The 67,704-nt window shown below is 33.8% G+C and overlaps 2 protein-coding genes across 8 annotated transcripts in view; one reads left to right on the plus strand and one right to left on the minus strand.

Moving 5' to 3' along the window:
* The window catches only part of LOC133173067 (dynein axonemal heavy chain 6-like), a 69,767-nt gene extending 51,913 nt beyond the window's left edge, over nucleotides 1-17,854 (plus strand). The window contains exons 60-85 of the mRNA XM_061307984.1: nucleotides 1-102; nucleotides 229-360; nucleotides 479-574; nucleotides 771-911; nucleotides 1,343-1,558; nucleotides 1,691-1,809; nucleotides 1,959-2,070; nucleotides 2,178-2,299; nucleotides 2,382-2,511; nucleotides 2,605-2,719; nucleotides 2,899-3,035; nucleotides 3,264-3,604; nucleotides 3,848-4,065; nucleotides 4,280-4,522; nucleotides 4,797-5,030; nucleotides 5,271-5,481; nucleotides 6,200-6,302; nucleotides 6,506-6,733; nucleotides 7,006-7,203; nucleotides 9,646-9,839; nucleotides 10,148-10,341; nucleotides 10,612-10,823; nucleotides 15,959-16,196; nucleotides 16,333-16,490; nucleotides 16,659-16,805; nucleotides 17,056-17,854. The exon at nucleotides 1-102 is cut by the window's left edge and continues 153 nt beyond it. Coding sequence (XP_061163968.1) covers nucleotides 1-102; nucleotides 229-360; nucleotides 479-574; nucleotides 771-911; nucleotides 1,343-1,558; nucleotides 1,691-1,809; nucleotides 1,959-2,070; nucleotides 2,178-2,299; nucleotides 2,382-2,511; nucleotides 2,605-2,719; nucleotides 2,899-3,035; nucleotides 3,264-3,604; nucleotides 3,848-4,065; nucleotides 4,280-4,522; nucleotides 4,797-5,030; nucleotides 5,271-5,481; nucleotides 6,200-6,302; nucleotides 6,506-6,733; nucleotides 7,006-7,203; nucleotides 9,646-9,839; nucleotides 10,148-10,341; nucleotides 10,612-10,823; nucleotides 15,959-16,196; nucleotides 16,333-16,490; nucleotides 16,659-16,805; nucleotides 17,056-17,289 — 4,575 coding nt within the window. The 3' untranslated portion in view covers nucleotides 17,290-17,854. The remainder of the gene's footprint in view (nucleotides 103-228; nucleotides 361-478; nucleotides 575-770; nucleotides 912-1,342; nucleotides 1,559-1,690; nucleotides 1,810-1,958; nucleotides 2,071-2,177; nucleotides 2,300-2,381; nucleotides 2,512-2,604; nucleotides 2,720-2,898; nucleotides 3,036-3,263; nucleotides 3,605-3,847; nucleotides 4,066-4,279; nucleotides 4,523-4,796; nucleotides 5,031-5,270; nucleotides 5,482-6,199; nucleotides 6,303-6,505; nucleotides 6,734-7,005; nucleotides 7,204-9,645; nucleotides 9,840-10,147; nucleotides 10,342-10,611; nucleotides 10,824-15,958; nucleotides 16,197-16,332; nucleotides 16,491-16,658; nucleotides 16,806-17,055) is intronic.
* A 4,707-nt stretch (nucleotides 17,855-22,561) lies between these two features.
* Nucleotides 22,562-60,558, minus strand: LOC133173004 (regulator of G-protein signaling 22-like). 7 transcript variants are annotated; one of them, XM_061307906.1, is made up of 29 exons: nucleotides 60,467-60,558; nucleotides 52,218-52,306; nucleotides 45,409-45,602; nucleotides 44,178-44,464; nucleotides 43,435-43,531; nucleotides 43,230-43,297; nucleotides 42,912-42,993; nucleotides 42,604-42,826; nucleotides 42,089-42,237; nucleotides 41,776-41,961; nucleotides 41,262-41,498; nucleotides 40,490-40,567; nucleotides 39,946-40,103; nucleotides 38,764-38,923; nucleotides 38,302-38,412; nucleotides 37,657-37,698; nucleotides 36,185-36,383; nucleotides 35,958-36,052; nucleotides 35,675-35,830; nucleotides 34,338-34,488; nucleotides 33,952-34,080; nucleotides 33,290-33,487; nucleotides 31,394-31,495; nucleotides 28,228-28,416; nucleotides 27,783-27,881; nucleotides 27,320-27,503; nucleotides 26,622-26,767; nucleotides 25,017-25,037; nucleotides 22,562-22,911 (listed from the first exon to the last, which is right to left on the minus strand). In XM_061307906.1, exons 1-29 carry the CDS (start codon nucleotides 60,513-60,515, stop codon nucleotides 22,705-22,707), a joined length of 4,086 nt encoding a protein of 1,361 aa, XP_061163890.1. In that variant the 5' UTR covers nucleotides 60,516-60,558; the 3' UTR covers nucleotides 22,562-22,704. The 7 variants fall into 7 exon arrangements, with proteins under 7 accessions (XP_061163890.1, XP_061163869.1, XP_061163883.1 ...); XM_061307885.1 differs by lacking the exon at nucleotides 60,467-60,558 and adding an exon at nucleotides 52,550-52,657; XM_061307899.1 differs by lacking the exons at nucleotides 37,657-37,698; nucleotides 60,467-60,558 and adding an exon at nucleotides 52,550-52,657.
* Between the last annotated feature and the right edge of the window lie 7,146 nt (nucleotides 60,559-67,704).

A 67,704-nucleotide genomic window follows, 5' to 3' on the forward strand; every position in this document is an offset into this window, starting at 1 on the left:
CTGCAGAAGAAACCTGACTGGATGGTAGCTAAAACACTACTGGGAGATCCCAACTTCCTAAAGAGGCTCAAACAGATTGACAAGGATAGCCTGCCAGACAAGGTCAGAGGTTCAGTCATGAAAAACATCTTGACAAGAAGAAACCTTACACTGAGATGTGGAAGTTGTGGATTTTCCTCAGATGCTTTTAGGTTGCATTCCTAATTTATTCTTATTTAAATTCTGTAGGTTTTTCACAAGCTGAAGAAATACTCCAAGAATCCAGATTTCAATCCAGATAAAGTGGGGACTGTCTCCTTTGCCTGTAAATCTATTTGTGCTTGGGTGCTGGCTCTGGAGCATTATAACGAAGTCTACAAGGTTAGATAGATATAAGCTTATGTCTGTACTCCTTATAGAGAGTAGATTTGTTTCATCAAACCATGGTACGTGGGTAAAATTCACTCACTTCCACAATTCATTTATTTTTTTATCACAGATGGTAAAACCAAAACAAAGGAGAGTAGAAGAAGCAAAAGAGGCACTCCAACTAGCTGAGCATAGCTTGGCTCAAAAACAGAAAAGTCTCAAGAAGGTAGGTCTACATAATAAAGAGAACACAAGACCATTAAAATACAGCAATAGCTATTGTCTCACAGATGGTCTAGATGAAAAATTTGTCAAGCTTGCAGTTTTTACTCATAAATGATAATACATGTATTCAGTTTTTTTCACTGGTATCACCTTTAACAATTGAGGATTGTTTCATACATTTATGCATTTGTTACTAGATTCAAGACCACCTGAATACCCTTCAACAACAGTACAGAGACAGTGTAAATCAGAGGGAGTCTCTCAAACAACATAAAATCACTACAGGACTCAGGCTTAAGAGAGCCTCCATACTCATTGATGCCTTAGGTGGAGAGAAGGTGAGAGGGGCATTTCATGATTTGTTGCTGAATTTTAAATTATATTTTGAAAGAGTTATTAAATTGTCGAGTACACAAAGAAGAGATTTTTGTAACATAATCATGTGCTTTCAAGTAATGATAAGAAATCAAAATGCACATAACTGTATTGATGCAGCAATGCCAATAAGCAACAAATTGTTTGAAGTTGGTTTGTCCTTTAAACTCCCAGACTGAAGAGTAGAGGAGGGGGTTCTGTCCACCTCTTTGTTTTGATGTCTGTATACAATTTGATATTTTTGTTTCCCCATGTATTTTTAAAAGTACATGTATATGAAATACAGATATTTATGTGAGTGTAGGAGGCCTTTAAAGTTGTGTGTATATTTCTCTCTTAATTTGTCACTGCGGGTTACATTACACAGATGCATTTTATTTAATAACTTTTATAGGTAAGATGGGCAGAGTCTGTGAATGTGCTTGATGAGAAGTTGTCAGGACTTGTGGGGGACACTTTAGTGGCTGCTGCGGCTGTGGCGTACATTGGACCATTCACCGCCAAGTACAGGAAGGAGCTTATTTCCTCCTGGGTTGATCTTTGTAAACACTACACCATTCCTATATCCAAAACCTTTGATCTAGTCAAAAGCACTGTGGATGCTTATCAAGTAAGTCAAAGAAAAAAAGGGGATTTTTTTAAGGTTATGAAGTGTAGATTAAGTGTTATGTTAAATAGATTAGTTGTAGAGAAGATTAGAGAATCATTGAGTATCACGCTCTGATTTTTGGCTTACTTGCAGGTTTTAAAATGGCAAAATAAAGGCTTACCACAGGACAACCATTCAACAGAAAATGCTCTGATAGTGAGAAAAACAAAAAGATGGCCATTGTTTATAGATCCTCAGGGACAAGCTGTGAAGTAAGTTAAAACTCTGACGTTTGGTAGGAGATGGAGAAAATGCTGAGAAAAAGAATAAAATCTAACCCAAATCCACTCACCCAAAATTAGTGTTAATAGAATATATATACATGAATACACAGTTGAAATGTCTATAAAACCCTTTCTAGTTATATCAAAGAAAGGAAGGGAAATCGCCTGGAAGTTGTGGATGCCTCTGACCCTAACTACATGAAAACGTTGGAGACGGCCATTAGAGTAGGACAGCCCATGTTACTTAAGGTATAACATATTCAGAGATTTAACATTGATATTGTAGATTTTAATTTTTGATGGGAATGGTAATTTGCCTGACCTTTTTTCTGATTGAATGTTTTTCATTTTCACAGGATGTGTCTGAGCAGTTGGACCCTGCCCTGAGACCGGTCCTCCTACATGAGACCTTCCAGAGAGGAGGGCAGACCGTTATCAAGCTGGGAGACACAGAAATAGAGTACAACTCCAAATTCAGGTCGGGGCTTTACAATCAAAGTCAACATGGATTTGTTCAAAAGAATTCTGTGGTTTAATTTTATATCATTGTAACATTTCAGGTTGTATATGACAACATCAGTGGCCAACCCCCACTATTTACCAGCAGTTTATATCCAGGTCAACATCATCAACTTCACTGTCACGTTCGATGGACTCCAGGAGCAACTCTTGTCTGCTGTTGTCAGACAAGTAACTCATTTAGATTTTCTTTGATGTATGCATAGATTTATTTGTTTATTTTCTGTATGCATTACAGGTTAAATTATGTCCTTTGCATTATAGGAAAAACCCATTCTAGAGAGCCAGCGCAGTGACCTATTAGGAAGTATAGCAGACGACGTGAAAGCATTACGAGATTTAGAGGACAGGTCACTCAGTCTGCTTCAAAACACAGAAGGTAGAGAATTCTCTGTTCATTTCAAGTAAAATTGGGACTAAAAACTAGGAAAGTGATTTAAACTTTGATCTCTTAAATTATAACTATAGGTGAGAAATGCAGTGTTAAAAATTATTCCATATCATTTTTATCTTTTAGATAACAGAATCCTTGAAGCAAGTTTCTTTTTCTCTTTTTAGGTCACATTTTGGATGACCAGGACCTGGTGGACACATTACAGCAGAGTAAAGGAAAGTCAACCGAGATCACAAAGAGAGTGGCTCAATCTGAGGAAACAGAGAAAAAACTCAACCTGGCCAGAAAACGATATCTGCCAGTACGTACACGTATTAACATTATGTTTACGTTTCAAGTCTTCCTCATCAAAAATTAGATCCTTAAACCAAAAAAATCTAGGTCTGAAAACTAAAAAAAAAAATTGAGATGACTTACAAGCATGTTTGCAAGATCAACACTGAGGTAAAGTCAAAATTTAGGATCCATTGCTTTAACTTACCTGGTTCGGATATGTTTTAGTCTCTTCATTGGAAATTTTAAATTTCAGGTTGCCACTCGAGGTGCTACTTTATACTTTGTATTGGCTGATTTGGCCCAGATAGCTGTCATGTACCAGTTCTCTCTGGACTGGTTCAAAGACATGTTTATCTCCTGTATCAGTAACCCACAGCTGACCCACGGTCAGACTGACCTGGCCCTGCTTCAGGATGGACAGAGAGGTGGGCGAAGGAAGTCTAGTCTGGCCCACTTAGTGGGCACTCTGAGGCCCAGCAGTCGACAGGGCAGTGTCTCATCCACACCAAGGCCCAGTATTGCTGAAGTTTTGAAGGAGACTCCAGCAGAAAATCCTGCGGAATTGAAAAAACATATGTTGGAGATGATAACAAGGTAGGTTAGCTGTTGTTTAGTTTGCAAGTTAGTAGACAGGTAGCTAGTAGTCATTTAATTAGTATGTTGTAAAATGCTTACTAGATTTTCAAAGACTTTTCAAGTGAAGATGAGTCTTTTCATTGCATGGACCAAATAAGGACATTTCTGCAAGAATCATGACATCTTGAACTTTGTTTAAATGACCTTTGTAGAGCAGAATGTTGTAAGCTTTAATTTTTCCATTGCCTTGGCATTATCCAGGTTAACATACAGTATTTACCGTGTGGTGTCGGTGGCTCTATTTGCCCACCATCAGCTGACTTTCTCCTTCATGTTGTGCTCCAGTATAATGAGGGCCAATGATAAATATGAGGACGTCACCACCATTGGGAAAATCTGTGAGTTTGACTGGAGTGTGTTTCTACAGGGAAATATCCTGGCTAACATGATGGATGAAAAGGACATCCAGGAATATGATGGTAGGTCAAATAATGCAGGCTCATAATTGTTGGCTTCAGCTCATTTACTGGTCTGTCAGATCTTTATAAATGACTCATCTCTAATTATTTTGATAATAAAGAACCTTGTTAAATTCTAAGTTAAATTGTGATGATTGAAAATTTGTTTATGTACACTGTACAGTTCCATTTATAAGATTTACCAATACTAAGTGTAGACACCTATTTTGTTCAGGTTTGACACCGATGGAGCGACTTGAGTATCAAGCCAGGTCAGGGGATCCAGATGCCCCTCCCAAGAAAGCCCCTCCTATTTGGGTCACCGATGCCATGTGGCGACAGTGTCAACAATTGGAGAGCAGTATGTCCAGTTTTACAGGACTCTGTAGAAGTCTGATTACAGATCACCTTCACTGGGAACTACTCAAACAAATGGAGGATCCGTACAAAGGCATGCAGACAAGTTACAAGGAACTGAGTGCGTACATACTATCTATGGTTTTATTTGATTCTTATAAATTTTAGTATTTTGGAATTACGTTGTTTAAATTAATTGTTGCAGCAAAAATCTGTGGAAAATATTCAGATTATCCAGATAATCGCTTTCATTTAAATCTAATAAGTATCTCTGACAGAGCAGTACTCATGACATGATATTATTGTAGAAATGTCTCAAGTCTATTTTCATTGATCATTATAATGACCTCATCATTATGGAAACAATGGAGAGATTCAAAAACTTATTATTTTAGCTGGTGATGATCCCAAACATAAATATGGAACAATATTTGCCTGGGAGAAATTGTCGGCCTTCTATCGACTGATCCTTATCAAGATCCTGCGACCCGATGCTCTGATGACCTCAATAGGTCAATTTGTGGAGCAACATTTGGGACATAACTTCATATCATCTGGTTCTTTTGATCTGAAGGAGATTTATGATGATTCTACAGCTAAAACACCTCTCATTTTCATTCTCTCACCAGGTATACATCTAAGTTGAAAACTTTTATATGTAGTTTTCAGTCAGTTGCATTTTTGTTTGCAGTCATAAGTTTATGAAATCTTGGTATGGTCCAAATGTAGGCAGTGCATGTCATATCTCTGAATTCTTTTTAAAGTCATCCTACCATAGATTAGAGAGATTTCAGACATTAATTATCCCAAATTACCAGCTTTGGTTAATTTTCTGTGTTTTCTAATGATTATTCAATAATTAATCTCAGGAACGGACCCCCTAGCACAGTTAGTGAGGTTTGCAGAAGACCTTCGAGGCAGTGCCTTACACCTGGATATGATCTCCCTGGGGCGAGACCAAGGCCCCAAGGCAGAGGAGCTGATCTCCAAGGCACAGATCCTCAAAGGCCGCTGGGTATTCCTTCAGAATTGTCACCTGGCAGCCTCATTCATGCCTAGGCTCCAGGCCATTGTGGAAAAGTAAGTCAGAGTTGTTCTAATAGGGGACAGAGACAAGAGAAGTAAGGATAAATAAAGACACAAAAACTAATGCAAAATTATTGAGACATTACAAAATAATCTGAAAACAGTTATTGGTAGATTTGTCTTTTGTATTCATTTTAGCATTTCAAAATGTAACACAAAGAAGCTCAGGGTTTTCTTAATGTCAGATAATGAGAACTGTATACATGGTTATTTTGGCCCCATGACATTTTCGCCCTTTCACACTTGCAAATTGTTTTGCCCTGTTTTAAATTCGCCCAATTACACTTCTCATTAAGGAATTATACTGTATTTTTTTAAAATTCGCCCCGTTTTAAATTCTCCCACCTGTGAGTAGGGCAAAAGGGGCGAAAATAAAATGAGGGGAAAATTTCCCGGTATACAGTATACATATACATGTATTAGTGAAATAACATTAGGTCAGTGTTTTTTTTTATTAATACGTATGTAACAGCACTTAAACTGCACATGGTCTAAATTGTCAAAAAAGGAAGCATGAGAAATGAAAAAAAATTACAACATATATTTATTCCCCTGCTATTTAACAATCTTAATTAATCTGTCTTACCTGTTCCAAGTTGGCATACATATATAAGCCTTTCAAACTTTCTGAGATTGTTCATTTTTGATTTGGTATGTATACACTAACAGACTGAGTCAATTCATTTCATATTTTACTACACTATTTACACAGGTTAAGTCATGCTGGAGATGACATTGATCCACAGTTCCGACTCTGGCTCAGCTCCAAACCGGATCCAAGTTTCCCAATATCCATACTACAGACTGGAATGAAGGTAAGAGTCAGATTTGTTATTTTCTGGATTTTTCTTTGTTGTTAAGCCATGTTTATTATCATTACACATTATTTTCTTAAATAATCAGGTCAGTACACATTACTTGAATGCATGATGTAATTGCCATTGGTTGTGTAGAAGATTACCTCTTTAGGTTTTAATTCGTAAACAAGGCAATGCAAGAGTTAGCTTTCCTTTGACAGATGACTGTAGAACCTCCACAAGGCTTGAAGTCTAACATGCTGCGATCGTTTGGGAGTGGGGGGACAGGAACTATCACAGAGAAGAAGTTTGAGTACAAGGAGGCGGGGCCTGACTGGCAGAAACTCCTCTTTGGTCTGTGTCTGTTTAACAGTGTCATTCACGAGCGCAAGAAATATGGCCGCTTGGGATGGAACATTCTGTATGGCTTCAATGATTCGGATCTGTCTGTAAGGATGTTAATTGTTATTTCAATGAAGATCATTAGATAGTCATAATTATGTCTCAGTTAATGGTTGACAATATTCATTATATAAAGAAGGGTTGAATTCTTTTGAATAATTTTTCAGTAAAGGTACAGGAATGTGATCAGTGATATTTTAACTGCTGGCACAATTGATTCTTGTTTTACTCTAGTTTGGATCACATAAAGTACAGGTGGTGTAATATGTTAATCCATATGCCATCTTTATAGAATGACTTTATATTTTACCCTACATAGGTATCTGTACGTCAGCTACAGAACTTACTGGAGGAACATGACGAGATTCCATGGGAGGCCTTGACCTTCCTGATTGGGGAGGTTATTTATGGAGGACGTGTGACAGATGAGTGGGACATGAGGTGCCTGGGGGCCCTCTTAAAGAGGTTCTTCTGTCCCGAGGCCTTGACCCCAGACTATTCCTACTCACCAGATGGGGTAAGCATCTTTTTGTTCAGTTACAAGCATGGTAGTTAAATGTGTGATACCTGAAATTTTATGACTGTGTATGTTTGCTTTTGTAATTATATATATGCATAAGTCACAGGGATTAAAAGTTATCATCATTAAAAAACTGTATGCATGAATATTGTTATTAATTTTGAATTTTGTTTGCTAATTATTTTAGTTCAAATCCCATTGTATGCATATCCTAACACATCTAAAATTATTCAAATTCTTAGCTTTATGTCATATTTAAGCTTGAGAAAGATCCATATAAACAGGACAGATTTTATTATTTATTTATTGAATATGAGAATATTCTTTCATTGAAAACACAGTTGTCTTTGGGGGTGATTATTGAAATTACCACCTGCCCCAGTCCTATTTATAGCCTTGTACAATTGAGAAAAAAATAAAATAAAATAAACATGTACTTCTAAGAGTGAAACTGACATTATGCAATTTATTCTGTGAATTATGATTCTAAATTTGTCATTGTATAAACAACTTTAATCTACCATAGGTTGTTCATAAGGTAAGCTGGTATTGAGTCACCAGTGTACACTGCATATGAATGGTGTACAATAGATTGCATGAGGAGTAAAGATGTAACCTGATTATAATAGGTTTACATTTATACAAATCTTTGAAATTATGAGTAGAGAATATATTACAAAATACTTGCATCACATAGGCCTAAGTACTTATATTTGCATTTGAGGTTTTTATCAGTTATATAAACCTATCGAACACTGAAGTGCTAATTTTTCAAAGTTGCAATAATACAACTTCACACAATTTTTAGAGACTATTTTGTATTTTTGTATTTTCTAGGTGACAGCTTGTAATGTAGAATGGGCCATTAATGTAATACCTCTACCTCAAATGTAAATATAACTTATAGAATAATTAGGCTAAAAAGTTCTCTGAGAAATGAACTTGATGGTTAGATAGTCAGATCTGCTGAGAAGCCACTGGGCTTCACAGGATTTGTTCATGTGACCAACCAAATTCATTTCCCAATGAACTTTTTATCCTTGCTATTTATTTCTTACGAGGTACTTTGCATGCATTGATGCATTTGTCTGAATTTTACAAATACTGCATGACTCTCAAGTATAGAGATGTATGTAGATATGCTCTGAAGCCAACTTTTTTTTTATTCTGTGTATTAGTTTTCATTATTTAATCTCTTTCAGTCTGTTATGATCTGTCTATATTATTTTCTACAAACTTTAATACTAGGAAATCCTAATGAATAAAAGATGTAAAATGTTGTTGATAAAAGCATTACTTTTCACTGAAATAATATTCAGTTTGCAAGGTCAAGGTTATAAGACCTTCAGGTCAAGGTTTAAGAACATAGGTCACAGTAATGAAATATTACTCTGCACAAATCTGTCTCTTTACTCTGCGTCTCTACATATATATGCCAATACTTGTAGAAAAGTATAAATACAAATTATTAGTTTAAAATCTTTGATATGTTTTACAATATAAAGCATAGAGTATTAAAGATTAAAATAGAATTAACATAGCTTTTACCTAGCTATTGAATGTTGCAGCTAGTCGAATATGAAACTTGACATCTGATACATATATCTTAAAAATGTGAAATTGTTGTCTGGATCAATGTAACAAAAAATAATGTAAGGAAAATTATGAAATGTTAACAGAAAACCTTTCAAAATGACAGTAGAAGTTACTGAAAGTATTACCTATTTTGATTTTGTAAATATTATTCTCTTTATCCAGTGGATGTCCCTCACAGTATCCCCACTTTGTATTCCAACAGTGTTCCATCATTTCATATAAACAAACATTTGTGTAAATTTAATACATGTAAGATCGAGGAACGACTGCAAGAAATTCCATTGATAAAGTCATTTAAATAGAGCCCATTTTAAAAATGCACTTTTGTCTTTAGTTCATTAAGATGTATTTTTATACTGTTACATTGTTATGCTGTATAAAAGAGCCACAAAACATGTGATAAAAAGTAAAATCCTGTTTTGTGATTGGATAAGATTGTTTTCTAACTTAAGTTGTCCAGTGTTTTTCATCCTCTTGCCAAAGGCTTAGGGATTATAAAAACACAAACCAATTAGGAAAAAATCATATTTATAATGATAAACTGCTTATCGTAATTGTATATTAGATCTATTGCTGTGACAGTCATGAAAACCCGTGGTGTTTGATCAATGGAGTTTTTAGTGGTTGTTATATTAATTTTCATATTTTACATTTTAGGTATGCTATCTTTTTTTTTCTTTATATCAAATCCTCATTTTTTCTAATTTATGTCACATTTTAATTCATAAAGATTTTTTTTGTCGCTTTTTATGTTAATTGATTTAGGAGTAGTATCTTGATGCTGTTAAAAATGGACATTGAAATTTAAGAAAATACATAAAATTTTAAACTGTTTAATTTTAGCTTTATCGTCCAATAAAGTCTGACATCCCATTCTCTGAAGTCATAACTTATTTAGAGAGCCTGCCAAACTACGACTCTCCAGAGCTGTTTGGAATGACAAACAACGCAGAGAAGGCGTGTCGTGAAATGCAAGCCCAGGATTTGATTGAAACCATCATAAATGTACAGCCAAGATTGTCCCTGGATATCTTGGGGTATGTACAGTCACATAATACATGTATAACAAATTTCTTGGATTGACTTTTTATGTCTTAAATGCATTTAAGAACACTGTGACAAATTCAGTGGAAAATTTTTCACTGTGTTCATAGTCATAATTAATCCCATGCGGAAAAAAAGTATGTCTATACAGTATATTTGTTATGAACAGGACCATTGACTCAATTCAACACATTGATCCTTGGTATTTGACATGAATTTAATGTTCCAGATACCAAAATTATACAGTATCATGTTAAAATGACCTCAGGTTGTCTATCTCATTAGACACAAACTTTTACAGAACTGAGAAGAGTAATGATGATGTAGTGCTGGAGGTGGCTAATGATATACTGAGGCTGTTACCAGTCAGCATAGAGGAGTTTACAGATGTGAGAGAATCCCACGGGGGACAAATCCAGAATATCCCCAGACCTACCCTCAAAGACATCCTCTTTAAGGAGGCCCCAGAACTGAAGGATAAAGAGAAAGAAAAAAGTAGGCCTTTACTTTGCTTGATCTGTCGGTAGTGTGTGTAATATGTTGAAATGGTGACAGTTAATTGGTACAAATTTGTCATTTTCTAACAAACGGGAAAAAACTCCCCATATTGATGTAAATTATCATCAATTAAGGTCTCAAATTATTATTAAAGCCTTGCTTCTAACTAAGTGAGAATTGCTTGTTGTGTCCTGAGATTTAAGATGCAAAGGTGGCTTTTTTTAAAGATGTACATACCGGGGTATGTATTTTGCTTGTTTATTTCAGTCGTACAAGAGGCCATTGATACAGTGGTAGGTAACTCTGCCTTGATGACAGTACTTCGACAGGAAGTGGACAGATTTAACAACCTGTTGTCTATCATTCATGAGTCCCTGAAAGCCCTCATCCTGGCTGTAAAGGGGGAGGTCATTATGTCAGAATCTCTGGAGGAAGCCTACACAGCCCTACTCAGTCAAAAAGTCCCACAGAACTGGAAGGTTAGCCATGTTAGCTATTCCTCTATACTGAAGCTTCGACAGTAAAACACAGTTATGTTGAATTGCCAAGGATGGCTGAGATTTGTTTGTCATATTTATAATTTGTTATAGAGTAAAACTCGGTTATAGTGAAGTTCTGGGGACCTACGAATTTACTTCGCTATAATTTGTTGTATCCATATAACAAATTCGTTCAAGTATACAAAGCAAATTTGCAATAAAGAATTTTTTCCTTCAAGTATGACTACAAAATGTTTAGGGAAGTATAAAATAAAAAATTTACCTTGGAGTTCAAAATGGGCCATCACTCAAGAACCCCTTGGCCAATTATTGTCAAATTTGTCATAGGGTATCCTTGGCCCAAGGGCTCCTGTTTATACTAAAACTAGGGTTGTGACCCTTAAACAAGGGGAGATAATTAGAAAAATAGAAACAAAAGTACTGGTTGCTAAAAAATCTTCTCAAGAACCACTGGGCAGATTATCACCAAACTTACACAAAAGGATGAGGATATGTTGTAGATTAAAATTTTCACAGGGATTTACCCTGGGGCAAAGGGTGTGGTCTCAAGGTCACTTCAAAGTTGATCAAAAATTACATTTTATTAAAATGTTGATATTTTGCTTACTATAAGGACTAGAATCATCAAATCTTGTCAGTTGATGCATCTAAGGACCTCATATCATGTTGACTCAAAAGAGGTCACGGTGACCTAGTTTTTAGATTTTGCAGCCATTCTTTTTCAAAATGATTTAGAGGCATATTTTGAACAATTTAAGGCCTATGATCATCAAACCTTGTCAGTTGATGTATCTTGGGTCTTCGGAGTACGCCAACTAAAAAGTAGGTCACCTTGACCTACTTTTTGAATTTTATGGCTAATCTTTTTCACAAACAATTAAGAGGCAGTCCACCAAAAAACCAGGCAGTATTGTATTAATAGGCGGCACATCGAATGTGAGGAATATTTGATATTTTATTAAAAACAATATCAATGTAGCCCAAAAGGAATAATGTAATTGAAGATTTGCTTGATAATTGCTTATTTAGTAAAATATCCTTGTGTTTTGTGTTTTTGAATGCCCCTATATAAACCATTGAATGTAGGTCAGAAACAAAGAACTGTAATTTCTAATACATTTTTCACAGGACTATAATTCACACTTAACTAAATCTAGAAATATTTCAACTTTTTGTTAAAAAAATAAAATCGGTGGGAAAAACACTTTTGATAGTAGTTTTCTGGCAAAATATAAGGACGTTTTTATGAAATTTTGCGATGCAAGAGTTATCTCCCGTGGCATCGGTAAATCTGCTCAACACCTTTTTATCGGAATCCTAGTGAAATATTTAGAATCGATACACTAAAGAAAATAATTAAGCAAAAAACTAAATAATTTATTTTCAAAATATAATTCATTTTCGCCTCCAGACGTAATATTTAGATTAAAATTGGCTCTATTATTCAGGTTGAATCCACGTTTCCATTGATGTATCAGTGACGTCATATACCTGACTAATATTGCGTCACAATGAAATAGTTACAAGTTTCCAGAGAAGTTTGTAAATTCTTTGCGTAAAAGTATAAAGAAAAAGATTTTTAAAAAAAGGATTTCTCTTTTTCTGTTTAATTACTCTTCAGAGAGCATTATTCTAAATGTTAAATAATATTTTAATATCAAAATGTATTTTATACATGGGCGGCGTCTCAGCTAGATGACGTTTTGATAAGTAATTTTATACATGTCTGAGAACTAATTTTTTTTAAACTGATTTACTAGGATATGCGTAAAAATAATTAATGAAGTGTTTATCATGAACATTTCTTATAAAATTAGGAATCAATGATGAATGTTTTAGATTTATGCAACACTTAATTCAACGAAGTTGAGATGTTTACTTCATGATATTTGTAAAAACTTAAATATATTTATCTATGCAGTCAAATCAAAATAAACAATCCGAAGTACGATTAAAAATGAAAAAATAAAACTGAAAAATAAGTTATAAAAATATATTTATTGAGTTAAACTACTGCTGAACTCCCCACTATAATTTGGCACTAAAACGGAAGATGGTTTAGTGAAACATTTCGTTTTTTTTTTAATTTTACTTATTTATTTTTTTAATTTGGCGATTGAAACAATCACACACTCACATTTAATGTGGATTTAAACATGTGACTATGTTGGCCAATTCTAAAATGTTTTCACGTTCATGAAACCAATTTTTAAAAATAATGATGTCATGACCCCCCCCCCCCCCCTGCTTTTTGCTTGCGATTTCTCTTGAATAATGATACTATATATGAAAGAACTTATTTTCTTATTTATATAAAATCAAATTTTGTAAAAGAGGAAAAGGTTTTACAGATGACAGGTAAGAAAAAACTTGGATAAAGTCGAGCTGTACACATAAAAATATTTCCTGTATTTAGGCAAGTTTAATTTCGCCACTGATAGAATTTACTCTTTAATTCCTGAGGAAATAAAAAAGAAATTTTACTTGGAAATAAGATAAATAATAAAGCTAGAAAGCTGTCTGCTCTCATTTGTTGCATAATGCATGTACAAATACTTTTTTTTAAATACCGAGTATCTATTAAGAATTCAATCAGATGTTTAACATGTAATCTTCATGTACGTAAAAGACATTAGTAATTTAAATAATATATAAATTTGAATCTATGGTTACACTCATTTAAAAACAGTTAACTGACTGAAAAGAAATAAAAGACAAGCATATTTTTCTGATAAATTAAAATGAAGAGCCAAATTTAGGAAATGTTTCTAAATTTACAGTAAAAACCGATCCCGATCCGATCGAAAATAATGCAAAATTAACAAATTTATCAAACTAAAGGCACCTGCCACCTATATAACATGTTAAAAAAATAAATCAAGTAAGTTTTTACTCATATTACAACAAAAGAGCCAAATTTAACATTACAATTATAGTATTTTTTTTCTTTATATAATTCCGGTCGGGATCGGTTTCATTTGGGAAAATTTAAAAAAAAAAAAAAAAAAAAAGGTAAATTTGACTCCTTTTATTCCTTTCAATATACCTGTTCCCACTGATTTTATTGAGTGATTCAAAAGTTTGTACTTTGTATTCATAATAACATAAGAAAAAAAATCTGTCCTTGTAATGTATTGGGTTTTATAACGTAATGAAAATTGGATACTGAATTCAAAAAATTACTTGCTTAACTCAAATTTGGACCATATAATTTTTTCTAAAGAAGTATAAATTGGAGTCTTATTCATTAATAAAATAAAAGATAAGAGTCTGTGCTATAAATAATATTCATCGACACATCCAGCTTTTGAGTATCTGTTACATATTAAACAAAATAAAAACGTAGTAATTTTTTTTACCCTTATGTTGACCTTTTTGCACTTAAAATTAAGCATTTACCAAAAATAGGACTAGAGGAGCACTAAATTTTTTTTAATGTTGTCATGTGTAAACACTTGCTTTAATAAGTCTACATGCAAAAAATAATTAAAATCCATGACATGCGATGTGCCACCGATTGCCTGGTTTTTCAGTGGACTGCCTCTTAAGGTCATTAATTCGAATACTGAGAAGTTTAGAATCATTAAATCTTGCAAGATGATGCATCTTTGGACCATAAAACATATTTATGAAAAAGTAGGTCACAGTGACCTACTTTTTGAACTTTGCAGGCATTCGATTTCAAAGCATTTTAGAGGCATAATTTGGACAATTTAAGGCCTTTGATCATAAAACTATGTAAGTTGATGCATCTTGGGTCCTCAAAAAACGTCAACTGAAAAGTAGATTACCGTGACCTACTTTACAATATATATGACTATAGTTTCAGGTACTAATTGGCATAGAATCATCAAACTTTGTCAGTTGATGCATCTTGGGTCTTCAGAGTAGGTCAACTGAAAAGTGGGTCACCGTGACCTACTTTTGAAAATTTATGGCTTTAATTAAATATTTCAGGTACTAATTGGCTTAGAATCACCAAACTTTGTCACTTGATGCATCTTGGGTCCTTGGAGTATGACAACTGAAAAGTAGGTCACCCTGACCTACTTTTGAAAATTTATGGCTGTATTTAATATTTTTTCGGGTACTATTTGGCTTAGATTCATCAAAATTTTTCAGTTGATGCATCTTGGGTCCTCGGAGTAGGTCACTGAAAAGTAGGTCATGGTGACCTACTTTTCAATTTATATGACTATAATTAAATATTTTGGGTACAAATTTGCTTAGAATCATCAAACTTTGTCAGTTGATGCATCTTGGGTCTTGGAGTAAGTTGACTGAAAAGTAGTCACCATGACCTACTTTTGAAAATTTATGGCTTTAATTAAATATTTCAGAAACTAATTGGCTTAGAATCATCAAACTTTGTGAGTTAATGCATCTTGGAGTACGACCTACTTTTGAAATGTTATGGCTGTATTTAATATTTATCATTCTGCACCCCATACGCGCGACCTTGTCGCTGGCTCTGGAGTTTGGATTTGCATCTCGGGTACTATTTGGCTTAGAATCATCAAAATTTGTCAGTTGATCTATCTTGGGTCCTCGCAGAAGGTCAACTGAAAAGTAGGTCACCGTGACCTACTTTTTCAATTTATATGACTTTAATTAAATATTTCAGGTACTAATTGGCTAAGAATCAACAAACTTTGTCAGTTGGAGTAGGTTGACTGAAAAGTAGGTCACCATGACCTGCTTTAAGTATGTCATTTGAAAAGTAGGTCACTGTGACCTACTTTTGAAATTTTATGGTTATAATTTTAAAAATATTTTAGGTATTAATTGGCTTTGAATCATCAAACTTAGTTGATGCATCTTGGGTCCTTAGAGAATGACAAGTGATAAGTAGTCACCATGACCAACTCTCAGGTGCTAATTGGCTTAGAATCATCTTGAGTTCTCAGAGTGTTTCATCTAAAATGTAGGTCATGATGACCTACCTTTGAAATTTCAAGGCTTTATCTAAATATTCAGGATACTTAGAGGCTTCAAATAGAAGTGATAGGTTGTACAGTTTATCAGAAGAGTGATTCAAGGCCCTTGGGCCTCTTGTTTAATTAGTTAAATGAAATTTCTTGAACTAGAAATAAGGCTCTGAGACTCTTTTTCAGAGTGCATCCTATGAGTCTTGTAAGCAGTTAGGATCCTGGACACATGACCTATTGATGAGAGTGGAATTCTTTGCCACTTGGGCTGGTCTGATTTGTGAAAATGTGGAAAAAATCATCAAAGCTAATTTACTGACCACCAAACAACAGACATCGGCTCCACCACCAGATTTAGAACCAGAGGATCTCACCAGGAACCAGCCCAGAGCCTTCTGGTTATCTGGTTTCTTTTTCCCACAAGGTATAAGTATTTACTTGGCCCAAAAGTGATTCTATTAGAACTGCTAGTAAAATATATCAAAGGACAAATATATTACACTGTCACCTTCTTGTGGCTGCAAACCCATAAATTTAACCAATTAAATTTTTTGAAATAGGATTCTTAACGGGGGTTCAGCAGAATCATGCGAGAAAGCTGGGCATCTCTGTGGATTCTCTTGTGTTCAACTTCCACGTGAAAACCAAAGCCACCGACACTGAAGAATCTCTGAGTGATCTCAAACACAAACACTCCATTAAAATAACTGCATTTAAGGTGAAGGAACTTGAAATGTTTTGAACAATTTGCTGTTTGATATACATGTATTCATTTATATTGGTCATACATGTACATGTGTTATAAGAACATTCACTTTTTTAATCTTTAATTCCATTGTCTTCTCTAGCATATAATGTATTTGTAATGTTTTGCTCTTCTTTTTAGGGTAACAATGCGCCTGAGAATGGGGTTATGGTGTTTGGTCTTTTTCTTGATGGTGCAAGCTGGGATCCCAATCATGAATGTCTGAATGACTCTAGGCCTGGAGAGAGGTTTTCCAAGCTTCCAGAAATTCATTTTGAACCAGTACAGGTACATGTACATCAATAAAATCCATTGCTTCCTTAAGAAGATTATTGTTCAAAGATTTACTAATCAAATGTACTGGGATATGTATGAATCACTCCTTTTCAGTGATTGTCTTTTTTCATATGTTAAAGTTGAATTCAGTGTTTCCACTGTGAGAGGTTTATGATTGTATCTGTTTTAGTATCCATAAACCTGTGAAATTGTGATGTCTCAATGATTTGAATCAGCCACACACAACCATCTTTTCTTTCAGATTTCTACATTGTCCACTCCATCAGAAACTAATGATGCTACTTCTAGCAGTACTAGTGAACCGACAAAACAGACTTATAAATGTCCACTATACCGGACATCAGAGAGGGCGGGAACACTGTCCTCCACTGGACATTCCACTAACTTTGTCACTGCTGTAGATTTGCCGTCCAAACATCCGTCCGATTTCTGGGTGATGAGAGGAATTGCCATGTTGTGTCAGTTAGATGACTGAAGAGCTGACTTGTTAATTTTCTACAAACTACATTATACATGTATGTAACTTGTCAAGTGTATTAATTTTGAATGCTGTTTTGAAAAAAAATTGACAGATTTGTTGGGATATATATATAGTTACATAGATCTTTTGCAAGTTTCATCACTGCTGACCAAAACTGTGATTTATTTATACAGACTGCTGAGTCCACTTTTTATCTGTCTGTGGTACCAAAATGTTTAAGGGTAACACTATTTCTAAGAACTTCTTTTATTCAAAATGTGATATTTATAAATAACTGTGCCTTATATATCAATACTCTTTTGTCAAACTGCTGAACCAAACTAGTATATTATGTTACTATTTATAATACAGCTTGCTGTATGTACATGTATGTCTACACAGAAATTTATTTTTAAAAATAATTTTTAGACTAAGAATCCTGTATTTTGATTTAAACGATGTTTACTTGGTATTGTACTTCCCTATCTTTCCTGAATACCAAACTCTGACTTCTGTGATACACTTATGATGTCATATACTGATAACATGTTTGAGGACTACAAATAAAAATTAAACTTTTTGTGATTTTTATATTCTCTGGAAAAATTGGTAATTTCGATTGAAAATTTCTTTATATATGTGTTCATATGCATTGTATTCCAAAAGGTGAAAAATTTGTATAAAACAGATATGTATAAAGGGTGGTGGTGGGAAAATAAGTACAAGTAGATATCTTGTGCTTCTTTGATAAAAAGATATCAATTGCAAATGCAACTTCAATTGATCCGTCTTGTATTGCACTGTAATGTGTCACAATGTTCTTACACGTAAATTCTCTTCAATAAGTAGAAGAATTCAAATTTCTAACAATCAGTTATTCACTATACAATGATAAAGACAAGGGAATATGCTGTCTTAATTTTCATCAAACGTCTGCGAATGAGTTTTACGATAAAAACGACAACTGCAAAGCAGTGCAAAGAAATAATTTGACCTCAAGTTTAATGTTCATTCAGCATTGTTTTACAACTCAATCAAAATCACTTACATGTATATATAAGCAACAGGCATTATACTGAAAGTATGAATAATGCTGGTTGATTCCTGCTTTGCAAATGACTTTTCTAACTCAAATGCAAAATGCGATGAAGAGATGAACCCAAATTCTTGGGCTGATAATAATACAGCGACCTTGCTGCTATTCATTTTGCATTGAATTCACTTGAATTACTAGTAATTTAGTGAAATGGTTAGTTACACAAATGGATAAGGGTATTTGCAAATCCTAAGTCATTCTTGTCAATGATTACCAAGAGTGCATCATCTAACAGTAAATCAAGGTTATTTGAATACACTTATCATTTTGATGGTTATAGTCCCACCCCTCAGGCCCCAGGAGGGCAGGGACCATGAAATTCAAAAATTTTGTCCCCCTTCACCCATAGATGCTATATGCTAAAACTGGATGAAATTGGGTCAGCGGTTTCAGAGAAGCTGAAAATGTTCAAATGTTAACACACGATGACAGACAAAAACAGATAGCAATAGGTCTCCTGAGTGACCTAAAAATGTCTAAATAAACTTTCTGCAACAAGGAAAAAAATTTGTGCTCATTGTTTTTTAAGTTTATATTTTACGATGTTGAGGTATCTTATACCCTGTAATTAGCTCACCTGAGCTGAAGGGTCAAGTGAGCTTTTCTAATCACATTTTGTCCATCGTCTGTCCATCTGTCTGTAAACTTTTCACATTTTCGACTTCTTCTCAAGAACCACGGGGCCAATTTCAACCAAACTTGCCACAAAGTATCCATGGGTGAAGGAAATTCAAATTTGTTCAAATGAAGGGCCAGGCCCTCTTTCAAGGGGAGATAATTAGGAATTAGTAAAAAAATAATGGCATCATTTAACAAGAGGCCCAAGGGCCTTGAATCGCTCTTCTGATAAACTGTACAACCTATCACTTCTATTTGAAGCCTCTAAGTATCCTGTATATTTAGATAAACCCTTGAAATTCCAATTCACATTCTGAGAACCCAAGATGATTCTAAGCCAGCTAGTGACTGAGAGTTGGTCAGGTGACCTACTTATCACTTGTCATTCTCTTAGGACCCATCAACTAAGTTTGATGATTCTAAGCCAATTAATACCTAAAATATTTTTTAAAATTAAAACAATAAAATTTTATAAGTAGGTCACAGTGACCTACTTTTCAGTTGTTGTACTCAGAGGACCCAAGATGCATCAACTGACAAAGTTTGATGATTCTAAGCCAATTAGTACCTGAAATATTTAATTAAAGCCATAAATTTTCAAAAGTAGGTCACAGTGACCTACTTTTCAGTCGACCTACTCCGAAGACCCAGGATGCATCAACTGACAAAGTTTGATGATTCTAAGCCAATTAGTACCTGAAATATTTAATTAAAGCCATAAATTTTCAAAAGTAGGTCACAGTGACCTACTTTTCAGTCGACCTACTCCGAAGACCCAAGATGCATCAACTGACAAAGTTTGATGATTCTAAGCCAATTAGTACCTGAAATATTTAATTAAAGCCATAAATTTTCAAAAGTAGGTCACGGTGACCTACTTTTCAGTTGACGTTTTTTGAGGACCCAAGATGCATCAACTTACAAAGTTTTATGATCATAGGCTTCAAAATGTCCAAATTACGCCTCTAAAACACTTTGAAATCGAATGCCTGCAAAGTTCAAAAAGTAGGTCACTGTGACCTACTTTTTCATAAATATGTTTTATGGCCCCAAAATGCATCATCTTACAAGATTTAATGATTCTAAACCTCTCAGTATTCGAATTAATGACCTTAATTGTCGTGAAAAAGATTAGCCATAAAATTCAAAAAGTAGGTCAAGGTGACCTACTCTTTAGTTGACATACTTTGAGGACCCAAGATGCATCAACTGACAAAGTTTGATGATCATAGGCCTTAAATTGTTCAAAATATGCCTCTAAATCATTTTGAAAAAGAATGGCTGCAAAATTTAAAAAGTAGGTCACTGTGACCTACTTTTGAGTCAACATGATATGAGGTCCTTAGGTGCATCAACTGACAAGATTTGATGATCCTAGTCCTTATAGTAAGCAAAATATCAACATTTTAATAAAATGTAATTTTTGGTCAACTTTGAAGTGACCTTGAGACCACGCCCTTTGCCCCAGGGTAAATCCCCGTGCAAATTTTAATTTACAACATATCCTCATCCTTTTGTGTAAGTTTGGTGATAATCTGCCCAGTGGTTCTTGAGAAGAAGATTTTTTAGCAACCAGTACTTTTGTTTCTATTTTCCTAATCATCTCCCCTTGTTTAAGGGTCACAACCCTAGTTTTAGTATAAAAGGGAACCCTTGGGCCAAGGATACCCTGTGACAAATTTGACAATAATTGGCCAAGGGGTTCTTGAGTTATGGCCCATATTCTAAAAAGTTTACGCACACTGCACAAATGGCCACAGCATTAGCTCTTTGAGCCTTTGGCTCAGAAGAGCTAAAAATCTTCTTCTCAAGAACCACTGGGCCAGGAAAGATGAAACTTATGTGGAAACATCCTCAGGTAGTGTAGATTCAAGTTTGTTCAAATCATGACCACCGGGGGTAGGGTGGGGCTACAATGGGGGAACAAAATTTTACATAGAAATATATAGGAAAAAACTTTAAAAATCTTCTCAAGGACAGCAAAGCCATGATTGCCATTGATTGGTCATATTTATATGGAAGTATCCTCAGGTAGTGTCGATTCAAGTTTGACCTCCGGGGTAAGGGTGGAGCCAGAACAGGTGATCAAAGTTTAGCATAAGAATACACAGGAAAATTCTTTAAAACTCTTCTTCTCAAGAACAGCAAAGTCATGATTGGTCATATTTTAATGGAAGCATCCTCAGGTAGTGTAGATTCAAGTTTGTTCAAATCATGACCTCCGGGGGTAGGGTGGGGCCACAATGGGTGATCAAAATTTTTCATAGGAGTATATAGGAAAAAACTTTAAAAATCATCTTCTCAAAAACAGCAAAGCCATGATTGGTCATATTTATATGGAAGCATCCTCAGGTTGTGTAGATTCAAGCTTGTTCAAATCATGACCCCCGGGGGTAGGGTGGGGCCACAATTGGGGATCAAACACAGGAATATATGGGAAAAAATCTTTTTCTCATAAACAGAAAAGCCATGATTAGTCATATTGATATGGAGGCATCCGCGGGTAGTGTAGAATCAAATTTGTTCAAGTGAGGGCCCCCGGGGATAGGGTGGGGCCACAATAGGGGATCAAATTTTTATATAAATGATTATATTGGAAAACTCTTCTGCTCAAGAACAGCAAAGCCATTCGTTATACTGATATGGAAGCATCATCAGGTGTTTAAATTAAAGTCCCCACCTGTAAACTTTTCAATACTGAACTGATTTTTGCTTTTTTTCCTAGCCAATGTGCTCAGGTGAGCGATGTGGCCCATTGGCCTCTTGTTATTTATTTCAGAATTTTGATTGCTACAAAATTCCATTTGGAAGTTTGGGTTTAATTTACATGGATAGGACAAAATAGTTCATCAAAATCAAATGAATCAAAATAAAATCAGAATTGATTTTCTTAGAACGATTCCATCTTTGTGAAAAAATGCACTGCACTTCACCTAACATGAACAAGAATTTTAGAAATCAAACCCAGAGCCAACTCAAGAAAGATTACATGTTCCAAATCATTACTATTTGAGAAGCGGTAAGTAGCAGATTCGGAACATACAATTTTAATGAAATCAACTCAGAGCTGGGCCACAATACAAATTTATCTGGATAAACTCATTGTATGTTTACTTATAAAAACAACAATGTTGTGAGTTAAGTTTGTGATGTCATTAATTCATAGTAACTTTATCCAGTTTAGAGTATGGTGAATAATAATTATAGTATGGACATAAATCATGCATTAAATATTGCAGATTAACTTACCCAATGTGGAGTGGATATTAATAAACTGTCTGAAAAGATACCTATTTTTGCTCGAAAGTTCACATTTTGCTGAATTCAATTATTGTTAGTTTAGTACCCCTTAGACTGAATAAATTGGATTAAATCCAAAGTTGATCCTAGCTGAAGTAGGTGCCTTTTCACAAGCCTTGTGGTAGAGAATTAAACCGACACAGCTTTCTCCACATACAATACAAAGTGTCAGTGATGACCAGAGAAACTTGATATTTCTAACACATACATGAATTTGGATTTGTAACAAGTCAAACATCCCCTCTTGAAAAAAAAAATGTTCAACAAGTAAAATTATATCAAAATAAACAAATTTTTATTAAATAATCAACAATATAGGCATAAATAAACATTAAGAAAGACTTGAGATATCACACCAGTTTTCTAAAGCTGAAGATATCACATTTGAATACTCAATAGCACAAACAATGTCTTCGTCAGTCCTTCACCGAGATGGTGGTGCTTGATTCTGTGTTATTCCGAGTCATGGCACCACCAGGTGGTACACTGAGAATACTGTGGGATTTCCGCCTCTTTTTGAGTTGATCTAAGGTCTTCTGACTGGTTCCCCCTCGTGTGGTACCTGTATCGGACCTATCCAGGGGACTGCCTAGTATACTGGCAGCGTCATCTGAGGATACTTCCTAAAATAAAACATTTACCTTAAATTAACCAGTCTGATAACTACTGATACCTGATCACTGCTATCCTAATACAATGATGCATCACTGTATATATATAACTACTGTGTACTTTACAAATTTGATAAAATTATGATACTATCTAGTTTCTAAATGAAAATACTTCTTGTACAAGTTACATAAATGGATGAAAAATGAGTATTTAATGTAAATGAAAACGGTGCGATTGTGAATCCTCTATCAAACAGGAAGGAACATGACTGTGCGAGGTGGACTACCATCAAAGTAGTACCACACAAAGTACAACATGAGTGAAAACTTCAATACATGTACAAAGCTAAACATTTAACCCTACAAATGAATGCTATGTATATCCTCACCCTCCCTTTCAAACATGCAATTGTGTTTATAAAAAAAATTCTGATACAGAAACAGTATCATTTGCTAAACACAATCACTTGTGATTTCCATATCCAGTAAAATACCAAAAATTTATCAGTGTGCAATTCATTCCATGTCTGTTGTGCAGTTCATTCCATATTTCCACATTGACCACCAAACTTCTGACCCAAGAACCTTTACCTTCTCTAGACTGAACTCGAGACAGTCCCAATTTCATGCTGTACATGCTCAAAGCAGACTGAGCTACTCGTTTAGCTTGTAATCTTTCCTGTTTTTCTCTATATTTCTGTAGAATTTTTGTCAAAAATATGAAAACTTCAGCATGGATGATGAGTTAATTGCAGAAAGTGAAAGATTAGTCATGGAATGCAATAAATGAATCATTGATTCTACAACAATGTTATATCTAATATTGGCACTTTTAAGGAACAATAAATAAAGTATCTATAATGTAAGAAATGTATTTATAGATAAATAACTAAAGCTAAAGTTCTACTGACATTAATGATGAAGACAAATTATATGTGCTAGTCTACATATGTAACTAAAAAGAGAAGAAATGCTGCAAAGTTTGATTGAAAAATCAAACACGTAAATTATATATAATATAACACTGTGCTACCAAGTGCACAAAGTCCTTTTCATCAAATCGGGTGCATTTCAATTTTTGAAGAATCCCAAGTAGTGTTTTGATCAGGAACCTTTTTTAAAGATATGCATTTTGAATGGTGATAAAATGTTTCGAAAAATAAGTGTAATACATTTTTAAGGAGACAAATTTTCTTTAGGTCAGCTATGGTTCTCTAATTTTATTACCCAGGGTTGTGATTCACTGTTCTCAAGACCCCCCCTCCCTTTTCAAATTGAGCTGCAATATCTGACAAGGATATTAAGTGAATTGAAGTGTCAACAAAGTTTATTTCATTTTTTTGGTACTACCTCTGTAAAGAATAACCTAAATTCTTGAGGGAGTTCAATTTAAAAAAAAAAGAAAGATTTTCTTCTAAGAGAGACAGAGAGTTAATTAACTCTAAAATTGATAACACTAAGTTTCCTTCATATAAAATTTTCATAAGGGATGATTTGTTTCAAATTTTGTTGACTATTTTTTTTTCCTTATGGCTGCTCTCTCACTTAATATATATATATATATATATATATATATATATATATATATATATATATATATATATATATATATATATATATATATATATATATATATATATATGGCCTGTGAGCCTATTTCTTTTTTTTTCCATATATATACAAAGTACATATGAATGTAACAAATACACACATATGTTAGCTATTTAAAAAAAAGTCCACATTTGATACCACAGGAACACCTAAACCATGCAGATTAGAAAACCTCACAAGTATAGAGACTTTTTCTACATGTGAGCTCAATTAAACCAAAGTGCAATTTCATTTTTCGTTCTGACCAATAATATGCAACCAACTCGTCCAATGTATAAAATTCGGACACCATGAATTTTCTTACCTGCTCATCCTATATAAAGAAAGGACAGAAATAAAAAAGTTAAATGAAAAGCAATTAAAAATGTTAATTAAACAATGAATGGTCAGATATGATTGACCAAGCAATTAAACATAAACTAACAGTATCTACTGCTAAGTTTAAATGCTTGACTAAACATTGACCCAAAGGAAGTTAAGCCAACACCATGAACATCTACACATACCAAATCCCTCACTCCTTCTCTCTGTAAAAGGATTGCATTCTGGGTAAGTTAAATCATTAGATTTTTAAATCATAATGGTGTAAAGTGGACATCCTTTATTATATTCATCATTGCAATAAACTAAGACATTCACAATCAAGATGGAAGAAAACTTTATCGGATATTGTGAACCTTCTCATATACTTCTATAACTTCCCAGTGGCAATGTGCTTCACAATATAGAGGGGAAAAAAATATGGGGGCAACTATCAGATTAACATGTAATTGATTATTTACAGTGCCTATTGTCATGTCCTTAGGTGTTCATCAAAAAGTAATTTACTTTTTGACCAAATGTCCACTTTACACACACTATACTGTTACTGCATGTACCATGCCAACGTTTCAATCAGTTCTAATAAGCTGTTCATTTGACGCCACATCAAACCAGTGTACCCAGTTTATACCTGACTTCCCTGGTAAATTGAAGCATATACATATATTAAACATATCCTATGCTATAATTGCTATGTTGACTGGTATTACAGCAAACATTTCAACCAAAGTGTTAGTATTTTTTTTTGCCCCATAAACCTAATATATGTCTGTAATAACTATTATTGTCTATATTAGAATGCTCTTATTGTTTAAGTGATAATTTTCATACATTTTAAATGTAGCCCTCACATTAATGAAGCATTGTATTTATTATTTGTTGTCTAGTTCAAGCATTTTATATTTTCCCATTCCTTTAAATGGCACCATTTCCACCCACACCAATATTAAGAATTTAGCAGCTTATTATAACTTCCACCTATTCTCCAAATTCAGTCGTACACTATTACTCATTATAATTTACCTGTTAACTTTAATACATGTGAAAAACTTTTGTAATGTAGATAATGCTACATCTGATTCAATAATCATTTCAGCCAATGAGGGGAAAACAAACACACTGCATGTACATTTGAAAAGCAGAATTCGGATAGCCTACAAAAAGGGGAAGTATCAAGTTCTCATAAAGGAATCAACGTAGCTCTACACATTCGCAATATGGCATAAAAAGCAGATAATTCAGAGATATGACATCATCTGTAGCCTACAAAAATTCATTTCACGGCAGTTTCAAGCATGTGACTATATGGTCACATGACCAATACCCACACAAGGATGCCTTTTCATCATCGTCAATGTCATCGATATCTTTATCGTAATTTTGATCAATTTCCTGACTCATTTGTGTACTTTGTCTTTCTTCATCATCAATTTCTGAAGTTGGAGTTTTTAGCTACAAAACGACTTCATTTATATTTTGATGTCCTCTTGTGTGTGGTGTGTGAAATTAATATCTGAATCAATTAAATTTAGTAAGTTACTGAGTATTTTGTTATCTATCAAAAAATACTGTTATATATATAAGATATAGTAATTTATTTAGTGAATTATGCTCTCAATTAATTCATTCAATCTGACTGGTGAAAAAGGACAGCACATCAGTGTATACGTTTGGGTGTAATATATATATTATCTGGGTAGTATATCAAAATCCAAATAAATGAAATCCACATAAATAATATGTACTAAAATACTGGAATATACTGTGAAAAAATGCTTTTAATGACTTACCCTCCAACGAACCCCATCAGAAAGGGAGAATGTGTAAGCAGCAATGGAGCCATCCGGTATTGGAGGAAATGAGAAATCCTCCTTAGGAATTTCATAATTTTCTATACCATCCAACCTTTTCTTCAACATCTTTTGGTATTTTGTCACTAAAAATTGAAAATATCAAGTATAATGAAAGTTTTATAAGCTATCTTGCTATACGATTGTATAATTATCAACCAAAATGTGTGTCCAAGTTTCGTATGTATGTGGCCCCTAGAACATCTGAACTTTAAAGGCACTCATTCAGGTGTAGGCTAGCATTCTCTCATACTCTTAATGAAAATTAACTAAAATGTGATTTTGTAAAAAAAAAAAAAAAAAAAAAAAAAAAAAGCTATGACCAAAACAGGTGATCTTGCAAAAAAGCTTTGACCAATCAGGTGATCTTGTAAAAAGCTATGACCAATCAGGTGATCTTGGAAAAAAGCTATGACCAATCAGTGATGAGGAATACAGTTTCCTGCCAAAGAAACAGACAGAAAGATCATGTGATCCCTACAAGTCTGACCTACAGGCAACAAAGAGTTGGATGGTCAAGCCTCCATCCAACTCTTCTTTGCCATACACAGTTTGTGCTTCATAATTATATACTTGTTCTATGACTTTTAGAGAAGCATTAACTATAACCTGCTGTGTGGATACATATCCAGTCTTACCTGGTCTCTTGGCTGGATCATCCGGAGGCTGGAAGCCTCTTTTAAATCCAGCCCAGTAAGGAAGAAGTTCTTTGAACACTGCAAACTGTGCTTCGTCAAACAAACTGGGCACCACATCTTTGCCTGCCAGGTATCTCTGGGCTGCTTTTATGGTTTTCTCTTGAAGTTGTGGTGAGATGTCAATCTATTTACCACATTTAAAACAGTTCACAGAAATTTGAAAACTCAGTTTAGATATTTTTTAGTCCTTCAGTTAAATACTGGTACATGTACATACATTTTATACAGATACCTGAAAATATTTTTCTGTACACTATTAGAAAATTAAATATCACATAATCAGAGGAGAAAATTTAGAGATAATCAAAATTAACACATGTACATGGCTTAAAATTGAGATTTACATTTTCCTTAAATACTTATACATCCACTTGGAAATTAGTATAATCATTTCAAAATTTACCTGCAATGTGGGACTAGTCACAGAATCAAGGAAACACTCCATAATGGATTGCACTTTCTTTCTTAAAAGCTCCTCATCTGAGTGGGCATGATTAGAATCCTGATAAAGAAAATACTTATTCTTTTATTCATTCTTTGCACTGGAAATGCATTTTTCAAGCACTGAGAGCAACAACAATTTCAATGAACCTTTTTTCTTGAACTACATTTATTCCCACATAAATCTGAAGCCTTTATTAAAGTAGAACTGAATCTTGGCAAAGACAGATAACTCTACAATTGTTTAATCATTATTTTTGAAATTTTCAAGGTCAACAATAATCTGTCTCAAATTTGCCCTGTATATAAATTTTTTTTTTCATTTTGTTTCTTCATTTCAGTTAGAAATATTTTTTATATTACAGAAGAAATCAGAGAGTCATTTTCCCTAAGCACCGAATGTGTACCTTGAACTTCTGTACTTCAATGTAGAAGAAAAGATCCTTGTCGATCAGCGGACAGCCATCCTCTTCTCCGTGCTTCAGTAAATATTTGTAGAAGAACAACATGGGCAGTGTCAGGTGACCAGCAGCGGACTGCTTCAGGGCCTTAAAGAATTCATCCTTATCCTCCTTGTTAGGCTGAGCTCGACCAGTCTGTACAGATACAATAATGTTCTCATCATATCAAACTGTCACCAAATTATGCTTCAGAGTATTTCCATTGTTTAGGATATTAATCATACATCTAATTTATTTTAAAAAATAAACACTTTGTACAATTTTAATTTATAACATAACTTTGTCTGCAAAATTCTAAATAAATCATCTGTTTACTGTACTATAAACATCACACTTAAAAAAAAAATTATTATAAATTTTTATGTTAGCTGACCATTAACTTCTACAACTTTGACAGTGATTGCTATACAAAAATCAATTCTAGATGATACATATTGGCAAAATATAAATGATTCAAAAATCTTGTTATAAATATCAATATTTTAAAGTAAAACAAATTTTTAGTCATGGATACTTACAATGTATATCAATATCTGATAAATATCCAACTTGTATACAGAATTAGAACTAGAGTAATTCACCTTATATGTATGCTATTCATTTGATGTTACACATTGTGACTATAGCTACTATCCACTGACAAATCCCTAACCATAATGGTACTCAGTCAAGGATACACAATGTGACTATAGCTACTGTCCACTGACAAATCACTAACCATAATGGTACTCAGTCAAGGATACACAATGTGACTATAGCTACTGTCCACTGACAAATCACTAACCATAATGGTACTCAGTCAAGGATACACATTATGACTATAGCTATCGTCCACTGATAAATCACTAACCATAATGGTACTCTGTCAAGGATACACATTATGACTTAGCTACTGTCCACTGACAAATCACTAACTGTAATGGTACTCTGTCAAGGATACACAATGTGACTATATATATAGCTATTGTCCACTGATAAATCACTAACCATAATGGTACTCTGTCAAGGATACACATTATGACTATAGCTACTGTCCACTGACAAATCACTAACCATAATGGTACTCTGTTAAGGATACACAATGTGACTATATATATAGCTATTGTCCACTGATAAATCACTAACCATAATGGTACTCTGTCAAGGATACACATTATGACTATAGCTACTGTCCACTGACAAATCACTAACAGTAATGGTACTATGTCAAGGATACACAATGTGACTATATATATAGCTACTGTCCACTGACAAATCACTAACCATAATGGTACTCTGTCAAGGATACACATTATGACTATAGCTACTGTCCACTGACAAATCACTAACCATAATGGTACTCTGTTAAGGATACACAATGTGACTATATATATAGCTATTGTCCACTGATTAATCACTAACCATAATGGTACTCTGTCAAGGATACACATTATGACTTAGCTACTGTCCACTGACAAATCACTAACCATAATGGTACTCTGTCAAGGATACACAATGTGACTATATATATAGCTACTGTCCACTGACAAATCACTAACCATAATGGTACTCTGTCAAGGATACACATTATGACTATAGCTACTGTCCACTGACAAATCACTAACCATAATGGTACTCTGTTAAGGATACACAATGTGACTATATATATAGCTATTGTCCACTGATAAATCACTAACCATAATGGTACTCTGTCAAGGATACACATTATGACTATAGCTACTGTCCACTGACAAATCACTAACCGTAATGGTACTATGTCAAGGATACACAATGTGACTATATATATAGCTACTGTCCACAGACAAATCACTATAACCATAATGGTACTCTGTCAAGGATACACAATGTGACTATAGCTACTGTCCACTGATAAATCACTAACCATAATGGTACTCTGTTAAGGATACACATTATGACTTAGCTACTGTCCACTGACAAATCACTAACTGTAATGGTACTCTTTGTCAAGGATACACATTTTGACTATAGCTACTGTCTACTGACAAATCACTAACAGTAATGGTACTATGTCAAGGATACACATTAGGACTATAGCTACTGTCCACTGACAAATCACTAACCATAATGGTACTATGTCAAGGATACACAATGTGACTATATATATAGCTACTGTCCACAGACAAATCACTATAACCATAATGGTACTCTGTCAAGGATACACAATGTGACTATAGCTACTGTCCACTGACAAATCATTAACCATAATGGTACTCTGTTAAGGATACACATTATGACTATAGCTACTGTCCACTGACAAATCACTAACTGTAATGGTACTCTTTGTCAAGGATACACAATGTGACTATAGCTACTGTCTACTGACAAATCACTAACAGTAATGGTACTCTTTGTCAAGGATACACATTGGTGACTATAAGCTTCCTCATTTATCCTAGTCAATGCTTTATAAAATTACAGGTTCTCATTAAGAAATAACTAATAACAAAAGCAAGATTCCTTTGTGAAACACAATTTGGTACTTGTTTGTAAATTTCTTTAACCTTTGACCTGTATATAATGACCTTGACCAAATATGAAATTTAAACTTCATTTCTTTTTATCCATGGTTATAACAAAGGTTGGAGTAGAGGACAAGCAATTACATAATAACAAACCAAAAAATGATACAATTCTCATGATCATTTATGAAAAAAAAGAATGAAATTCAAGAGCTAATACATACGCTGAGTACAGCCATTATAGAATACTAGTGTATCACAAACAAAAGCAGAGATCAGTGATTTGTCTTTGAATCTGCTAGAAGCTTAGAAGAACTACAGAGTACAATGAAAAACATGCATCTGTACATCATCCTACAGAAAAAAATGTGGTCTAAATGTTTATGCTGTGATCGCATGCATTTTTTTGTAATGGGAGGGGGTGTCTTCTGTAAAGACCAGTGTCTGTATTCACACTTCAAACTCATGATCAGTATCTATAGACTCTGCACTCTTTAATATCATGCCTTCCTTCTTGAAGGAAGATGGTTAAGATAACATGCACCTATTACAGGTTAAGCTCTTGTCGCAAGTAAATAAGCAGTTAGATTTGCATGCATTAGAGCAGCTCCATTTAGTTAAAGCCGAGCTACCTTTGACCTTCGCCCGCGCCTTTGTGACATTTTAGAAGATGGCATCTCATCAAATTGTGAAGAAGAATGGTCTCGGCTTGTACCTGTGTATGTTGTGTCGTCCTATGTACATTATGTTTCATATTATAAGCTTTTATTGAAATGTTATCGATATAAAAAAGAAAGCAAAACATGTATAAAACATATCTACTCTACATTAAGAAGGATTCAAATAAAAAATGCTACATCTATTGAATCAAAGCATTCAACAAATTTTGAAAATTATGAAATTTTATTATTTCATTTAATTTTTTCTTCCAAGTATAAAAATTTCATGTTTATTTTTCCTTTCCTTATAAATGTCAAAACTGTAAAATAAACAGTCACACTTAGTCTGTTAGATTGAAATTAAAACATAACCAGGGCAATTCTTTGTTTATCACACAAGAAAATATACCATATTTATTTTGATAACACATGCAATATGAAATATATTTTATAAGAGATACAGACAGCAATTCAGTTCTTGAATATATTTTTTGATTTTTTTTGGAAAGTTTCATTTAACATGATGCCCATTGGCCACAATGCTCACCTGAGTCTTCTTGGTCTTGCTGTTCTTTAGATGATTAAATGGTTATTTTGACCCCTAGGGGTCATGACTTTAACAAACTAGTTCCAGACTGAATGGGGATGCTGAATATCTCTGACTAATATGGACTTTCTATTCTAATATACACAATCTGGAAAAGTTTGCATATCAAAGTCACTGCCTAATTATTTCCCTTAAAAGAGGGCACATCTCTTCACTTCAACAAATTTTAACCCCTTGATATCCAAGGATGCTTTGTGGGAAGTTTGGTTGAATCTGGTATAGTGGTTCTTGAGAAAAAGTTGAGATTGTGAAAAGTTAACAGATGACAGATAACAAAAAATGTTGATCAGAAATGCTCACTAGAGCCTTTTTACTCACGTTTGATAAAAATGGTGATAAAATTCATAAACCAGAATATCAAATTTTAAAGATATTGATGAAATAGATAGGACTACTTAGTGCCTCCAAGTTGGAAAAATAATATCTGAATAAATTTTATGTTCACCCTTAATTTATTAAATTACAGATGTACCTATTCAATTTATGAATTATGAATATTTCTGAGTGATAAAAATTCATAATAGTATATGAAAATAATATATGTCATATATATAGTGTAAATGTAAATATCAAATAATATAAATACATGTATCTGAATAAGATATCATATCCATAATGAGAGATTTCAAGTAGTTAATGCACTTAGAATAAATGTATATGCTCTCTAAAAAAAATTAAAAAAAAAAACATTTGTAAAATAGAAAAAAATAGAGATATAAAGAGTACTAATGAATTATGAAACAGATGGGATTACAGTCTAGAAACTAGAAGGATGTTGAAACAGGAGAGAGTCTTAAATACTCATAACTTACTGGCTTCTCTGGACCCTTTGAGAATTTAAGTAATAAAGAGTAATGCTTCAGTGACATTATAAAAGTTTCATTTATGATAAAATATTAAGTTAGAAATTCATTTAAAGAAATGTTATACCACAAACACTCATAAAAAAAATGCACCTACTAAATTATTTCACTTTGAGAATACCCATAAGATAACTGAATTCTATATCAACAAATCAACGAAGCATTAGTTAATTATAGTCACCATGCAAAAAAACATAATCGCAACAAATTATAGCTATGTATCATTGTTGCAAATTGGTTAATCAAATTTAATAACATGATCACTTTGATAAGTATTATGGAAGTCAGTCATCAAATATATATAATTTCAGGCAAAAATTCTTACAGGCTTCCATGCAGTGTTAGGATTTATAAAGAAAGTTCTGCATTCCATATGATTAGAATCATTCCATTCAATACCTGCATTCCACTTGAGTCATGGTCAAAGTAGCCATCAATTTTAGCGAAGCGAACTCGCCTCTGTCCGCTTTGCCGTTTCATATCATGTTCTAGAAAATTTACTGTAACCCCTGGGCCAAATTCCATTTCCCTAAATTTTTTACCATTGTCAAACCCTTTCAGAGCATCAGTTTCAAAGTCCATATCTTCTTCGTCATCCTAACAGTGGATTTCATAAATGAGAGTGGGATGTGGTAAAACAGTTGTAGTGCATGTTTTATACAGACTAACTACCAGTATATACCAGTGCAAAAGACTCCAGAACAGAATATTGGTAACTGTACCTATATACTCTTACAACTTGAGCATTTAAGCTTGATATGTAAACTAACAGTGTTTCAAAAATATCTACCATTTTTATTTCTAGCTGCAAACACCATTATTATCTGTTCAGTTGTTTGAGTGATGTGGTAAAGTTTCAGTTCACTACATATATAGGCATTATCTCCTTTTTACCCAGGTGTTAAATAACATAGCCCAAAACCAGTATTGTTTTTTATTTTAAAGGATGCTTAGAGAGAACCGGAAACCATTATGCTTTATATGGTAACATATCTAATTTTAACTATAATGATCTTTGAGATTATGGCAGACTTAGTTATGCTGCCTTATGCTGTCATTACCTTGCCCTTGCGTCCTTTCTTCCATGCTCCACCCATTAAGGAGGCGTCCGTTCCCATGCGTAATGATAATTCTGCCTGTGACAAACTGGCAAACTCCCTGGGCTCCATTCCATGCTCATTGGCCTTTTCCTGTGCAGAGAATGAGATTCTTTTTGAAGTATAATATGTATAGTTACAAAATTACTCCTATCCTTTTAAATACTAAGGTTATATCAGAGTGAGTTGGTGGCTCTGTTCACATTATAATTCAAATTTCAACTTTAAAATCTCATTTTATTTGTCTGTTCCATCAGTGCTAGAGAATATTAAAACTCAATTATTATTTCCAACCTTTTTCTTTATTTCTGCCAAGTCTGATCAATTTTGACATTCAATACACTACTTACTATGATGTAGGCTTTAAATGACTCCTCTATTTTTGGTAAAATAAAATGCTGCATTTCCTTGATGATAGGAGATTTGGGTCTTTCGGTCATTTTAGAGTTTAATTTTTCACTAAAGTTGACTTTTTTCTTCCCTTGAGCATCAACATAAGTTCTGTAATGATTACACAGTTTCTTTTCAGGAATATACTAAAATATATCAACAGCAAGTCCATGCAAAGGTTCACTCACACATTAGGCTGAACATTTTGCATAAAATTAATGAAAGGAACTTTTTATTATTATTCAATATATAGCAAAACCCTAGCTGACAATAATTATCTACTTTTCAATATTTGAAATACTCTCATACAATTACCTCTGTACGTTTTCCATTCCATTGATTACTTACTTGTACAACATTTGTATGTTCTCCTTTTATTACTTACTTGTACAACATTTGTACATGGCTGTCTTTATTACTTACTTGTACAACATTTGTACATGGCTGTCTTTATTACTTACTTGTACAACATTTGTACATGGCTGTCTTTATTACTTACTTGTACAACATTTGAGCATGGCTGTCTTTATTACTTACTTGTACAACATTTGAGCATGGCTGTCTTTATTACTTACTTGTACAACATTTGTACATGGCTGTCTTTATTACTTACTTGTACAACATTTGTACATGGCTGTCTTTATTACTTACTTGTACAACATTTGTACATGGCTGTCTTTATTACTTACTTGTACAACATTTGTACATGGCTTTCTTTATTACTTACTTGTACAACATTTGTACATGGCTGTCTTTATTACTTACTTGTACAACATTTGTACATGGCTGTCTTTATTACTTACTTGTACAACATTTGTACATGGCTGTCTTTATTACTTACTTGTACAACATTTGTACATGGCTGTCTTTATTACTTACTTGTACAACATTTGTACATGGCTGTCTTTATTACTTACTTGTACAACATTTGTACATGGCTGTCTTTATTACTTACATGTACAACATTTGTACATGGCTGTCTTTATTACTTACTTGTACAACATTTGTACATGGCTGTCTTTATTACTTACATGTACAACATTTGTACATGGCTGTCTTTATTACTTACTTGTACAACATTTGTACATGGCTGTCTTTATTACTTACTTGTACAACATTTGTACATGGCTGTCTTTATTACTTATTTGTACAACATTTGTACATGGCTGTCTTTATTACTTACTTGTACAACATTTGAGCATGGCTGTCTTTATTACTTATTTGTACAACATTTGAGCATGGCTGTCTTTATTACTTACTTGTACAACATTTGAGCATGGCTTTCTTTATTACTTACTTATACAACATTTGAGCATGGCTGTCTTTCTTCTTGGCCTCACTCTTACTGTTGCCAAAATTCAGGTAGTTCTCAATGTCAAAATACATATACACCATGTTGGCCCTCTCTTTGTCCTCAAACTCAGCAAGGCTCTTCTTGAAATTGAGCATGATTCTGGAGGAAAAGAAATATGGAATTTACAGTTATATTTTACTTTGCATCAATCACCCAATTCTCCTGGTCTTCTGTGAGAATTCAGACTTTGAATTCCTGATATGGATATGAGTACTTTAATACTCACTGTTTATTGTGGAGCATGTCAACAAATGGAGGGGGAGGTTTGGAGGGTTTCTTTTCCCCATCAATGTCAAAATCCATATCCTCCTCATCCTCCTTCTGTAAGCACATTATAAATCAAATTCAGTATTTTTTTTTTTTTTAAAAACGAGGGAAAATTTTTTGGACTTACTTCAGCTAAACAAAATTTTCCTTGAAAAAGTAAACAATTTTGAAGCCAGTATTTGTTACCTCGGGTTCTTTCTTCCTTTTGGCCTCTCTCACTCTCCGATAAGCTGCACGTATTGCCTTCTTTCTCTCCCTTTCCATTTCTTTCCTCTTGGCCCTGGCCTTTGCCCTCCTTTCTGCCCTCTCCTCAGGTCCAAGTAGATCAGCAGATCTCAGTGCAGCTCGTAGTCTAGCTTGTCTCTCAGAGTCAGTTGTTGGAATTCTGAACACAAGATTTTATCAATTATCACTGTTTCAGGCAGTCATTGCATTCCAGGGAAATGTAGTACATATTTTCATATTGAAATGCTACTCAAATGCATCTCACAAACAAAATGTGACAATCCTATCAGGATCCAACATTTCAATGTCTACACTTACATCTACAGAACAAATCCATGGGAAAAAGAAATTCAATCTGCCCTCACATGCATTGACATACATTTCAAAACATCAAAATAGTATCATTCTTAGCAAAGAAAAACAAAGCGACCAATTTAAATTGACTGTAAGAATTAAATAGCTGTAAACTCTTGTGATGTATTACTATTTAATCCAGGACAGATCTCCGACACATAGCAGATTAAATTGAAAGATGGGTCAATTAAATAATCAATCTAGATAAATTGGAATTAGTTAAGATTGCAAAATTAATCTGACCTGGTTCTTCTGACCTATATAACTCTGAAAATGGAAATTCTCATATTGATAATTATTACAATTAATAATTTATTGACAAATGATCCAGTGCTTGCCTGAGCACCTGAGGTAGCTATTGAAGTAAATAAAAGTTTACAAATCAACTAAATGTTAACTCATACTAATTATATAGTAATTAACTCATAGCAATTATAAACATATAATGAGAAGGGAACTTAGCAGTAGTAATGTTAGAGGCATAAGGGTAGGGGTAATTGATTAAAAAACCTAATGCACACAGAATTCATAATTGTTAGTTCAAAACATTCAAATTTATTTTGACAAACTTCCTAAATACAATAAAGGGAATTCAATTTGTTACTGTAAAAATAACTGGGAGTCACTGTTAAATGAAACAAAGAACTTAAACAATACAGGGGTATTTAACTTCTTGTTATACCCACTTCTGTCTCTTTACAAAAGAAATTTGGGTACAGCGCCCTGACGTGGTCGATCTGAAATCCCAATATGTCCAAAATAATTCTGTGCAGCAAACCAAAGCATTTTGTGACCAGCAAGTGATATCAAGCAACAGCATTATATATATCTCTCCCATAAACTTCATGAAAAAGCAAATTGACAATCAAAATGAGTTTTAAGACTTTAAACCCCCTTATAAATTTATGTGACAATTAAACTATCAATGCTTTTTTGTGCATTAATCCTGCAGTCATCACACATTTGTTGAGTAATTCTGTGAAGTCAGTTTGGATATATAATATACACTGTTTATACAATGCAGCCATTCATATCAGCTGTGTTGCGTGAATTATCAGTTGATATATATTACTGTATACCTCTCTTCTTCCACAACAACTGGAACCTCCTCCTCCTCCCTTCTATATATAGCATAAAGTACCAATCAAGTTTACATAAACACAATCTAGACAGTCAAAATCACAAAGTACTTGTATAGCAGTTTTTGAAATAACTGTGCCACCTCCCCCCACCCAAAAAACAGAGGTACTGTGAGCACTGAGCTCACAAAATGATATCCCCCATCCCATATGTTTATAATGACATGTTTTGCTATGGGAGACCTGAAATAAGTGTCTGATCAAAAAGTAAAATAGGAGTTGCACAATGGCACTATGTAACAAAGATTCTGTGAAAGATTCAGTGGTTTAAGAAGAGTTGCAGATAAGAGATGTATACCAATCAATATTATAGAAAGAATGGCAGTGTCTATGTTATGCTGATTGGAAACCCAAAGTTTGTGTCTGATCAAAAAATAAAATAGGAGGTGCACAATGGCACTTTGTAACAAAGATTCTGTGAAAGTCTAGAACAGCTACAATGTAGATGGACCCCCATCACTATACATCCCCCTCTTTTCAAGCGGGGTAGAATAAAATACATGAATTGGCATGTATATCTTGACATTTGTTTACCAGTATATTTTTATTTAAATGACAACCTCTTTTTTGTTTTCTGATACTGACCTTTTGACCCATGGGTCAGGTCGAGTGATGATCAACTCATCATTAGTCACCACAATGTCTATGACATCAGCAGATTCTGGGGGACTCAAGGCACCATCTCTAACATGAGCACTACAAACATACACAAAACTCAAGAGACTGTGTTCAGCATGTACACATCTTTTTCATCAAATAATTATACAAAATGTTTTAGATTTCTATCATATATCAACATGATTGTGAAAATATAGACATATGGTCCATATACTGAGAAATCTCGGGTCATCAAATTTTTAGTAAACTTACAAAAAAATTCTGATTGAAATTGATAATAAATTGACTGAGTCTGAAAATTTAAAAATTCATTATAATTTTACCATCGAAAGAATAAATTAGATGTAGTTTTAACATGGCATCTGATAAATTTATGTATAAGCCTAACTATTCACACTATTCAACAATGACAAAATAGGCAATACTTACTCCAAAAACGTTTTTAAATCTTCCTTAAGATAATTAATCCAGTTTTGTTCCAATAACTTTACAATCCGAGCTTTAGCTGGTATAAAAATGTTGGCCTCCACAAAATCTTTGGCACTGATCAATGTCTGATGTAGCCTGGCTCTTTCTAAATCAGAGGCACCTAGAAAAATAAGCATAGAGGTCCCACTGATGAAAATACAACACAGGACTTATAGGCAACATTTAATATTAATTCAAATTCTCAAGGACTGAAATCCTTGCAAATTCTGTCAGCTTAACTTTTCAATCTTGAGCATGAAAGTAAAATTTAATCTACTTTCATTGTGTAATACCCTTAAAACAACTAAACATTATATTCCATGGATTAGTATTAACTTGAATAAACCACTTTGAAAACCTAAATTTTAACTTAACTAATCTGATCAGTTTATTCTTGCACTTTTCCATATTAAATACCCAATGTTATGAACAATCCATTGACCTAATAAAACATTAATGTTAAACCTAATTCCATGGAAGGAAGAAATACTTATGCATCAACATCTAAACATCTAATGAATAAAAAACTTTCAAATGAAACTTCCATAATACATAATTCTGCAAAATACACTCAAAATGGTCATTATGAAAGATTTGAATTCCCTATTTTAAAATGACCTTTGCTTAGAAGTGCTAAAAATAAACTACAGACTGTATGCCCTGATATGGCTTTATATAAAACAGGAATTTTTAATTCCAATCCCTGCAAGGTGACCTTAGGTTTCTGAAATGACCTCAGTCTGGGGTCATAACACACTTATATGCAATCTTTCTTCATGTGTCTGTCTAACACAGTTACCAGGTATGTCTGAACACATAGTGGAAGAGAACTGAACATGCACGGTGATCCAAGAACATGTATATCTGCCATAAATTACAATAAAAGATGTTCTTTAAAACACATCTTTAAATCATAATATCAATAACCATAATAAATCCTTACAATTTATAATCAATCTGAAAATAGATTATTTTTGTAATCTTTAAAATCTAACAAACTTTAAGACTCAAAATTTCAATGTTACTTATTTTTCCTAAACATAATTGTTTTCAGGATTCTTTCTTAACTCAAATTGGAAAAGCAAAAAAAACCTTGCTTTATACCACACATGAGAATGTTCACCAAAGTGTACACAGTCTCACCTATTGGGTAGTTTGAACCATTAGGAAAGTAGGAGTTGTAGATATTCCAGGCATGACAGAGTCTGAGGAGGCGATCAGCTGATCTGTCTTCTTCCTTCCCGTAATCCGTCACGTCCAGCCAGAACAGCAAGCAGGATAACAGCCTCTTATCCTCCTGTCTAATGATGAAATAAAACAATACAGTGATTATACAGAAAACCAAGAAAGGCAAATAGCTTCCATTGAACAATGCAATCAAAAATGTTTAATTAGAAGTATATTATCATAGTCTCATGACCAGGCATTCAAAATAACAATTCATATTCACCAAAGTTTATATAATTATAGGAATGCATGTATTATACAAATATAATTCTTAAATAGAAATCAAGATATTCAAACTCAACATTAGATTTATGTCTAATCTCAGTTAATGGTCTTGATGGCATTCAAATCTATTTTCAAATACAAATAGTTGCAATTAATATCATCATTACTGATTGCCACACACTGGCAGTTTCATTCACAAACATTGTACTGTCCTATAATAACAAGCTACACTTACTTTTCTAGATATCTCTGAAATGGGCCACCTGCAAGCTTATCCGATGTCAAGGCAACTAAAAATCTGTCTTTAGTCAATCTACAAGGATGATAAAAACATTCATTAATTAATACTTATAATATTTATATATTTTTGCTGGAACTTTAATTCATCATCTATGACTAAAAATCCTATCACATGTTGATAACTTACTGGAATTACAAAATAATGTGGATAAAAGTATGGTAAATTTGTGCTGCTAAAGGCAGATGAAGGAAACTTGAAAATGGATGAAAGTAATTTGCTGTAAAGGTGAAGGAAGATGAAAATAAGTAAATGGACTGCTGGGGTTGGATGAAGTAACATCTTCGACAAGTAAGGGTAGACGAGGTAACTTAAAGGACTGATTGGGTATATGAAATAACTTAATTACTGGACAGGTGAGGATGGATTGAATAATTTACTGGACTGATAAGGGTGGATGAAATGACTTACTGGACTGGTAAAAGTGATTGGAAGAACTTCCTAGAATGGTGAGATTGAACAGAATAACTTACTGGACAGGTGAGAGTGGATAGAATAATGTACCAGACTGGATAGGGTGTAGGGAATAAACTAACTAGACAGATGAGAGTTGGTGGAATAACTTACTGGTCTATTGAAAGTGGACAGAATAACTTCCTGGACTTGTGGATGAAATAACTTACTGGACTGGTAAAGTGGATGAGAACTTAATTCACTGGTCAGAATGGATGGAATAGATAGAAAGATGAGAGTAGATGAGATAACTTACTGGACTGGTGAGGGTGGATGAAGAGCTGGTTTTAATTTGGCAGAAGATATCCTTGAGTCCAGCTTCCTTCCGCCACGGCTGAGGAAGTCCCAGCTTTTGGTTTTGGAGTATGTTAACACATCATCGGGGCGCACTGGCATTGAATTGACTAGAGAGATTGATGGCAGGAAGGGCGTTATTTTCCTCATAGAGTTTTCTACTTTGATACCTTTGATTCCCATAATATTTCCAATATCCCTGTAAAAATAAATCACAAAGCAAAAATTACAGATGTTTCACACATAATAAAAACCTTTATATTTCAAGCAAAATTAATATCTTTTCAGCCTAAAAATCAGAAAATGTTAATAAATTAATCACCTGATTATTACATGGACATAGGAAATAAAAGAGACTTTCAATACCATTATTAAAATGATATAACATCATAAAATTTATCACAATCACTTTACATTTTAGAAAGAAAACCAAATTGCATAACATTTTGTTTTTAAAATAACTTTCTTTTACCTACCTGAGTTCTCGTAACCTTTCCATATGGATGAGGTACCGAGGGACCCAGTAGGCACGTAATCTCCGGAGGACATCATACTGGGTGCGGATAAACACTGTATGACTGAGAGAGGAATTACGGGAGGCTTTGGTTATCTGATCTCGTGCTTCCTCTGTTAAGTTCATCTTGTATTTGTCTTGAATATCCCTAAATTTGAATAAAATCATATTTAAATCAAAGCTATTTCACGAGATATTATTCAATATTTTTAATAACTCAGAAAAATGAAGTCCTCATTGAAATCACAACATGTGATTATTTATCCATAACCAACCTATACAGTCTACTCCTGATATCCATATTGACAACTTCATCAAAGTTTTCCATGGCATCTTTGAAGTACTCACAGTCTAACCAAAAGTTAAGGAGATGAATACCTGCTGTATCTGATAAGAACTCTTTAAAGCCCTCCATACTGTTTTGCTATAAAACAAAAATCTAGTAATTTTGCACTCATTTGGTGAATCTGAGTTAGAGTTATTTCCCTTGGAGATTTTTTTCCCTGTACAAATCATTTAACATTTTGAGTACTTAAGCAGGGTTTTCACTAAGAATTGAATTAGAAAAGGACATTAAAAAAGTAGAAGGGGGTCTGGGGTTTCTCCCCTAATTGGGAGTTTAGGGGGAATACCAAAAATAACACAGGGATAACGTCATTATAGGTGGGGAAATTTTCCCGTCCCCAGGTCTTAAGGACAACCCTGCTTAAGCATTTTAGAACATTTTTCCTTTCTCTCTTACTTTGCTTACAAAATGCCTTTTGATTATACATGTACCATTTTTCCTCACCTTTCCTAGCACTTGTTCCTTTAGCTGTTGAAGAGACATTTTCAGCCTCCCTTCCATATTTTTGACATCATTTTCTGTCTGTTCCTCACTTGCATGCTCCTCTTGAAAGGACACATACACTCTTCCATCAGGGTCAGGTTCATCCTCCCCAAACAGGAAATCAAAGTCCCCAAACATCGGGTGTCGCATGTAATCGGCATAATTCAGAGGCGCTGACAGGACTCTACAAGAGAAAAAAACCTAGGTAGTTTATTCCCATTATGACTCCCCAGTTTCTTAAACCAGTAATCATATGGATACATTCATACCTAGCATGCCTCAGAAATGCTTCCTCTGCCTCTGATTTTTGTCGTTTCTCCTTGTGAGCTGAATGTTTACTTTTGACATCACCTGTTAAGGGGGATACAATGCAGACTTGTAACAATGATCTTCAACTCTTAATAGTTATTTACAATTATGAGTCTCTTATAAAAACATATACTGTCTTCTTTTTCTTTAACTTAATATTCTTGTTCACATCCATGCAATTATGGACATGCATACTTTTTCGTGGCAAAATCAGACAACTTTTAACTTCATGATTAAAATAGAAATCAATCATGCATTTTGAATCCTTAGTAACTTACTGGTCACCGGATCAAATTTCACCACAGAGGGTTTCCTGACAGGACTTTCATCTTTATCATTGACTTCCCTTCAAAAATAGAGTTTACTGTACAATTAACCTTTCTTTTTTATTATTTTCAAAAGTCAATATTAAGTTGTTTTTTTTCAATTTATAGATGACTGAACTTAAGAATCAGTTTATGATATATGTGAAATTTTGTTTACTTGAACTTCTTCTTGAGGGAGGCACTTTTGGGCTGAACTTCTGAGGGTGGGGGTTCCTGAGTAGTGGGGGTGGCTGTACTCCCTTGTACATAAAACTCTACAACACAAAGGATTTCATTTTCAATTCAATAATACAACATGTTTATTCATCTGAAACAAATTGGTTGGGATAATATACAAGAGAATTTTGCGGGATAATATGTAAAATTTGTGCTGGGAGATGTTCGAAACATTCATTTACAAATTAATAAGTTGTCATTCCATTTTAGAACCCTAATCCCTCTTAAGAACAGACCTGTTTACCCAAATTGTTGTCTCTCAGTATGTTTTATTAGATTTGTCAGTGAGATTTTGCATTTCCCGTAAGATTTCACTTTTCATCGACTGTACATATATTACTAGAAAACAACTACATTTCTGATTACCAAAACATGGTTTAATAACAAAGCAAAACATCATACCCTGCTTTCTTTTGAGTGATTTCTGTCGTTTTTTAAACCACCGCATTTTGGCAACTTAAATGTTTGAAATTTTTATCTTTTTTAGCAATTAAAAAGCGTCAAACTGAGACAGATAAGGAAAACTAATTGCTAAAATCCATATGAACGGATTTCTGTATTTTCATTATAGCAAAACGTGAGACGTATTTTGGACTGAAAATCCGTACAAAATACGGTGAAATCGTAAGAGTAAACAGGTCTGTAAGAAGTATTCATAACTGCTTTATTCTTCATAATAATGACCTGCTTCTGAATCCAGCTTTATTGGCATGCTGACGGCTCTGCTTCCTGGCCGCTGATATTTGAACAAAGTAGAATTCTGGAACTGGTTCTGAATAGAGGCCATCTCCTCATCATCAATCTCATCATGTCCACTGTTGTCAGCGCTGTTACTCAGACTAGAGACATAACTCTCGGACTGGCGACTGTAACCACGTAACTGGTTACTGGAGTTACGACTAGCTGAGTACCTGTCATCAAGAGGACGTAAGAGGAGCTTGCAGAGTTTAAATTCCCTGAATAGCTGTGTGCTGTAATAAAATGTCAAAAAATTTATATGAAGGTCATAAATACATAAAAATGAAGTTTTTATTGTAACCAATTTTTTAAAAACAAATTCTATAAAGCTTAATTTATTTTAGTCATGAAAACTACATTATTTATATCCCTAATTCTAAAACATTTAGTGGAGAAGTCGGCAAACTCTGAATCAAAGTGGATTAGAACACCAGTGAATCAATGTTGAACCCCAATTTCTCAGCTTTGTTCAATAATGTAGACCAAAAGAAAATGCAATGATGTATTGTGCATATATAAATTTTAGACTTCTAATTTTCATCCAAAATGCAGCAAAAAACAAGCTTGTTCCATTTTAGTTTACTCAATAATTTTGTATTCCATTATGTCTTATTTGTTGAATTTGCTGTGCACTTCCTTAAGTTGATAACAAACTGGTTAAAAATAAATGAGGATTAAATTTTCAAGATTACACAAAACATGTAACAGAAAATGTCAACTTAGTGGCCACCATGGTATTCAAACTATCATAAAACCTTGGGTTGGCAGTTTATTAAAATACTAAATTATGTATTATTATTAATTCAAAACATCTTACAGAGTAATTATTGAACACTAGACTACCTGAAAAGTTCACTTGGATTTGAAAATTATAGATACATAAGTATGTACATGTTCTAATGATTGAATAAAAATAAGCCATTATTAAAATGTGTATTGATAAAATTTTGTTAATAGCTGCCGCAGTACCTATAATCATTAGGTCTGTGATAAATGCATTCAAGTCTTGGAAACCTTAAATTTACAGCATACATTCTAATACTCTACTCTGTTCATGACAGTTTAACAATTTAATACCTTTCAAAATACCTTTATCATCAGGTACATAAAAGCCTAAGCTTAAGTACACCTGATAAATATTCTTGTCTACCTGAACAGGTAAGTGTTAAATATCTACCTGAGAAATAGAGGTAGTCGCTCTTCCCTGGCCCACTCCAGTAGTTTATCTCTCTCACTGTCTGTGGTGCCATAAGGTAGATTATCCTCCTCACTGGATTCTGAGCTGACACTTGAGGAGTCTCTATGCAGATGTTTGGAGGCATCCTCAAAGTCCCCTGTAAGACGATTGTACCTCAAAGGCTGGGGAAACACCTACAAAAAAACAAATCAATTTACACAATAATCTATCAGACAAACTCATTGAAACACAAAACCTATATAGATATTGAAAGTCTGGCAGTGCAGACTAAAAGGGAAATTTTCAATGACAATTTGAAAATAATAAACTGATAAAGAGGTGCTACTGAATTGAAGATATATGTATATACAGTAAAACAACCTTATAAGGAAGTGCTTGTGATAGACAATTTTGCTTCGTTACGAACGAAATTCACTATATCCGATAAATTCACAATATATTGTAAAGTTAAGGGGACTGAAATTCACTTGCTATAAGTGTCAATTCATTATAAACGTGTTCACTATATGCATGTATTACTGTATGCATATAGAAACTCAAATTCGTGAATTTTCAAAGATTATCAGGGTTGTCCCTAAGACCCTGGGGCCAGTGAATTTCCCCGCCTTTAAATGCTTTAATGACGTAATACCTCGGTTATGCTGGTATTATTCCTTGGGTTTAGGCATATATATACAATATAATATATTTAGTTGATTTATATGCAAATTAAGATTATTAGTTAATTTGTTTCAAATTCATCTCTTAAATCATGTCTATTTAATTAAGTTTTATATGTGTATTATACTCACACCTCAATCTTCATGTACATTGCATAATGCCTATTCCTGAATAAAGATTATTATTATTATTACCCATCAAACCCCTGTTAGGGAGAAACCACAGTTCCCCTTCTACTTTTTTAATGTCCCCTGCTATTTCAATTCTTAGGGGCAACCCTGGACTATGTGCCTGAAATGACTTTAGTCTGAAAAACTATCAGGAAGTTCATCTAGTGGTGTTCTAATCATTGATTATAACAGAAAATCAGTTGATTGCTAGCATATTTCAAGTGCCTGATTACAAAAAATTTATTTGGATTAATTGGTTTATCTTTTTTTTTTTTTTTTTTTTTTTTTTACAAAAGTAATAGTTTTTAAGCTGAATATTCAAGTTGCCACTTATATATTAACTTATATTTGTATGGTAATGGCACAGACAAATTGGTCAACATAGGGCTTATATAACTTGGAAATAAGATCTGCTCCAAAAACACTCATCCGGAAAATGTAGGTCAGATCCAACCCTTAGACGTATCATCCATGCAAGTCTGGTCAATATAGGGCTTATATAATTACTTGGAAATGAGATCTGCTCCAAAATTTTTAACCTGCTCCAAAAGCATTAGTATAGTCATTCTTTAGTTGAAATTGCAGCATCTGAAACCTTGACTAGTACAATAAAACATACTAGAAGGGTATTACATGTACATAAGCTGGCCCCAAATTTGTTGAGGTGAGCTAAAAAAAAAAAAAAGAGTACTTATGGTTCTTAATTTTATCAATACATTAGCATCTGTTTCTACAAGTAGCACAAGCCCTCCCAAGAGAGAAATAAATAATACAGTTTATCATATGATTGAATAATTTCCCTCTTTCTGATTGGCTGAGATCCAACAATGTTAGAAAAATACTACATTATATTGACCTACACGTGACCTTCCAGGTCAATATAAGGAATTATTGCAGGTCAATATAATGAATCACGTGACCTTCCAGGTCAATATAAGGAATTATTGCAGGTCAATATAATGAATTATTCCTGTTCCATTTTTTCATGTTACAATGTGTTCTTGTTGAAATTTCTCGTTAAAACTTTCAATTAAAGCAAAAAAAAAAAAAAAACAGTCTTGTAGGAGTTTGCTATCATTTAATCATATAATAAAACAGTTATTGCTGTTTTTTGAGGTCAATACGATGATTTAGACACCTTCGAATTACAATATTCACCTCGCCCTTCAGGCTTGGTGAATATTGTACTCCTCAGGTGTCTAAATCATCGTATTGACCTCAAAAACCAGCAATAATTGTATAATAATTTGTCCAAACTGGATACCATATGCAGGGGAAAATTGAGATAATTATATTTCCCTTTGTATTAATCACAAGTATGTTGGCAGAATATTATTAAATGATTAAATCATTCCATATTCTTGGATTCCAGAAATTAATTAAGGGTTAAAACATGACTTGCAGTTAATTGTTTTTTTTTTGTTCACCAAGATTGAGACTTAATTCAAACTCACCTATGTAAACAGAGTCAAATTCTACAGACAGGTTTATAACAAAGTGCGTGTTTTGTCAAGTCAAATAGCACATTTAGCATAAATACATTAACGATTTGACAATTAATTATTAGAATAACATTGAACTTTTTTCTATAAACATTCATGTCACACCTTTAATATTAGGGTGTTATTTTAAATTAGAAAATTGAGGTTGATCCCGATTTATACTTTGATTTGTAAACAATGTATTGTTACATGTAGGAGTTAAAAGCAAGCATTTTTTAATTAAGCAGGGCTCTAATTGGCAAACTAATTTAGTCGCCATGGCACCTAAAAATTTTGATTGGCACCTAAGATTTCTCTGCAAGTCACCAAATTGGCTAACATCTTAAATTGACTTGGCGAGCATTAAATTTCGAAAATGTAAATTTTTTAACATTTTTTTTCTACAGAGGAGAAAGCATTTTAAAAGTTAGCAATGAAAATGTCTTGTGTTTTCTTTGTCCTCTTCTTTTTTTTTTTATCATGCATGTGCGAATGAAATTTCACATCACGTCAGTCAGTGCACGCAGATCTCAGACCATATAAAACAACAGAAGTCCCAAGTAATGGTTGGCTTCAGAAAATTGACAGTTGTGAAACGCAGTGTGGACAGGTGATGTGGTCAATTGTTTGTCAATTAAATTCTCACTCATTAGAAATAATATAGTCTAGACATTTATGTTAGGTTGTAACTGTGCAAAAGAGTATAAAATGTAAATCTTGTAAGCAATACTTGATATTATTACATGTACAGCTTGAAAGAATTTGTCACAAGATTCTCAAACTTTTCAAAATGATAAATTAGCATTTGCTTATCAAAATATTAAAAATATTAAAAATATATGGTATGTTTCCATGCTATTAAATGTAGTGCAGCCTGTGCAACTTGGAATGATAATTTTACACTGTGACTACATATTTTCAGCCATTTTTAGGGGTACGTACTGGTCATAAAGAGAATATAAAAAATCACAACAATACTTCTTCTAACATCGTCATTTATAGACTTTATTAACTGAACCGTATTAAGCAATATTATTCAAGAATAAATTCTGTTTTATTCAATTGACATGAAAGATTGAGTCCACATTTCAACAAATAAATAGGCAAATGTGCACAATATTTTTTGAGTCAATTCGCCACCTATATTTGTAAATATTTTTCAAAACTCTTTGTCAGAATGTTTTCAATCTTTAACATGATGAAGAACATACCCAAATAATTACAAAAAGTGATTAAAATATATACTTTTCCCCGCAAACGAATGAGAGACACTCTGTTTATCAAACTTCTTTTGTTGACCTTTTTGCACTTACACAGGATTTAATTATTAAATGACTGTTTTGGGGTCACATTCAGATTTACAATGTAAATATTTATCAAAAAATGTAATTTTTTTTAATTAAAAAGATAATATTTTAGGGAAACATTATTATTATACATGTACACCAACCATTATGAATAACAAATAATTAAGAAAGGGAATGCAAGCCATGATAGACATTACAAAATTTACACACAATTTTTAACAGATCTTTGACTGAGATACATTTCATCATGATATTGTACTATTTAGATTTCTTGGGATTTTTGATTGCCTTCAAAATAGTTGCATGCCATTCACATTATCACAGTTGTGTAACTTCATTACATGAGACAGTCATAATGGATCTAGCACCAAAAAGATGGTCTAAACTCATTTACTTGATATGACGTCATACGACATAAGTTCTACGTTAAAAAGAAAGGATCCAATAAAACTTTTTTGAATATGAGTTTTTATATCATATCAAACAAAGGCAATGATTGTACGATCCTTTTCCATGTTGGCCAGTAGGAGAGAAAGCTATACTTGCTATATGAAGACTATGAACATTGGCTTGAGACGATGGAGTTTAACATGCATGTTTAAGTTAAAAACTTTCGGCATTTAGCTGGCTTATATTAATTGCTGATTTTTTCTTCACAATCGCAATAGACACCCCCCCTCTTCCTGGGACTAACCAAATGGGTCTGTATATTGGCTAATATCAGTTTTTAAATTGGCCTATAAGAAAATTTTGCCTGGCGACTAAAAATTTGCATTGGCAACTAAATTTTTTTTTATTATGAGCCAGCTGGCGCCTAAATTTTATAGGTCACTTAGAGGCCTGTTAAGTAGTAAATATGCAACTGAACCTCATGTTTAGTTAAGTGGGTTGTTTTACCATCAGGCTTCAAATGTATTCTGTCATTCAGTAATATTCAGTAATACACAAAACGATCTAGTTGGAGCAGACCAAAGATGTAGTTGGAGCGGATCAAAGAGCTAATTTTAATTAGATTGGTCATTCAGCTAGCACATCAGGTGTTAATTACAATAAAGTAGCTAAAGTAATTGTGTCTTGCCAGATTAAAGGTATATAAATAATTACCATTAATTATGAGCAGCTGCGACTGTTCAGATTAGAGAATCCAGAATCAGAGCTCCAGATAATTTTTTACTTCAAATTGTATTTACTCCCTGATTTTCAAATCAATGCAGATTTTGTTTTTCAGCAAAATAATCAAAAAGTATTTTGTTAATCTATTGCTCTTTTGACATCTTATGTGAATTTTAGCTTATTATCAAAATAAGTGTGTTTTAAAAGAGGAATGTAAAAAAAGAACAGTTTCTGCATTTATCAATTAGGTTAATGAAATTTGAAAAATTTTGTCAGCTTTTAGCTACAACTGAGAAACATTTCATTTTTTTTCACCAGGAAGACCATACAGTAGGCAAAGTTGACACGGGCACACAGAAATCCATTTAAGATTAAAGCCTATATCGACGGCAGCAAGAGTTACCTAGAAAAATATCCTTCCTTTGGCCAGATAAAATTAATCTTTAGATTCTCATCATATCCATACATGCCCCTCTCAAAATATCCAGCCCCGTTGTTTTCCATTTTGTTTGTTTGTTTTTTTAAATCAAAATTATATACTACGTTTTGCTATATAAATTGTTGGCATCGATCGAAGTACATGTAAAAGTTTTAGAGTTACTCCCCGTTTGCATTAAAAGTCTTATAGCACAGGATCATGTGGAAAGCAAAGAAGTATTTAATTATTTTATACAATTAATAAAGGTTGTCATCGGACTTTAGATGATATTATTGCTACAGAAAATGGTAAATATACAAGAAATGTTTAATAAACAGTGATAAAGGATAAATTAGACACCATGCATGTTTTGTGCAATTTTGACAATATCGACGTGTACGCGTCAAGAACGAAATTTGGATGCTATATGAACATTGGAAATCTGTGATAATTTCAGACAAAGAATGAGACAGTATTTAACATTGAATTTCAAATCTTTCTCACGAACTGGAATTCGGCCTCGGTTATTCCGAATACGCCTATAAATCAAAAAATTCAAACACTGAGCTGACCTTAGTTAAATCGTACTTGTATCATTGAATCCATCATATGCAGTATTTTGGTAGTGTAATGCTTATTTATGATTGCTAATGCATAAGTATACACCCTGTTTTAATTTTTAATGCGTATTTTGAAAAATTCAAAGCATATTTCTGCAAATACGCACCTTATCTGGAGCTCTGAGAATATACAGATTTTTTTTAATACTACAAATGATAAAGAAATGCATGAGACCAAAATTTAAGGCCAGAATGTATGAAATTCTAGAGTACTGACTACTCCGAATTCAGGTTAGAAAAATTAAACTAACTTTTGCTCTGCTCCCAGTAAGGTTGGCAGAGGCAAAAGATAGAACCAGGGATCTTTATACTAATAGGTCCTTGCCTATATAATTATCTTAACGTACGTCCCCGACAGAACTGATCTCTCTGCAAGATGTACACATTAAATATCTGCTTATCCATTTGATTGTTTGATTCTCTGAGAACAACCCAAATAAGATTTAAATATGCTATTAAGATCCAATTACCAGGTATGTAAATTGTGGCACCTCTTGAGTAGTTTAACAAATTAATTATATATATATTGATCTCGACCCCAAAGAAAGCTGGTAAACGACGAATAAAGAGCCCTACTAAATGTCCCCACGTTGCCGTTAATGATGAGCAGTTGGTATATCGTATATGTACATAAATGTCCTTACTAAATGTTTACATTCTCAAAGAAGCTAGAGAACATAACTCTTTGCATTTAACTTACAGCATGATTCAATAAAATACATTTAATGCACTTCTTTTTAGAAAACCAAACTTGACAACTTCACCGACTTCCTCAATCTGCACATGTTTCCAACCTCCTTTCACTGGAGAGTATCAATGACGTAATTTTAATAGTTACACAGTGCGCATTTTTTGATTATCTGCTTGATAACCGAGAAAATTTAGTTAGGGAAAATATAAAAGAATTGTTTCCGTTTAAAACGATATAAATCATTTATTATAAAGTAAATATTTTGATCGGAATTACATGTATAGTGCCGAAAATTTCTTAAAGTGATAAGAAAGCCTGAAACACCTACCGGTAATGACAAAAAGGCATTGAAATAATCCAGGAACAAATCGTCATAAGCCAGTAAATCCTCAAGGTTTTCTCCCGTGATCTCTAGTGCTGAAATAAAGATATACAAGTCAGTTCGATGTCATAAATGTTTGGTGAATTTGTGATGCCGAAGAGTTAAAAGTTAGAAAACTGAGCAGAAAATTGTTTTCTCCTTAATTGAAGACACTGATGATGCAGATGACAATGATAAAGTGAAAACAATGATGACGCGGATGCTGCTGATGATAAACTTTACATTAATGGCATTTTGGATGTACAATAAAAATGAAAGTGAAGAAAAAAATGTGTCACCCTGCTCGTAATTCCGACACGACCATGCCGTCCAGGGTATGAATGTTAAAGATGTTGATTGCCTTCTATCTTGGCTCAAGAAAGATCCATCGATATCCGTCATTAGTGACAGATATCATTAATCACAACACATTAAATATGTAAGTCTTAATCTCATAACATATTAGAAAATAATTGTTTCAAAAAACACCTTGTCTGGTCATTTAAAACTAGAATTTCACTTATATTCCCCCAAACTGACAAAAACACAATAGGAGTATATCCTTCACTTCCACGCAAAACCAATTTTGGCAGAGACTCCCTCTACTCATTTTGTTCAAATACAGAAGATAATATATTCCCAGGTGTAAAATTTGGGGAGAAAGTTACGGGTGCACAGTGTCACAGCGACCAAACAGTGAGGGTATTTGAGGCAGTCATGTTAGAACTTTATTTCGGAAACTAATTTATTATTCGGTAATCAATCGTTTTTAAAAGCTACCACACCAGATAAGTGCCAGAAATGACGAACTCTTGTTGATTTTGCTCTCGACGAACAAATAAACCCAAATTCATGAAAACGTGTGTCTAGCCTGTGTCAATTTTCCCCTTTTATTGTACCAGGCGAAACTATGCAACCAAAGAGGCATTTTTTCTTTTGTCTCCACCTGCCAATTAAGATTTTTATAGACACACTAAGGAAATCTCAAACGTTCCAATGTTATATCAGATAAAGAAATGCCAATGTATTTTCTTTAAAATGAAACATCATTTTGCCACTGGTACAAACCACTTCTAAGGTTTGCTTATAACTTAATTGAATAGTTTCACGACATTCTAAAAATACTTGTACAAGGGAGACTAGGAACAGTTTTTTCCTTTTTTCTCTCTCTCTCTCATTTTAATGCATATAAGGAGAGGACGTTCTAAGTTTTAAGAACTTGTGTCCGATCCTTTTGTTGTAATATCTAAACAATAAAATATGTTCAAACCAATGCATATAATAGGGTTTTGTGAGGTGTTTTCTTGGACTATAATGTACAATGCATCAGGACACGTGATTAACCAAAAAAAAAAAAAAAAAAAAAAAAAAAAAAAAAATACTGAGCACATACGTAGTCATAACCGTATTTTTCTAATGATTATCAGTGATTCAATCTTCATTCTTTGAAAAAGATCTTGTTCCAATTTCTTAATTGAAAACAAAGGATAAAAATCAGATCTTTTCCAACTTATTGAAGGTCCGCTGCATTAAGGGTAACCAGATAGGTAAATAATTATATAGTACTCCATGTTAATATACTCCATGCTGTGGTCTACTGTGATTATTAGGTATTGCCCAAAAAAAAAATTACTTTGAAATTAACAACACAGAAATTTTAACAAAAGAATATGAAAATAACTTTGAAAATTGTTTGAAAAAAAAATGATGAGCAAAGCTGATTCTTAATATTAAAAGAATATATTGTTTTTCGTAGGGTTGCAAATACTGGGGACAACTGAAGTTTTGATGCTTTAAAAAAAATCCTGAGAGAGAATTTTTGGTGCTATCAGTCACATACTTACACGTCTGAAAATCCTTGTAGTCGGAAACGCTGGTGTATGTCATTATCCCAAAGAACGAAATATAAAAGAATCTCCAGAAATCAAATGATTTCTAAGAAAATAATCCCCGGTTAGTTGTTTTTTCTTGCGTCACTTCATTTATTCTGTTAAGCACTATCCCTTCCGTATAAACCAGAAGCGCTCTTTGAGCAAGTCATATTATTTTAACTCATTAAGGCCCTCGGATTTTAAATAGTTTATCTTAATAAAACATTCTTTGAATGGAAGTTGGCCAACGGGACAGGAATTGCTTATCCGACACTTCATTTAATCTAGCAAGGATACAAAGACAAGACCAATGACAAAATTGTTAAATTTCCCTTCACTGTTTATTAGACTGTTGTGTGGGGGAAATGCTTAATGATAAATACCAACACATTGAGTTCCTTTTATACATTAATGAATGGCAGATTTCTTACATTTAAATAACTTCAAAGACCGATAAATAAGTTAATATTTAACTGTAACTGTATTTAGATGTTTGTGATTATGTGAAAATTTCTCATTATTCTGTATTATGGATTTTTCATAAAACAGATAATTAAATTTTGCTCTAGCTCGACAAAAAAAAAACTTATTCCAATATATATGCTATTGAGTATTATGTGTAAAAGTCAAAACATATGAGTATCTTCACATCCCGATCTCTCATAGTTTGTATTACTTTATACAGACACATATTGCACACATATTTTTATTAAAACTTAATCTTTATTTTCTTTTTCTTTTTTATTTATTTATTTTTTTTTTTTTTGAAAATTAAAGATAGTTTCAAAATCTAAATTAAACAAAAACAAAAACTTCTTTACAAACATGCAGTCGATATCGTATCGTTTACACGGAAAACAATTTCCATCAGTATAAAGTCTGAATAATCTATTCAGCGATGGGGACAATCAATGAGCTACATTGAAAACATTCACTCGACTTTTCATTTGCATGTAACGTGGGGACTTCTGAAACCCCAAGAAGTTATAAATTCTAATTACTATCGATGCAAACATTTTTTTGAGCAAAATAAAGCCCCCTCCCTTCTCCAGGGTTTCAAGAAATCGCTGACAAATGCTGAAACAAAGCTTCATTATAGATCTTTCAACGCAAGGTTTAAGGCTGTTGGACCTTGTCAAAAACACAATAATCTTAGGACCCTTATCGAGGTTAATATCGAATATTCTTGCCATAATTGATTCAGTATAACCTTGATTAAACAAAAATGTTTTCATAGGATTTATAATGTCAGGTCGATGCATAAACACAATAGACTAAAATACTTTTTTGTCGAAGCAGAAAACACAATGGTAATATTGTAATAATTTATTGAATATAACTTTTTTTGGTAATCCACATCACTTCTGTAATAGAAATTACGCATCCCATCGATTCTAGCATTTCCAAATCAGGGGATGCATGTATTTTCTTTATGGTAACAATATCTATTCATTTTGGGTCCTCGATGAATGTTTTTCGCTGTTGCTTATCGATCATTGGTTGAAATCCCATAAAAATGTCTTATTTACAAGTATGATCACTTAGATATTGGGGTTACTGAGTGTAAATATCTTTTTTATAGAGTTATACAATCAATAAATTTAAAGCATGTGTATCATCACCATAATCATCATCATCATCATCATATAGTTTTTTGCTTGTTTTTGTAAAGCTGAAATTAACAGGATAAAAAATTAACGTATAAAACTACTTTTCTAGCAGTGCACTAGTAAAAATACCTGTGTACAGAACAGTAAGCCAGACCATTCTCCCGGGAGGATATGGGGCAAAGGGTGTGAGTATTAAAGTTTCAATGAAGATTTGGCATTGTTTTGTTTTGTTTTGTATTTTTTTTTTGTCTTACACCTGTAACAAAGCCTAAATGATACAATCTGATTATAATAGGATTTTTTGATCCGCGCACGTAGATCGATTTTTAGGTGAGCCAATGGACACCGTTAAATCTCTCGGCAGTACATTGTAACTAGCATAAGTTCGTTCGACTTGCATCCCTTTAATTCATTTACAATAACACATTGTACGTTCCTGATACATGTACATGTACCCTGGTTCTTTGAAAGAAGAGAAACATTCCTTTCAGTTTTCACCATGTTGATTTTTTTTTAATTTTTAACTCAGATTTACGATATGTGTATAACACGTGTAAACAAATGGGTATAGAGCTTTCTACTAGTGAATGGGGCGATTTTTTTTTCAAGAAATATATTTGGTAGTGTTTGGATTAATTTCTCTGCCTCAATATTATACAGTTATGGACTTCAGTGTAGGTCGGTGTGTGGTTAGAAGGACACCTGTCAAGTGATATTGACTGAAGACAAAGAGAGTGATAGCGACCAAGCGAGTCTCTATTTATTAGATATTTGAAATATGATATAGGGTTTTTGCATTCCTGTTATGAACACAGGGACCTGTCTTGTGTTGCACACGATGTATCATGACCCTTTATCACCAATTGCACCTTTCCGGAACAACTCTGGACTTATCATTCGGAGTAACTCAGATATTTTCTTATTGTTTACAATTTATTTCATTAAATATCCTATATCATTGTAAAAAGTTATAATTATTTTATCTTTTATGGAACATTAAAATGAATTGCCTTTGGATAAATTGATCAGAAACCCAACAAAAATTAAGAGGATGCTACATGCTTAATTAACAAAAGTACATATATTTTGAATTGTGGAAACTATATGTTTTCAAATATATAATAAAAACAACAATACATGTCAAAATCTGCATCACACCCCATATCAACCCTCGACCTATATCAGTCCTCTGGTTTTGGCCCTAGGGCTGATATTGGGTTCTTGGGTTGATATGGTGTGTGATACAGATTTTGCCAAGTGTCTATTACAATGTACAGCAATAGTTTCTTTGGAGTAATATTATGAACTTCAGTATAGAGCAATATGTGGATATAAAGACTCGTGTCAAATGAAATTGACCTCATACATATCGACCTCAAAAGCGCGGTTGATATCACTTTCTGCATCTTCGGTTAATACCACTTGATATGGGTCCAAATTAACCACATATCGATCTCCGCTGAAGTCCATACATGTGATATGATCACGTGACCAACTGCACGTCACAGTCTAAAGGTGCAGTTTGTAGTTCCAATCACGTGACCAACTTCATATCTATCACTCTCTACCATCATCCTCTCAAGCCACGGTTCGGAGTCAGCATATATAGCTCTCTCCAGAATGGGAGAGGATCATACATTTTGGCCTTGGTTTGCAACAATGTTCTACCATCGGCTCATACATCATCTCTCCGTTATACTACATTCAACCGGGTTGAATGTAGAGTGACGGAGAGAAAACCCGTGGGTTCCGACGATGCTCATACATGTACATTCGTGAGAGGGGAACGAACGGCAACTCTGCACAGGAGACTGAACTACTCTATAAATCCCTTCAGTATCCTGATATGATTACGTGACCAACTAGTGATACAATGTGTGATATGTCATATCCCAATAAAACTCTGAAAATGATATGTTATTTCTTAATTATTTGATATAATAAGCTAGTTGGTGATTTTTGATTTATAGTTGTTCAAGTAGACGCGCTGTATGTTATTAGTAAGTTTGTAATGAACATAATAAAACATCCCCTTTTCCATATCATACATTGTATCAGCCCTCATCCAATATCAGGTTTCGGCTCTCTGGTTGAAATTGATGTCTCGGGCTGATACAGGATGTGATATGGAAAAGCTAGGGTATGTATTATTCTCTATATAAGAGGACCAAGAAATCTGGACGTTTTACAAAGGCTTGATTGGAAAGGTTTAAACCCCATCAAGCACAGGTCTCACAGAGGATAGAGCGCTCTCTGTTACAGTAAATATTTAACATTCAGGGATGTGCTGAACAAAGTAGTATCGGCAACACTGTGATAACCATATCAACAAGGTAGCAAACACAGCTTACTCAACAGAAAAGACCACTGCCAATGCAACTCATCTTCATTACAAGTACGCCACCGGGATAATCAGGGTGGTTTTATGCCACTAAATACCACTACGGAGGGACATCGGATTCAATATCGTAAATGCATAAACTAAAAATTACGTGGTTGAAGTAAAATTACTGAGACTGTATCAATTTATCTTTTGTAACCCCCTCTCCGATTGGAGTCATCTATACTACATGTACTTCTGAAACGCTCATATTGAAATATCATCCCACGCTCTTTCAAGCACAAAACATCAGTAATCCTATTTATATGTTGTCCTGTATTCATTCAGTTTAATTCGAATGCTTGGATAGAAATTTAGAGTTTTCCACCGCGTACACAAATTCAAAAAGTTTTGATATTTGTTACAGACAGAAAATTAATACTGCTGGGTAAAGAACACCCTCATCGGTAGATCTGTTATAAGGTATCCAATTTATATAAAAGAATAATATTTAAATGCAAAAAAACGGAACCACCCGAACCAATTTTACGATTTACATGTATGTTGGTAATCATACTTCAGTATAATTCTCAGCGATTAAACATATAAATTATTAGACGTTAAGGTGTTTTGATAGTGTCTGTCTGTAAATCTTTCATCGTTTCATTTTATTTAAATCAAAAGAATATTGAGTATTTTATTCTGTAAAACTATAATTTGTTTTATTTATTGTTAAGCAACATAACAGACTACTAGTATGTCAAAGAGAGTTGTACTTATTTAATTTTACAATTTCTGGTTCATAGAAATGAATAGCCTGTAGACATAACTTTCCATATAAAGGGTACAAAAGTCAAATTATCGTAGTGAGTAAAAAAACAAATATACTGAAATAACTTCAGCACTACAACGGAAAAAATGGTAGACAGAGAGCTGTATGTCTCTAAAAGGACAAATTAATTATTTTTAAACCACAAATATATATACTTTGAGAGTTTAAAAAAAGTATAATTCTCTTACTTGCAAACAGATCGACAAAGTTTTCCATAAAAAGGTCGTTTATTCTCGCTTGCATCAAAATGAGCGACATGGCATTATATCAACCTACTAATAATGACGTCATCGAGTACATTAAATGTTACAATACACAGTAGGAAAGTTACGTTTATTAATGTCCCATCATCTTATATTCATCGTGTTAACAAAGAAAGTCATTGATTTTTTCGTCAAAATTCAACATGAAAAATCAGATGACACGGCGATGCTTTTTACTCCTATTGATTACGTAATTATCCGCCGTCGATTAACATGAATTGATCTAACATTATAGGCCAGCTTTATTTTACATGTATATATATATGTGTGTGTGTATATAACCTGGTACACATATTTACTCTTACTTTAATACAAACACATTTTCGCATTTCACTAATAACTTTCGCAAACTCACACGTGGATGGAATATTATTCGATTTTACCAAGCTATTAAATTAATATTACCATTTACTGAAAGAATTTTCAATTTATTGAATTAATCAGAAAGAAACGAAGATGACCATATTATTCATAGAAAGGAATTTGCACCTATTTATGAGATTTTCATCTCTAAAAGGGCAAGGAAAGTAATCCAAGGTGAAAATCCCTTAATCCCTTTATTGATAAATCCAAGCGCCACTTCCAAATGAGACGTACCCTATAAATCCACGAAGGGAACGCGCGTTTTTTTTTTCCATATTCGTTATATTGGACAGTAAAGTATTGAAAATATAGAAATGTTGGGAACTGGAATCAGGCATTAATGGGTTTTCTTGTTCGATGAGAGCTATTGATCTTGAAGGGATAAGACCTCTAATCTCGAATAAGCGAAACATTGTTCAGTAAATAATGTGTCAGAGATTTAACATTGGTACAAACAAATCGCTGTCGTTTGCAAGTCACAAGCGTGCATAAGTATGATTGTTTGTCATGTCCTGATATTAATATTCTATTTTGATATTCTAAGGGAAAAAATGCTCACTCTGCTATATTGTTTCAGAAAATTTTCATCTCTTGGCCTTCTGTGTAATACATTTGAATCAGAATATGATATAGCGTGATTGATATCGGTTTACATGAATATCATAACACTACGAGGGATGTAATACCTTTTGCTCTATTTTCAAAGAATTGTTTTTTTTAAACATAGTCGATAGTCATTGCTGACTTAATAAGAAGTCATTAACCAGCGTCTCTTTGTTTCGTTCATACGTGACCCTGGTTTTCAGACCAAATAAAACCTGACTACCGTGAATCTACTGTTTAGATATGAAATTATCGGTAAATAGCGATAAATTTGTTTGCAGATCGATTTGACTTGGGTACCGGGTGCTAAATCGTGTGATTAATTTAGAACTAAAAAACAAACACTTTCCTTACCTTTCATTCTGTTACACCAGGACGGTCCGTCAGTGGTCCCCGAGGTCATTCTCACTACCCCCGACCCGACCCTCCACTTAAATCCAAGTCCACGCAAGTGTTATATTTTTTTAAGAGAATGTCAACTTTTGTGAAGTTCGTTATAGGTTGTGTTGCTAAGAACGCCACTCCGCCATCTTGATTTAAAGGAGTTTTTCAATGGGACATTTAACAAAGGTGTATGTAATTGGCGAGCGGTACAAAAAAAAGTTGTTTTATAATAGGATTGTGAGTTAAGGAAATTTAAACGGAAAATCAAGTGGAAAGTATTTATAAATTTTTGACAGTTGTTTAAAAATGCAACATAATACATACATTATCGTAACTTTTTTTATCGCACAAAAGTATGACTTTTCGTTCTATTCTGTAATAATTCATCTTTAAAAATTAAGTTTATGCCTTGTAAACAAAATTAATACAATAATAAATAGCTAGAGAGAAAATTGTATTTTCGGAAAAGTTTGTCAGTTATAATGAAAAATAAAATGCATTCACTTATTCTAGCGCATGCTTTTTATTCACCAAGCATTTTCAATGATTTTTTTCAATGTCTCGTCTGCATGTCCATCATGCTTATTTAAAAATAAGTATTGATACTTGAAATAAGTGTAATATGTTCTGATGCAAAATTTACAGCCAAGATTAGATTTTTTTAAAGTCAGACCTCGAGTCTTAGTAAATAGCTGACTTATAATAGATGACAATGCAACTGGAATGCTAGCCTACTACAGGGCTACTATCCTTGTGACTACGTCACCTACAGGTCAAGACTATCCAGAAAAGCAAACGTCTTCGGGTACCTGTAAAATGCCGAATACCAAATACCGAAACGAAACGAAACGTACCGATACGAAACCAAACGAAATCAAATCAAAATGAAACGAAACCTACCGAAACAAAATTAAATTGAAAAAAACTTCAAGAATGTATCAAAATTGTTTTTTTTTCAAACCATTTTCTTAGGAGTATTTAAGCATAATGAATGAAGCGTATGTGAAACATGGGCTATTTTTTTTAATGAAATCTAGTTTAAGCACTTGTTAGATCTAATTACATTTAAACTTTTAGGAAAATGATGGAATATATGTATCTCAATTTCCAGGACAAATGTCAATAAACGCATACTTCTCATATAAAATATTTACGTACATGCATATCTGCTATTCTCTTTAGAGAAATGGACATGCTTTCGCTTAAATCCACATGTAAGCGAAAGCCTGTCCACTTCTCTAAAGAGAATAGATATATGCATTTGTGCGCTTTCTCAAAAAAGAACTAACCAGCATTTACGGGTTAAACGGTTTTCAGGGCGTAGTTACAATCTGAAATGTGGGGGGGGGGGATCACAAACCTTGAAATCTTACCGTAGAATGTGACAAAAACCTTGACAATCAATAAAAAAGAAAACTAAGATCCATATCATTACACACAGTACATGTACATACGTCCCTGTTTTCATCAACCGTTTGAATCATGATTATCTTCACCTGCGAAATGCAAAATAAAAGTCATTATTATACCGTATTTTGTATCTCATTTTTATAAATCTATATAATTCGATAATAACTTGGTCCAAACAGTCACATAGCAGGACAAACAAAATGCTGTATCTACAGTGGAATAAATATCACATTCCAACTCTTGAGAAAATTTTCACACGGAAGGATGAAGAAGACGTGGGAAGGGAAACAATAAGATACTCTTGCGCCCCCATTTCAAAGTGGGGGAGGGGTAACTTCCCCCGCTGCCCCCCTCTTTCGCCCGTTGGATACGCCAATGGGTTTGTATATTGTATTGTTCTAAACGGATGACTTTAAAAATATACACAAGCTGCAAAAAGTTAAAATTTGCATACTGAGCGCCTGATTGAAGTAAAGTAAAGTACGTATATCTCTGTATATTTCACAGATGTTCATCCTTTTGATTTAATTTCGTTTAGTATCTATAGGCAAGTTTCGTTTCGTTTCAATTTGATTTCGTTTCGTTTCGGTAGGTTCCGTTTCGTTTCGATTTTATTTCGTTACGTTTCGTTTCGGTATATTTCGTTTCATTAGGTTTCGTTTCGTTTCGGTAGATTTCGATTCGTTTCATTTCGTTTCGTTTCTATTTCGTTTCGCATTTGACATCATCTAAATTTAAAAGATGCAACACTCTAAACGAAGCATCAGTTGTAGCAGAAACATGTACAGAAACAAAAGTCCAGCCAAGAGGGCGTAAGGCCCGAGGGCTGATATTGATCGAGGGCTGACACGGGATGTGATGTAGAAAAGGGTATGCATATAAGAACAAATGTATTTATCAAGGTTCGAATAACACGTGTTCGTGTTTATTAGGGCCCCGCTCTGCGGGTGCCCTATAGTGATCAGTCTGTCCGTCCGTCCGTCCGAGATCTCTTGTGCGGAGCATATCTTCTCTCTCCTTGGTTCAATCTGGCTCATACTTCACCCACAGAGTGTCTTTGGGTAAAAGGTGTGCCGTGACCTTGAACCATGTTTCTAGGTCTAAGGTCAAGGTCATAGCAGAATTATATGAAAAATCCTTGTCAGGAGCATATCTTCTCTCCTCTTGGTCCAATGTGGCTCATACTTCCTTCACAGAGTGCCGCTGGTCAATGAATGTGCAGTGACCTTGAACAAAGTTTTTGGGTCAGAGGTCAAGGTCAAAAATAGCCTCTCTGTTTAAATTCTTGTCCGGAGCACATTTTCTCTCTCCTTGGCCCAATCTGGCTCATACTTCACCCACAGAGTGTCTTTGGATAAAGGGTGTGCAGTGACCTTGAACCATGTTTCTAGGTCTAAGGTTAAGGACATAGCAGAATTATATGAAAAATCCTTGTCCAGAGCATATCTTCTCTCCCCTTGGTCCAATGTAACTCATACTTCACTCACATAGTGCCACTGGTCAGTGGATGTGCAGTGACCTTGAACGAAGTTTCTAGGTCAAGGGTCAAGGTCAAAAATAGCCCCTCTGTTTAAAATCTTTGTTCGGTGCATATTTTCTTTCCCTTAAGTCCAGTCAGCCTCAAACCTTACTAATTGACTTATTTGTGATTTTCCTTCCATATTTCTGATAGAGGATATGCAATAACTTTCATACAGGATATGCAGCATTTGTGATTTTTGTGCCGTTTTTTTGATAGAGGGTATGGAGCACTCGTGATTTTCGTGCAATTTTTTTTTTATTACAAGGATAACATAGAAGCCCTTTAGACTCAAGCAACGCATCCCTTTTAAAATAGTACACAAATGTTCCTCTTCAAAATAAACCTTTTAGCTACCTTACATTTTCATGTTCGTTGCTGAAAGCGGGGCCCTTTGAGATGGCCACCATCTCAATGATGTCTAGTTTATATCTGTAATCTATTGGCTGTAATACTGGTCACCTTGTCAGGTGACATTTAATTAAATATTCATTGCACGGGTTTTAACTGTCACTGCTGTTAGCGCTGGAAGTTCTATAGCCATTCAAAGGCTCTTTCAGTGCAGATAACACGTCTTTTTTTCACTCTCTATTTCCACGTAATATGGGCGATCCGGGCGATGAGCTGACTTTAGATACAGATAAATTACCAAAAGACAGCACAGGGACTTCTTCATTAGAAATCTGGGACATTGTTAAACTCTTCTCGGGAGTCATACAGTCTCAATTCAAAACTTTCTCGGGCAGTTAAAAGCGGAACAGCCCGAGTCTATTTCGAAGAAACTCAATGAAAATTCTCTACACAAGATAAAGTCCGAAGGTAACCGAATTCAGTTCGAATTTAATGCCGAATTGTTAGAGGGATTAGAGAAGCTGGAGTCAAGAGCCTTTGACTTGAAGGATTCTGAATCATTGAAAAATATTTTCTGACTTAAGCACTGTTAAGTAAAAAATTGAAAACGCGACAGAAGCATATACGCATAGCTGATTCGTCTCCGACCGGGTGGAAAACTGTCAACGAATACCAGAGTAACGAGATCGCAGACAATTCTGATGACGAAAAGAAGATTCGCAGCGCCGAAAACAGGGCCCTCAGACATCAGAAGCAAAACAAGAGATTTCAGCCTTATGGGACACAAAAAACACCACCAGCGGCAGCAGCGGGATCTCTAGCTCATCTGGCTTTTCCTGGTGTTTCTAGTCCTTTTCAGCCCTTTCCTGCATTTCAACAGCAGCAACAACGTTTGTCTCAACTGTTTTGCAACAGGGCACTGGAAGTCCAACTGCCCAAAGGGAAAAACCACTCAAAGTCAATGATAAGTATACAGGTTGTTTGACTTGTGTTCATGAAAAGATTCAAAAGAGTAAAACGGAAAGTAGTATAAAATACAGTTTAAAAAGACAATACACTAAATGGGAAGAAATTGGGACTTTTCCTTCTATTTTGAAAGTCATACATTCTTGTTATGAAATTCCTTTTATTTCCGTTCCACCGTCTATGATTTTTCGAAATAACAAATCTGCAGGAATTAACGCTGACTTTGTCACTTCAGAAATATCCCAGTTAAATAAGACAGGTTGTGTTGTAGAAGTTACATGCAGACCATACTAGAATATTGTAAGCCCTCTCAGCATCGGTCGAAAAAAAGATTGATACTAGATTTGAGTCGACTGAATAATTATGTGAAATATGAGAAAATAAAGTTTAAAGATTGGAAAACAGCCCTGGATTATTTTGAAAAAGATTTTTATTGTCTAAAATTCGATCTCAAATCTGGCTATCATCATATAGATTTTTCTGAAAGTTTCCAGACATATCTCGGGTTCTCATGGAACGACAAGTATTACTGTTATACCGTGCTCCCATTTGGTTTGTCATCCGCTCCATTCTTTTTTACAAAATGCCTAAGACCTATTGTTAAATTCTGGAGAAAGAGGGGTATAAAAATAGTACTTTACCTAGATGACGGTTTTGTGTTTGCCCCATCTAAACAGGAATGTTTTTCAGTTTCTGAATTCATTCAAAAGAGTTTGTCAGAATCTGGGTTACTGATTAATTTTGAAAAATCTGTATTTTACCCTACCCAGAATTTAGAATGGTAAGGAATTTCTTGGGATTCAAAGTCATTTTCTATTTCAGTGCCCACAAGACGTCTTGACGACAAAGTTGCTTGTTTGCAGAAACTAGTGAAGAAATTTCCTAAATTGACGGCCAGAGAGTTGGCAAGAGTGGTCGGAAAGATTATGTCAATGTCACCAGTAATGGGTAACATATGTAGTATAATGACCAGATTCTGTTCTATAGAGATAGCATTTAGAAAGTCGTGAGACGATGTTATTGTATTCACACACAAGAACGGGGTTCTAAATGAATGTAATTTTTGGTTACAATGTATTTTCTCAGAAAAAACAAGGTATTTACACATACGGACAAAGAAAAGTGTCATCATTTACTCCGATGCGAGTAGTCTAGCGTCAGGAGCTTACACTGTTGAAGTGGATTCAAAAGTTTTTCACTTAATGTGGAAAGAGTTCGAGAAGGGTATGAGTTCTACTTGGAGAGAGCTTCGAGCGATTGAATTAGCTTTTGCTTCCTTTAAAGATAGTTTGGTGAATAAAGAAGTAAAATGGTCCACTGACAATCAGAGTTGTGTAAAAATTGTTCAGTCTGGTAGTATGAAACATCATTTACAATCTCTTGCTTAAAATATTTTCAAGATGTATGTAGAACAGAAAATTTCAATTGACATACAATTAATGGATTCCCAGACTAGAAAATGATAGAGCTGATTTTCTAAGTAATATCATAGATCACGATGATTGGGTGTTACTGCAACATTTTTTGAATTCGTTAACAATTTGTTCGGAACTTTTACTGTTGACAGATTTCAAATTATAATAATTATAAGTTTGGACGGTATAATTCAAAACTTTAGAATCCTGGCTCAGGAGCTATTGACTGTTTTACCCAAAACTGGGAACACGAAAAATAAAAATCGAACGCTGAAGTCTGTTGATAAACTCATGTATATGTAGATCTATACATTTTGAGGTGTATTGCAGATGAGCTGGGGCCCTGGTACACCAGATTGTTTATACTGGTTAGATGTATTGCATGCAGTTGATATATGGTCCTGATACATCTATATTTAGTCGGTGTATTGCAGTTGATTGAGGATCCCGATACACCATGAGTAGAACTTTGTACTAGTTTCAAATTAATCTGTGTATTCCGTTATATACATTCTTCAGATATATTTAAAACGGGACGGTGGTCAGATAGTGCAAGGATTGAAGATCAGCGGTTACAGCAACTAAGGGACCTTTTGTCATATTGTAATTTTGAATTTACCGGGTGGTAGTAAATACAAAAATTACAATATGAGTTGTCATATTGTAATTTTTGAATTTACAGGGTGATAGTAAATACAACAATTATAATATGACACTTTTACCAACTTACTGCCTCAAATCAAGAGCAGGGAATACATTAAGTCAATAAAGATACGCATTCAATGCTTTCTGTCGATGGCGCGGCTCTTTTCCTGTGTATACGTTAGAAGAATATATAAAATTGTTGGATGCTGAAGTTGATTCATCAGAATATTTATTCAGATCTTTGACGTTCTGTAAAAATACAAATGCATATAGAGTTAGAAGAGATAATCGGCCTTTGTCTAGATCTTATACTAGAACTTGAGAAATTTTTTTTAGATGCTTTTGGAGAAATATAGGGTAAGATAAGAGTAAATTTGGTCTTCATAGCCTATTAGCCTAGGGTCAGGCGGGGCAACCTCCGCTGCAGCGGCTGGTATTAGTGACAGATTGTTTAAAAAGCACGGGCGGTGGAGGTTAGAAAAAGCTAAAGACGGCTAACTGAAAGAAAATATTCAGGAAAAATTATTTGTAACCCAAAACTTATGTATTTAAAGTTTATATACAAGTCATTCCCTTTCTCGCTAGCTCTTCTTTGTCTTTCGAAAAAAGTAAACTGCACTATCAGAGCGCTTCGCATCCTAATGTAAGTTCGGCTCTTTGAAGTGAAAGTGAAAGTTAGGGTCTTTCGGATGAGACCTTAAAAACCGAGGCCCCGTGTCACGGTAGGTGTTGGCACGATAGAGAACTCGCACTGCTCAATGGCACTGAGTGCTTAGTAAAGGTCTAAATTTGAAGCCCTTCACCCTTCACCTATACATCTCTATATGAGTGAAAAATTCTCGAATGGACGTAAAACAACGTACAATCAATCAATCGACGCCTTGTCGAGGAACTTTAAACGA

The sequence above is a fragment of the Saccostrea echinata genome, unplaced genomic scaffold (genome assembly GCF_033153115.1).
Source record: "Saccostrea echinata isolate AGI-Se365-2 ecotype Australia unplaced genomic scaffold, CSIRO_AGI_Sech_v1 ptg000002l, whole genome shotgun sequence".
Taxonomy (NCBI): Eukaryota; Metazoa; Mollusca; class Bivalvia; order Ostreida; family Ostreidae; genus Saccostrea; species Saccostrea echinata.

Bases quoted from the DNA above. Each gene is read 5' to 3' on its own strand.
- LOC133173004 (XM_061307885.1), bottom strand. From the start codon at position 52,652: ATGACGGATATCGATGGATCTTTCTTGAGCCAAGATAGAAGGCAATCA. The intron at 40,568-41,261 runs GTAAGTTATCTC...TCATCCTTGTAG, and splicing joins CATCCACCCTCACCAGTCCA to ATTGACTAAAGACAGATTTT. The intron at 38,924-39,945 runs GTGAGACTGTGT...TTATTTTTCTAG, and splicing joins TGGTTCAAACTACCCAATAG to GTGCCTCTGATTTAGAAAGA.